This window comes from Nicotiana attenuata, chromosome 1 (assembly GCF_001879085.1).
Source record: "Nicotiana attenuata strain UT chromosome 1, NIATTr2, whole genome shotgun sequence".
NCBI lineage: Eukaryota > Viridiplantae > Streptophyta > Magnoliopsida > Solanales > Solanaceae > Nicotiana > Nicotiana attenuata.
In genome coordinates this window covers 30,322,258-30,394,346 of record NC_031989.1, presented here as the reverse complement: position 1 = coordinate 30,394,346, position 72,089 = coordinate 30,322,258, and the positions used below count along the sequence as shown (strand labels likewise).

General features: G+C 37.8%; 3 protein-coding genes and 1 pseudogene across 5 annotated transcripts in view; 1 reads left to right on the top strand and 3 right to left on the bottom strand.

Annotated features, from left to right (window-relative positions):
* Window positions 1-1,786, bottom strand: part of LOC109223803 (dof zinc finger protein DOF3.4-like) — a 2,344-nt gene extending 558 nt beyond the window's left edge. Inside the window, exon 1 of one of the 2 annotated variants that reach the window (XM_019388251.1) lies at window positions 670-1,786. In XM_019388251.1, the coding sequence (XP_019243796.1) occupies window positions 670-1,387 (718 nt within the window). In that variant the 5' untranslated portion in view covers window positions 1,388-1,786. Of the gene's footprint in view, window positions 1-354 lie in introns of those variants that run through there. The other variant, XM_019388242.1, reaches the window with a different exon arrangement.
* LOC109234474 lies at window positions 19,236-31,875 on the top strand (annotated as a pseudogene).
* LOC109223782 (probable aldo-keto reductase 2) lies at window positions 33,264-38,615 on the bottom strand. The gene is made up of 5 exons (XM_019388210.1): window positions 38,348-38,615; window positions 37,410-37,607; window positions 34,614-34,786; window positions 34,434-34,536; window positions 33,264-33,935 (listed from the first exon to the last, which is right to left on the bottom strand). The coding sequence occupies exons 1-5, from the start codon at window positions 38,573-38,575 to the stop codon at window positions 33,597-33,599; spliced, it is 1,041 nt and encodes a 346-aa protein (XP_019243755.1). The 5' UTR covers window positions 38,576-38,615; the 3' UTR covers window positions 33,264-33,596.
* LOC109223791 (probable aldo-keto reductase 2) lies at window positions 41,363-45,758 on the bottom strand. 2 transcript variants are annotated; one of them, XM_019388231.1, is made up of 6 exons: window positions 45,700-45,758; window positions 45,230-45,497; window positions 44,309-44,506; window positions 43,030-43,202; window positions 42,859-42,961; window positions 41,363-42,061 (listed from the first exon to the last, which is right to left on the bottom strand). In XM_019388231.1, exons 2-6 carry the CDS (start codon window positions 45,452-45,454, stop codon window positions 41,723-41,725), a joined length of 1,038 nt encoding a protein of 345 aa, XP_019243776.1. In that variant the 5' UTR covers window positions 45,455-45,497; window positions 45,700-45,758; the 3' UTR covers window positions 41,363-41,722. The 2 variants fall into 2 exon arrangements, with proteins under 2 accessions (XP_019243776.1, XP_019243767.1); XM_019388222.1 differs by lacking the exon at window positions 45,700-45,758 and having other exon boundaries at window positions 45,230-45,537.

The window sequence follows — 72,089 nt, the reverse complement described above, 5'->3', positions numbered from 1 at the left end:
ACTCAAGAGATTGTTTCATTATTATGGGCCATTGTAGATTGATAGAGATATTGTTGTGATTATTATTGTTCCTGTTTTCCAAATGTTCCATATAGCAAAGCGGAAAACTTCGCTCCAAATAAGATAGTAATGATTAAAATAACTATTATTTTGTCTAATGTAATCAAGCGAATGGTTAGTTTGATTGGCAGTGTTACGGTGGAGGCCATAGGTGTACCATAAAAAACAGCATGTTTAAAGATTGCTACATTTTTATCCTATTTTCCTCAAAATGCCTGCATATTCAGATGGATAATACTTTGCAATCTTGTTCAATCAAAAGAAGTACTAGAAATTAAACAAGAGGCAGCGAGATAAAGAGGGACATTTTTGTAGCAATCTTGCTAGGTGATTCTCGTCAACAAACAAAGTACAACAACCATTTCGAAAGGCTTTCTGACTCAAATTACAACTGATGTGGAGGAACTGCAGTCCCGAATTCTAAGACGACACTCCAGATGCCCAGAAGCTGGTGCAAATGAAAACCAAAAATATACAGAGTTTTGACTTTTTCTGGGATTACTACTTTGATATAGCTAGCTAACTAGATTATAAACTCTAAAAACATGGGTACTACCCTAATGTTTAACAAAATCCAAATCGTAATTTCCGTAAACAATCATTTCATACCATTTCCATGCGTTGAAATAGCAAGATCTGGGAAATTAAAACAATCTCCTCCAGCTCCAACAAATCCACCTTCTCCACTAGCAAGCTGCCACGTGTTGCCCAACATACTAGCCCCAGCACCGTTACTGTTACTATGATCAACACTGGTATGCGAGACTACTCCAGGAAATGGCCATATGGGCCTTCCAAGACCAAAGCCCATATCTTCAATTGCAGGCCCAACTCCAAGCCCGAACCCACTGAGTGCTAAAAGACCATGAGACCCTTGAGTATTGCTCAACAACGAGGTGAAACTCCCACACATGTTCCCATTTGGCTTCACGTCAAAGGGTAGTGGCCCGCCGTGATGATCGGCAGTTAGAGGAACCAAAAATGGAGAAACGTGTGATGGAGTAGGCGCGTGATGATAGTCGCGAGGAGAGAGCGTGGAGGACAAGCAGCTGCTACTGGTGTTGTTAGTAGTGATTGTACGGGAGCGTTTGGCATTTTTGCGACTACCCCCACCAACGGGGATGTCACGAAGAGTGCCGCCGTGTGTCCAATAACGGCGGCAGGACTTACAGAAGTGACGTGGCTGAGAGAAGTTGTAGTTGTTGTAGTAGCAGAATTTAGTGTTGGTGGAATCACAGCGCGGACATGGAAGATGCTCCGGCTCCGGTGCCGGTGCACCTCCTTGCTGTTGTTTGGTAGCTTTTCGTTCACTTACGTCTGAAGGCATTTTTCTTCTCGCTTGTTTGGCTGTTGAAGTAAGAAGAAGGACAGAGACTTTGTATATGTTTAATGAAGTGAAAGAAAGATGTGGGGTTTATGGAAGCATGTGGTGGGGTTTTTATGGGAGGTGTTTAGTCCAGAGAGAGAGAGAGAGAATATCTGCGTAGTGCTCAGTCAGTGAAACAGGGGCTGAGAAATTCTGAGGGTTATGTGCTAAAGAACAGAGAGCAGCTTTAGCAGGTTTTTTTATTTTGCTAGCTATGGATATATTCAGACGGCTCGAAAACGGCTTTTTGTTTTGGGTTGGCTCCTAAATGGAGGCTCTTGCTAACCTATTCCCATACACATTATCCCACATGTACAACACCATTTGTCTGATTATTTCATTCTTAGTGGACGCTATACTACTCGTAATTAATTAAGCACGATTTAAATCCGAATATTAATTAATGGGATTTAGCATCATTCATGGCCTTGTGCTTATACAAGTGTGCAGTTCTACATTTAATTATACTTTGTTGTTTAATTAATTTGGTTGCCGTTACAACTCACGAGGTAATAGATACGGCTATGATATTATACTAGTTTTTACCTATTTGCTACTCCATTATGTGCAATCTTCCTACAAGTACTATACGAAGCGCGGAGGCTCCTTGTAAGTTGTACCTAGAAACATTATTTATTATTTTGCTTCAACCTGCATTATATTTGGATTATAGTATATGATAAAATAAATGTGTTTCATTCGCGCAGTATATTGTTCACTCAGTGTGTTGGACAAGTAATATTGCAGAACAATCTATAATGGGGAGGCTCGGCGCAGACAATAATTTAATTTATTCCTCACTTCAATTTAATTAGAGGTGACACTAACCACCTTATTTATTAATTTATTTTGAAGTTGATGATACCATTATAGTTTACGCCATTATTTAGTGGCATAAGTGTAGACCTCCACATAGCCGGCAAATGATAATATGTTGCAAGTGCTGAATTACTAAATTGTGTGAATCGATTTGTAATACTTTGGACAAAGAATAGTTTCTACTTTTGCTATTTCTTTTACATTACTGATCTTATTTTAACAAGCTGCAACAGTCGGATTGTTACAATGGTTGCAGTACGTAGTACATTCAAAGACAGTCAAGATGATAAAAAACCCGAAGCGAAAAATGAGTCAAAAGTGGAATGAAACAAGTGAAATACATAACAAAAAAATTACCAAATGAAGCAATAATATAAATGGGGACAAAAGGCAAAGCCAACCAAATAATTTTGAAAGACATGAGCGGGAGGCTTAAAAAAACACTCAAAGGCAACGACCAAAAAGATTACTATAAGAGAAAACGTGGACTGATAGATACATTGATTTAGTACCGACAATATTATGAATGTCGGATTAGCGTGGGTATTCAATTATTGGACTGTTCCCATCTCAAACCCAACTTTGGTCTTAAAGTCTTTTCCCCTTATATGAGACTTGTCGTTTTCTTCAGATTCCCACATCCTTCTCTAATAGTAGTGTTGATTTCGTTTCTCTTCCGTACCCCTATATTTTCTGCCGGATTTCTCGCTTTACTGTGACTGTTGAGTCTATCCAACCTCTCAAATCACGTAGCATCGTGTTTTAATCCCCCGGTAACTTCCATTTACCCTCCCTCCCTGCAACCCTAGGTGAAAATAGGTCGGTTAGATAAATTTTGGGTTTTGTACAGATTATAATAGAATGATTCACAAGTACCGGTCATCTTCATATATGTCTAAGGTTAGGGTTTAGGGTTAAATGTTGTAAGTTGACAATAGTACTTCAAATTCCAGACCACTTCATTTAACTTTTTTCTATTTTGAACTATACAATTGAGTTGTTATATGGTTTTCCAATCAATCAACCTGCCCGCAACCTACAAAATTATAATTAGCTATTGGTTTCTTGTTTTCTTTACGGCTTAAATTGGAATATTAAACTTTAATGCGTTAACCTAATTAAACTTTTTGCATATATATATATACTAGTCTCTGACGTGTGTATCATGTGTCAGAGTATAAAGTTCTAATATAAGACACTTAAGGAGTAGATTTACGGGCATCAATATTAAATTGAGAGTAATAGTTTTTCGATTCTAATTGTTATATTTATAACATTATTCAATTTTGAATGTAGAATAATAAATAAAATATTTAAGCTTACATACACCATTCGAAGAATTCCAAAGGCCTTATTAAAAGATGACCATCTTAATGGGTCTCCCTTCTAATTTAATTTCTTATCTTCATTGATTATATATTTACCTCTTTGTACAAAAATATTGTTGGAATAATTTTTGAATTTAAGGACTAAACCGTCACTCAGTTTCTAATGGGTAAATCTATCAATTAACTTTGACTTAAGGTGTTCAAATTTTTATAATATAGTATGATATATATATATATATATATATATATATATATATATTCCTCCATTTAATTTTATATAACACTTTTTCCTTGTTTATTCTGTTCAGAAAAAATGATAGTACCTTTTTATATAATGAAATGCTTTAATTTTTATATTTTCATTTTACTCTTAGTGACATTCTTTTATACAAATGACAGCACAATTAAGATGACGTTAATCAAAGAGTACCCAATAAAACACTCACATATTGTAATTCCAAGGGAAAAGAGTTATTGTAGTCATGGATTCTATAAAACTCAATAGTTTTGTCTTTTATTTTATATGTATAAATAATCTATCTAAACCCAATAAGCAAAAAGATGGTGATCTAGAAATCATAAGCTAAAAATTCTAGATCCCGCTCAATCAATAAGTCGCAAGAATTATGCTTTTTAAGCTATATGTAACGCCACATAGCAATATTCCAAATCCTAGGAGATCAAAGGGCAGAGAATGAAAGGACAAAGAGGGAAAGCACACTCAATATATAGGTGTGGGAAGAGTGTGAGGAAGATAAGAGACAATAAGGTCAGAGTGTTAGTCAAAACGGTCGGAGATTTGTTGGGGATTCTGAGAGGCATGCGCGCGGCGTCATCCCATCAGCTGTAGCTATCGGAACCGCAGGCAGATGCATACGAATGCCCCGGCCCCTATTAAGACCGTACCCGTTCTATGTTTGACTGTTGCACTCCTTTCATCTCTAGTCGTTTTCCGCGGCAGAGATTAGTACACACGCGATCTGTGTGTTTGCTGTTTGTCTCTGGACGAGACGACTGGGCTTTCTTGATTGGGGTTTGCCAATTATAGGTAGACAATCTCGACATCACGTAGATTTTCCCTCTTAGCTTCTGTTTTTGCCATCCCCTTCTTTTTGGCATTTTCTTCTCGGAATATGATTCCTTCTCCCTGGCTCCCTTTTTCTTATATCCTGTTTGATCAGCTTTATTTTCCAAACAAATACTAGTATTTTGTACAAATTTTAGTACCAAGATCAGTTTTTCTGTTTTTGTTTTTTTGAGGACTTAAACCAGCTCAATTAGGGCTTAGTTGGTACAACCGATAAGATAAGTAATTTATTTCGAACTAAACTTGAGATGAGTTTATCCCATGTTTGATTACGAAAATCATGGTATAACTAATGTCGGAATAGTTATCCCAAAATTGTAGTGTTCTTTTATTCCTATGAGCACGTGGGAGAACTAATCCCAAAATAATTATTCATGGATAACTTTTTCCCCAACCAAGCGACCCCTTAGATTATCTATCCGTCAAACTTATTGTACGAATCTCTTATAATTAAGAAAAAGGTATAAATAATTTGTCCCACCTAGACAGAAAGTGTTAGTATTCTACATTCGAAAATATATTCAAAACCAGTAGCAATAAAAAAATCAGATATGTAGAAGAACATAAATAAATCCGAGCCCACTGAATTCACAGTGTTTCCATAAGAAACTTAATCCCCTCCTACCACCCGAGGTTTAGGATTATTTGCTCCTAGGATAGAACGGATAACCTCAGTGGTGTAGAGGTACTTCAAACCCCAATGACCAAAGAATAGTAGCAAAACACTTACTGCTTTCTTTCTGTTAAAAATAATATAGAAGGAAGAAGAAATCAAATTTTTCGTAAGGAAAATCCGAGGAAGAGGTCATGTATTTATAGCCAAACGTTGAGTAATAATGAAGAGTTGCAACTCTTCATGTAAGACTGCAACTCAAAATGATTGTTTTACAAAACAGCCATTAACGCAAACCGCTAAATTCAAATTAAAAAGGGGAAAACAAAACGGAAAAAAAATTAAATTGCCGTTACAGAAACGGTCTAATTCTGATTAAATAATATTGCATTAATACTAACAAACAAATTTGATCCAAAAAATTAATCAATAAATCATTTGATCGAAGTCGAAGCTGAGCGAGCGAGGCGACGACGCGAGGCTTGCCTTCTTCTCAACTCTTTAAGAGCTAGAAGAAGTACAATTGTATATATACCCATCAAAACTCTTTTCCTCCTCTAATATTGGAGAATGTCCCTTTGTCAAAGAGGGAAATTCAAAAATTTCATTCTTCCCTCCATTTCCCATTCACTCTAATTTTAAGCTCAACAGAAAGAATCATAAATTCCAATGTGACATGGTAGGCCCGTTAAAAGAAAATGAACTTTTGATTTAATAAGCTAGAACTTTTGCTGCTGGAGTTATATACCTAGTTGACCGCGAGAAGGAAGGTTTAAGCTATGACTGCCCCATAAGATGCTCATTTGAAACTTTGGGCTGATCAACGCGAGCAAGAGAGAAGTGATGTTATATTCTAAAAGTTATATCGGTGATCCATTCAAAAGAAACTGACCGCTTTCACTTTGATTAACCAATCGAGTGCCGAGGGTGTTGAGCTCCTCTTCATTTGTTCCCGTTAACGACCACAAAGCCCAACACTGCTCTTGCTCGCTACTTGCCCTTTTTTTGCTACTTGACTAGCGCCTAGCAAATGAATGATTTTTTCACTAAGCTTGTTTTCTTGGACATGCGAAAAAGAAAAAATCGAGATGATGGAGACTTGAAGAAGTATAGTATAAATCAAATAGAAGGCTTATACGTACATCAGCACAAAGCTATTAATACAATCCGATCCAAGATGAGTAACCGAGTTCTATAGTTCCGAGTCACCTATCCAGTATTGTCCTACGGATCTGTGAACAACTAATTTTTGACCACACCCAAATTCTATACTATTTTAGTGTAAATATTTCTTTTAGGTCTAATCCTGATGTTTTAAACTTCTATCTTACTCTTAATAGATTTTATTTGATTAAAAAATAATACTCACATTCTTAGAGTATAAATGTTATTTCTATTTACAAAAAATAAAATCTATATATATATATATATATATATATATATATATATATATATATATATATATATATATATATATATATAATGTAACGACCCGGTCAGTCGTTCTGAGAGTTATAGCCCCGTTTCCCCCATTTCTATTTCTTTATGTGTTGTTCAGTTGTGTTGAGTTGTATCTAGTTGGTAGGTTTGGGTTCGGAGTAGTTTTGGAGTGAAATGATCACTTAGTCTCTTAGTTAGAAAGCTAAGTTAGAAAAGTCAACCGGAAGTTGACTTATGAGTAAACGAATTCGGATTGAATTTTTATGATGATTAGCTTCGTTGGGTGATTTTAGACTTAGGAGTGTGTCCGGAATGTAATTTGAGGTCTGTGGTAGAATTAGGCTTGAATTGGCGAAAGTTGGAAGTTTAGAAGTTCTTAGGCTTGAATCCTAGGTTGATTTGGTGTTGTAGTGTTGTTTTGGGTGTTCCGGAGGTTCGACTAAGTTCGGGTAGTGATATATGACTTGTTGGAATTATTGGTTAAGGTCCCGAGGGCCTCGGGTGAGTTTCGGATAGGTTTGGGTTGTGTTGCGCTTATTTTTCTTATGTTTTGACGCCATTTCTTCAAGCATAAATGATATCATATTGAACAAATGAGCTCCTATTTCTTTTTTGATTGAAGCATTAGATCCGTATCGTAATTACGGACCCGTAGCAAAAAGAATCGTCGAATTTGGACATCTTATAAGGATTTTATGGTCATTTTACTAGAATTAGGTTGCGAGATTTTTCAGATTAATTACGAAATTGCCACTGACGACGTATTTAAAAATCTGCACTATTTGCAAATATTAAAACCTACATATCTCATTCATTATAAGGTCAAATTGAGTGATTCAAAAGCCTAACTTGACTAGAATTTCACAAGGAAACCATTGGAGGCATTAAATATGAGTTTTGGGATCGTTTGGCATGAGAAACGAGGCAGAATAGCTGGTAGAAAAAATAAATAAAATTAAGGTTTGTTCATTCGGTCATATTTTGAGTTGGGGAGCTCGGATTTGGGCGATTTTGGAGGAGATTTTCACCATAGGGATTGGGGTAAGTGCTCTTTACTAGGTTTTTGTTATATTTCATGAATCTATCTTCGTTTTTGGGATTTGATTGATGATTTCAAAGTGAAATTGAGGGAGTTAGGGCTTGAGTTTCGGAGAGTTTTAGGTAGGGATTTGAGGGACCAAACGGAGTCCGATTTTGATAAATTTTATATGGTTAGACTCGGGAGAGGACGAGGGTTTTGATTCTGCCATTTTTGACTGAATTCTAGATGTGGTACTGGGGGCCGGGTTTTGGCCGATTTCGGATTTTTTGGCATATTTTGTAGTTTTTATTGTGGAATTCGATTCTTTAGCATATGGTGATGGTATTAATCTGATTATGGTTAGATTCAGAGCTTTTAGAGACCGAGTCCAGAGACGAGGGCATCCCGAAGTAGGATTTTACGCTGTTGAGGTAAGTAACAGTTTTGACTCTGGCTTTGAGGGTATAAACCCGGAGAATTTGATATCATGTGATTGTTTGGAGGTGATACCCACGCTAGGTGACGGACGTGTGGGTGTATACCTCGAGGGATTCAGACTTGGTCCGTCCCGCGAGGCTGCGGAGCCTAATAGCTATTATTTGTGGTGTGTTTACTTGTTGTTGAACTTGTTTGCCTTCATGTTAGAGATCATGCTTAGGCTTTATTCATGCTCACATTATTTGTACTCAGTCATAGAAATTATTGTACATGTTTACCTCAGCCTCTATTATTTGCTAATATGTTGTGATACTTGATGTGGGTTGCGTCCCCTTATTTGTTGATGATGGTGAGGCTAGTGAGGTACATGATTGAGTAAGGCCGAGGGCCTGGTTGTGAGGATATTAATACCATAGCGCGTGAGCTGTCCGTGTAGCACGTGAGATGACCGTGCGGGTCCAGGTATTGATACCATAGCGCGTGAGTTGTCCGCGTAGCACATGAGTTGACCGTGCGGATCCAGGTATTGATATGATGGCACGTGAGTTGTCCGTGCTTAGCGCTTGGGCTTTGGGAGCCCCTCCGGAGTCTGTACACACCCCAGTGAGCGCAAAGTGTTGAGTGTATTGAGTGTTGAGTGTTGAGTGCTGAGTGCGAGTGCTGAGTGATGGAGTGACATTGTTGTGAGGTTGCATTTACTTTTGCTGTTGCTGCATTTATCTGTTAAATTTCTTTGTGGCATTTTCTGAGTTATGGAATTTACCTGTTTATTCCTATTATTTTTAAAATTGTGAAAAATAAATAATTGGACCGTTTTGCTTAGCTCGTCACTACTGCTCAGTTCCTTAGTTATTTCTGTTACTACTGAGTCGATTGTACTTGTATTGAGGAAAATTGTATTCATATATATATGGTGACGTGTCATGACACGTGGAATGGATAATGAGTTATGATTTGCCACGGTTCAAGAGTTACAAACAGGTACGGGTAGAAAAAGGCACGAGACGAGAGGCTCAGCGCCCCGTTCCTGTTTAAGATTATTTACATACGAGCAATGAGAAGAATGAACCTGGCTAAAGAAAAAGATGCAAATACGGCATATAAAGGGTATTAAATGCTGGAGCCGTTAAGGAATATATACATTCAATGTAATGATTATGTAACGTAGCATTTAATGTCATTAATCATTCATAATAGCCTCATTATGACTTAGGCATAATGTGCATTCCCAAAGATTCCCAAAGGGACCTATAAAAGGAGAAATATGTAATCGCTGGAGGGACAAGTGACTATTGAAATATACTCTGATTTACCAGCTTTCATACTTGGCTATTCTAAAATTTCTTTCTTTATTTACTTTTTCGATTATCAGTAACCCGATTCTTCTAATTTCTAGCTTTGACTAAAAATCTATTTTTTGGTTAAACAAATTGGTTCCGTTACCGGGAATCTGATAATCAATTATATCTCAACCTGATTTTCTTGATTGCATCAATCATGTCGAACAACAATGACAACACTCAAGGAAACCCAGAAATTCAAACAATCCAGCAACTTCAGGGAGACTCTCCACGAGGCTCTCCACAAGGCTCTCCACGACGGTCTCGTGAAGGCACTCCTGATGGATCTCACACAGATGGACAGGCTCAATTCGAAAATGTTGAAACCATGAATGAGGCTTTGCAAAAAGTTATTGCCTCTCAAGTCAATAAAGCTCTTCAGGCTTTTGTTAGCCAATTACCTGCTGCTCCACCCACATCTACTCCAAACAATAATACTTTGGAGAATCCTCGTTCTGGACTGATTAATTCAGGCAGCGGTGGAACCCCTAGTGAAACACAAGAGGGAGACCCAGGTAATCTAGTTAATTCTGATTTACAAAATCTAGTACTAACCTTGCAGAAACAGCTAAAGGAGCAAAATGAACGCATAGAACAAATACCCGGAGTACCGCCCGTGATCAAGGGAGTAGATATAGATAAATGTTCCCAACAACCATGGAAGCCAAGTGCTGCCCCCTTCCCAATTCCAAAGAAGTTTAAGATGCCTGATATTCCAAAGTACGATGGTACATCAGATCCACGAGATCACGTTACTGCATTCACAACAGGTGTCAAGGGCAATGATTTGACTAAGCAAGAGATTGAATCGGTCTTGGTCAAGAAATTCGGTGAAACACTCACTAAAGGGGCCTTAACATGGTATTCTCTTTTACCTGAAAATTCTATAAATTCGTTTGCTGAGCTTGTAGATTTATTTATCAAAGCACACTCGGGAGCTCAAAAAGTTAAAAAGAGAATGGAAGACATCTTCAAAATCAAGCAAGGAGATTCAGAGTTGCTTAGAGAGTTCGTAGATAGATTTCAACGGGAAAGAATGACGCTGCCACGAGTACCTGACAATTGGGCAGCCATAGCCTTCGCTAGTAATTTGAATGAGAAGAGTTCAGAAGCCACGAGGCGACTCAAAGAAAGCCTTCGAGAATTCCCAGCAACAACGTGGAATGATGTCTACAACAGATACAGTACAAAGATGAGGATTGAGGAAGATATCATTTTACTACATAAAACAGAAGAAAAAGCAAGTTCAAGGCGTGTAGAAAATGAAAAAAGATCTGGTAAAAACAGGTACGAGCCTTATATGGGACCTGCGGGAAAGGATTCACGGTCAAGACAAGATAATCAAAGGTACGATCACAAACCTAGACACAGGGAATCAGGCTCCTCATCAAGGTTCGGAAATGATCGAAACGCACGTGGGTCACGAGACGATGATGGCAGTTTAAAAGCAAGGTTTGGTGGATACAATTTTAATGTAAGCACCTCTGAACTCGTAGCTGTTCTAAGAAGCATGGGAGATAAGGTACGATGGCCGAAGGAGATGAGATCAAACCCAAACAGACGAAACCTTGATCATTGGTGCGACTTCCACAACGATCACGGGCATAAAACAGCAGATTGCAAATTTTTGCAGGGCGAGGTTGATCATTTGTTAAAGCAAGGGTATCTCACTGAGCTATTTAGTGAAAAAGGAAAACAAGCATACATGAAGAACAGGCAGGAGCCTCCAAAACTACCTTCACCCAAGAGAACTGTCAACGTTATAAGTGGGGGTGAAGAGATCAACGATGTATCATATAAAAAGGTTTCAAAAGTAACAATTACCCACGGGAAGCGGCCTCGACATGTACTGGAAGAGGAGAATGTCATATTCAACGACGCAGACGCCGAGGGACTCATAACTCCGCATAACGACGCACTGGTAATATCTTTACTTGTACATGACACTAATGTGAAATGAGTTTTGGTTGATCCAGCTAGCTCTGTAAACATTATTTTAATACGAGTATTGCGCGAGATGCAAGCGGAGGATAAATTTATTCCAATGGCGCATACTTTGTCGGGATTTGACAACTCTAGTGTTGTAAGAAAAGGGGAAGCAATACTTACTACATTCGCAGAAGGCGTCGTTAAAGATACCAAATTTCAAGTCGTAGATATGGAAATAGCTTACAATATGATTCTTGGGAGGCTGTGGATTCATGACATGGATATTGTTCCCTCAACCTTACATCAAGTTATTACATTTTCATCTCCATGGGGAATACGACAAATCAGAGGCGATCAACAAACATCTAGAAACATTAATTCTGTTGCAGATTCAACTATTAAGGGTGAAGACAAATAGCAATTACAGAATTCAGGTGAGGGAAACACGGTGTCAACCTCACCTGAACAAAAGCAAACGGATGTGGATTCAATACCTGATACCATTCAAGAACCGGAGGAGAACGAGAACATCAAAACAACGATAGAAGAGCTAGAGGTCGTGGTATTATTTATACATTGGCCCGAGAGAAAAGTGACATAGGAGCTAATCTTAGCCCGGAGGTAAAACGTAAATTGATTGAATTTTTAAAAGCTAATGCAGATTGTTTTGCTTGGTCCCATTCTGACATGACAGGGATACCACCGGAAGTCATGACCCGTAAGTTGAATGAAGATCCATCATATCCTCCCATCAAGCAAAAGAAAAGAAAGCAAGGAACTTTCAAGAACAAGGTGATTCAAGAAGAAGTTCAAAAATTGCTAAAAATTGGTTCAATTCGTGAGGTAAAATATCCTGACTGGTTAGCTAATACTGTTGTGGTTCCTAAGAAGAACGGTAAGTGGCGAGTCTGTGTAGATTACACAGACCTTAATAAAGCCTGTCCAAAAGATTCTTTTCCTTTACCGCACATAGATCAATTAATTGATGCTACTGCAGGGCATGAGCTATTAAGTTTTTTAGATGTATATTCAGGCCATAATCAAATCAAGATGGATCCAGGAGATGAAGAAAAAACCTCTTTCATAACAGACAGGGGGACTTACTGTTATAAGGTAATGCCCTTTGGTCTTAAGAACGCAGGTGCAACGTATCAGAGGTTAGTTACCCAAATGTTTCAAGAACATTTAGGTAAAACCATGGAGGTATATATAGATGATATGCTAGTTAAGATTCAACATTCGGAAGATCATATATCGCATCTGTCTGATACGTTTAAGATTTTACGAAAATATAACATGAAGTTGAATCCAGAAAAATGTGCATTTGGTGTAGCATCAGGTAAGTTTTTAGGTTTTCTTGTTTCTAACCGTGGTATTGAAGTGAATCCTGCACAGATTAAAGCCATTGAAGAAATCCCTGATATACTTTCAAACAAAAAAGAGGTTCAAAGACTAACAGGAAGAATCGCAGCTTTGGGAAGGTTCATTTCTAAATCATCGGAAAAATGTTTCAAATTCTTCTCGGCTCTTAAGAAGCAGGATCATTTTGAATGGGATGAGGAGTGTCAACAAGCACTTAGGGATTTGAAAACATACTTGTCAAATCCACCTTTGCTAGCAAAACCAAAGGCTGGGGAGAAACTTTTCATCTACCTTGCTGTTTCAGAAGTTGCGGTAAGCGCGGTTTTGGTTCGAGAAGAGCAGGGTAAACAATCTCCTATCTATTATGTTAGTAAATCTTTGTTAGATGCAGAGACACGGTATCCACAATTGGAAAAACTAGCACTTGCTCTAATCATGGCATCTAGGAAGTTAAGACCATATTTTCAATGTCATCCCATTGTTGTAGTAACTGCATACCCCTTACGTAATATATTGCATAAGCATGAATTGTCAGGAAGGTTAGCTAAATGGGCCATAGAGCTAAGTGAATATGAAATCACGTACCTACCTAGAACAGCAATAAAATCCCAGATATTAGCTGATTTCGTGGCTGACTTTAGCCAAGGGATGCAACTAGAAGCAGAAAAAGAAGTACAAGTACTTAATGGGGCTAATCCAGGAACATGGACCTTATTTACTGATGGCTCATCTAACGTAAAAGGTGCAGGATTAGGAATTGTTTTAGTACCACCTACGGGTGAAACTATTAGGCAAGCTATTAAATGTCATTCCGTAACTAACAATGAAGCGAAGTATGAAGCTGTGATTGCAGGTCTAGAATTGGCACGAGAACTTGGTATAAATCAAGTGTGATCAAAAGTGATTCACAACTCGTGGTTAATCAAATGCTGGGGACTTACACAGCTAGGGAAGCAAGGATGCAACAGTACTTGGAAAAGGTACGGGAACTGATAAAGCAATTCCAAACTTGGAAGGTCATACAAATATCAAGGGATGAAAATGTTGAAGCAGATGCCTTAGCTAATCTTGCATCCGCAGCTGATGTAGCAAATGATGCGAACGCTTTAGTTATACATTTATTTCATTCAGTTTTCGAACCTGATAAGAATGAGGTAAACTTTAATAATTTAACTTGGGATTGGAGAAACGAAATTGTCGCTTTTTTACAGTATGGTACCGTCCCTGATGACAAGAAACAAGCGCATGCACTTCGAAAAAATGCTGCTCGTTACTGTTTAAAACAGGGGAATCTTTATCGTAAGATGTTCGGTGGTCCATTAGCAAGATGCCTCGGACCTTCTCAAACGGAGTATGTAATGAGGGAAATACACGAGGGGCATTGCGGGAATCACGCAGGAGGAAGATCACTGGTGAGAACCTTTATTAGAGCAGGGTACTACTGGCCTAAAATGGAAGAAGAAGTGGAATGTTTCGTAGCTAAATGTGATAAATGTCAAAGGTACGGTAACAACATGCATAGACCTGCGGAATTGTTACATCCGGTCATAGCGCCGTGGCCATTCATGAAGTGGGGAATGGATATGGTGGGTCCATTACCACAAGCAAAAGGACAGGTAAAATTTTTGCTCGTACTTACTGATTATTTCACTAAATGGGTAGAGGCAGGAGCATTTAAACAGGTACGAGAAAAGGAGGTCAAGGACTTCATTTGGCGTAGTATCATCTGCCGATTCGATGTACCAAAAGAAATCGTATGTGACAATGGTCCTCAATTTATCGGAGCTCAAGTCACAGAGTTTTTTCAAAGTTGGAAAATAAAGAGGATTACGTCTACACCTTATCATCCAGTGGGTAATGGACAAGCAGAATCAACAAACAAAGTCATCATTAATAATTTAAAGAAACGATTAGAGGAGTCAAAGGGTAATTGGCCTGAAGTGTTACCCGGAGTTTTGTGGGCATATCACACAACAACAAAAACGAGCACAGGTGAGACACCCTTTTCTTTGGTTTATGGAGCTGAGGCACTAATCCCAGTTGAAATAGGAGAACCAAGTACGAGATTCTCACAAGCAGCACAAGAGTCTAATGATGAAGAGATGCGAGTCAATTTGGATTTATTGGAAGGCAGGAGAGAAGCTGCGCTAATAAGAATGGCCGCACAAAAACAAGTGATCGAACGTTATTACAACAGGAAAGCACGTTTGAGATACTTCAAAATTGGGGACTTCGTGCTTAAAAAGGTTTTTCAATCTACGAAGGCAGCCAACGCGGGAAAACTAAGTCCAACCTAGGAATGACCCTATAGAATTCGTGATATTGCAGGAAAAGGAGCGTATGAGTTGGAGACAATGGACGGGAAGACACTTCCTTCACATTGGAATGCTGTTCATTTGAAGAGATACTACTTCTAAGGGAAAACCCCTGGTCAGGTATCACCATGTTAAATTTTATTTTTTGAATTGTTAAAATTTTACTAACGATTTTAGATGATAGGCAAAACGCTAACCCGTACTAAATGATGAGTCACGACCTGTAAGGCAAAATGGAATAAACTAAAATTCCTGGCCTAGGGTTACAATTATTCTGATAGAAGTATATACGGGTTAAGCAGTCTTCATCTATAATCGCACCCTCGAGTCCCGTATGTATTTCCTTTTCAGGAAAAGGACCAAGTGAAGGAGACTACCAAGTGCTCGAGGCATCATACTTCAACACTCAAACGCTTGGGGGACTACATAGTATATATATTCACGTGTATACAAAAGGCAAAGGCAAAGAAGATTTAGAAAATCAAGCCTAGAAGAATCAAGTACGGAGTGAAAGTTATGAAGTCATGGCATTCATCATAGTATTCTTTCCCACGAGAACAATGGAGTTATCTCTCAAACTCTTCTTAATGTTCTGGAGCTAAAGGGACTAATGTACCCCAAAACGGTTAGGGTAAAGACTATGTACTAAAACGGGTTATAAGGAAAAACCCTGTATCTATTGTTCTTCTTTTGTATAAATCTGTTACAAGGAAAACAGTTACGAGAAAGTTATAGATACAATTCAAATACATGCAAAATATTACTCAAAACTTGTCAAGGTTCAGAAATAAAAACTTGTCAAAGTTATTGCAAAAAACATGTGTATTCCTATTTCTTTTATCGTATGATAACACCATTATGAAGTTGAGACGTCTTCTTCATTAAGTGTCAGAATATAAAAGGGCCCTCTTTTATAAAACTCATGTTATTTAGTCATGGGATTAACAGAAGCATTTTTCAAAGAACAAAAATGCAGACTATTCTTTAAGTCCTTGAAATAAAAGGCAAGAATAGAACAGACGGAAGTTTAATGATAAAAGCTTCTTAATATTTAAAACTAAAGACTAAGTATAAACTTAGTCATCGAATTGTTTATACAAAATGCCCCATAGCAAGACTTGGGGACTTGTACTTCTAAAAAAAAACAACCCTCAAGTGATAGCCAATGGTTTGATTACAAAAACTTTCAAATGAGTCCAAGAACCTTAAACACACTTTTCCAAATAGATACCTGCAAAAAGGAAATTTAAAAACAGATGTAAATTTATTTGTCACTAAGAGGAAAGGACTGAAGAAGGATCATCAACGGGCTCAACTGGAACAACATCGCCAACAGAAGCAGGTTGATTTTCAACCATTGGAGTATCAATAGATGAAGTTTCAACTTGGCTAGCAGCAAGAGGCACGGATGAACTTGAGGAAGGTGTGACACTCGTGGCAATTTCAACAGTCACGGGGACTTCAACTGCGGGAGTCTCAGCCAAAGGAGTTTCAGTCAAAGGAGCTCCAGCCTCGGGAGATGAAAAATCTTGTGGTTGTTGTGCTCGTTCAATGGCCTCATTCACCTTGGCTAATTCAGACTCCAGGTTGAAATTTTCTTGGCCCATTTCTACCAAGGTGTCACGACGAGACTTTAAAAAGGTCCAGCTTACCTCAACATTGGTTGACTCTTCAAGAAGTTCATAATCTCTCTCCCAAGCAGCAACTTCATTCTTAAGTTCTTCGTTTTTAGCTAAGACAGAACTATAAGATGATTGAAGGGTGGTATGAGAATTCTCTAGAGCATGAACCTTGTCTACAGAAACTCGTAGTTCTTCTTGTACCCGTGAAAGGTTTTGTGCTAGCTCCCCCGCATGCATTTCTTTCTGAGCCAGCAAGGTCTTTAGAGCCCTATTTTCCTTGTGGACCTTGGACAGCTGTTCCGAAAAGGAAGATTCAAGGCGTTTTTTTTCCTTCTCAGTTTGGCTTGAAGTAGCTTTAATCATCGCCAGCTCGGAGGTTAGTGTTTGAACTTGTTTCTCCAAGGTATTTTTCCTCTCTTCCAAGTTCTCCATATCGATTTGTACACTTTCAAACTGGCTCTTCCAGTTGTTTGCCTCCAATTGAGAACCACGGGCAGCTTCTTCTGCATCATGAGCAGTCTTTTCCAAGTCACGAGCCAGTTTTTCCAAAAGAGAGACTCGGGTCATTAGTTCAGTACCGATAAGTTTGGCCTACACAAACAAAAAAAAAAGAGGGGGAGGTAAGGTTAGGACTCCCGAAGTCAAAAGTCTTAATAAAATAAAAGACCAGAAAATACCTTCAAAGTCGCATGAACTATATCATTCATGAGGGTCATATTACTATGGCTTTCAAGTTTAGCCTTCTCAATGGGGCCAATCAGAGGCTCGAGCCAAGTATCAGCTTGCCCGGACTTTCTTAAAAGACTGTTGTTGGCAGGAACCTTAATGATCACGCTCCTCATAGCAGAACCCCTACTTGAAGAGCCCACTTCTGTACGGTGGACAATGGGGGGAGGAGTTACTGAAGGAGGAGCAGTGGAAGGAGTAAAAATAATGGAGGAAGGTACGAAAGTAGTAGTTGATGAAGGTAAAGAAGCAATCACAGGAACGGAAGAGGTAAAAGAAGACAAAGGAAGTTCATTTAGAACTGGTCCTAAAGACCCACTATCGAAACCACTGATAAAGAGCTGATTTATAGATTCATGAGTGTCAGGAGGAGGAGAAACATCATCATCAGGGATGATCACCGGAGTAATAACAGGTTCAGAAAGAGATAGGTGAGGGGAGACATCAGCCTCATTTTCAGAGACGATACGTCTCCTGACTCGTGGTCTTGACACCAGAGAACCCTCGTCTTCTTCTTCAGAATCATCTTCTTCAGCAGATTTTCTCTTTATAGATCCCAAGAATATATCTTGAACTGAAGATCCCAAGAATATATCTTGGTCTGAAGAGGTGCGAGCACTTAAGGAGTCACGGGATGCCAAGATGGCCTCTGGAGTAACTCCTCGACTGGCAAAACATGATAGAAAGAAGGTTGAAAGTTAGAACAACAAAAATACTTAAATAGATAAGGTAAAAATAGAAATCCTTACCATGAGTTTTTACTTTCCAACCATAACGGTTGGAAAGAGTTTTCCATGATCTACCCTCCATTGGGGCAATCTTCAGTAACTTTTCTACCCAACCACGGAAGTTGGGCACAGATTCCACAACACCCATGGTTGCTGAAAAGAAAAAGAAGCAAGATTAAGAAAAATAAGCAAGCCTAGGAATAAAAAGGCACGAGAAGAATTTAACACTTACGTGCAAAATTTTACTTCTCAGGGAAGCGGATGTTCTTTTCACCCACTAAACCAGCAGTGGGAGCAGCAACAAACCGGGCATACCAGCCACGGTCTTTATCATCCTCGGGACTCACTAAGACCCTCTTACTCCTGGCTGTTAAACCAAACACGCCGTTTCGAAAAAGCCTAGAGGAGTAAAGATAAATTAGGTGGGGTAAAGTGAATTCAACGTCTGCCATGTTAGCAAGGTGCCTCAAACAGGCGACAACTCTCCACACAATCGGACCAATTTGACCCAAACATACATCGAAAAAACGTCAAAAATCTAGAATGATCGGGTCAATGGCCGGTTTAAACCCTAGAGTAAAGGGGTATGTGTAAACAAAGGAGAATCCTATTAAGTAAGATGTGATCCTTTGATTTGAGTTAGGTATGATAATTGGGAAATCGTCACTCCAATGACAGTCCTTACGAACTATGGGAGCTAAAACTTCTGTGATTTGAGTAGGAAAGGGATCATCATGATCTAAAGAAGCAACTTGAGTTCTAAGAGACTCTCTATCATGATGAAAGGAAATTTCAGAGGGAATTATTTCCTCAACCAAAGGCTCACGAAGTGGCTCAGAAGATTCTTTATTACGAGAAGAACTCCTTTGAGAATGTGAACCCCTAGTCCCAGAAGAGGGACCAGAGCTAGAAGAAGGAGTTGACGTACTACCACGAACAGATCCAAGGCTACAGAGTCTACCCCCTCTTCTGTGTCTAATCGGAGCATTGGGGAAGCTATCCAGAATGGTAATTCTCTTAGGGTTAGGATTTGATGAAGCCATGGCAGAGAGGGTTGAAGTGGAGCAGAAAATAATAAAGAGATTTCGAAAGATTAGAGTGTTTGATACGCTTTATGTGAAACAAGACAAGAAGAGAAGTTATATTTATACTAATGGATAACTGGCAAAGAGAAATAGTACGATGATGGAAGAACCATAATAATGATAACTGATACTTCGTGAAAAGTGAAGCGGAAAAGAAAGCCTAAAAAAGTGCTGCAAATTAGTACGACCAATAAGAGAATGACACGTGTCTAGTGCATTAAAAGGAAGTGACAATTGAAGCGTCAACTCTGTCAGAGCATTAATGGTGACAAAAGTTCTCATTTAATGAATTCCACTTCCCAAATATTCGAACTGATGAATAAATGGAAAGTGGGGGGACTATCTGTATTGGGGAAAATTTGTATTCATATATATATATATATGATGACGTGTCCTGATACGTGGAATGCATAAAGAGTTATGATTTGTCACGGTTGAAGAGTTACAAACAGGTACGGGTAGAAAGTGGCACGAGACGAGAGGCTCAGCGCCCCGTTCCTGTTTAAGCTTATTTACATACGAGCAATGAGAAGAATGAACCTGGCTAAAGAAAAAGATGCAAATACGGCATTTAAATGGTATTAAATGCCGGAGCCGTTAAGGAATATATACATTCAATGTAATGATTATGTAACGTAGCATTTAATGTCATTAATCACTCATAATAGCCTCATTATGACTTAGGCATAACGTGCATTCCCAAAGATTCCCAAAGGGACCTATAAAAGGAGAAATATGTAATCACTAGAGGGACAAGTGACTACTGAAATATGCTCTGATTTACCAGCTTTCATACTTGGCTATTCTAAAATTTCTTTCTTTATTTACTTTTTCGATTATCAGTAACCCGATTCTTCTAATTTCTAGCTTTGACTAAAAATCTATTTTTTGGTTAAACAATTGAAAGCTTTTTTTCTTGTTCATCAATATTGGCCATTGTGAGCCCGGATCGAGGATGGATATTTCATTAAGGCTGGAATCCTCCTCCTCACGTGGTTTGAATTTACTATATTTTTATTTTTTATTCTGATACAGTTTATTCTTTGTATCGAATTAATCCGCGTATCCTTAAAACCACTTACAAATTTAATTGTTATCCATTTTTGAGGGTAAACAAACACATTTGACTAATATTTTACACGTATTTCCTAGCTCTTTTCTTTTATTTACATGAAATTATTTGACATAAAAAATTTGACGCAATAAGATCTTCTAACACGTAAATTCGATATATATAGTTTATAATAAAATTATGATACTTAGGTGAAACAAATTATTTTGTCAAGTTCTCACTCTCATGCTTTCTTCCATAAGTTTTTTCCTGATAATCACTAAATAAAATTAAGAAATACGTAGCATATTTCCTCCGACTTTCTTTTCTGTATTTTCCAAAAAAAATAAAAAAATAAGAAGAACCATTAGTGTTAGTCGATTACAACCAATATTTACTCTTACGGGGACGGTCGTACGAATTGCATCTTGACCGTTGATCATGATTAAATTTAATCATCAGCCGTAATCAAGGGGATTCCTACACGTGCGATGGTGCATGTGAAACAATTGCCTAGAAGGAGAGAAGTATGGGAGTTTGTGGGCCTCAAATATCTGGCCCATGTGAAGGCTTATCTGGCCCACGTGATTAACCGTTAAAAATCCCCTAATAACTTCAAAAATCTCGTTAATACCATTGTTAATTTATTGTTAAATTAATCAATAAAACCCCCAAGTTGAAGGTTGGGTTGCACGTGTAGTGTGTACGGAGAATATTTGTGTTTGTATGTTCATGTGATGCAACCATGTCAAATTACAAGTTTACCCTCACTCGACTTCTTGATTCGCACAAAGGAGTAATTGGTTTGTTTAAGGGTAATTTCGGGATAACAAGACGGAGAAGGAAATTTTAGAGGATGCATGTTCGGTTGGAAACTAATTATTTAGTTAGAAAAATAATTTAATGGATTAATTATTGCAGCCCCATTATAGCTGCATCATTTAATATAATTGGAAAGATTGTGAGATTATATGCTTTTACCTAATTATATTATTGCTTCAAATGATGAGAAGCTATCTCAACTAAGTACGATTCTGTGATTCTACTTTCATTATTTTTTAAGTCTTTCATACTTCTATTATGTCATTTTTCCATTTGGCATCTCTATGTTGTGCGCCAAAGAAAATTGAAGGTTCCATTTCTTCTTTGAGAACAATTTCTACAAACCACAAAAGGATAAAGAAAAATGGAAAGGAAATGTATATTCAACAAGAGGTTGTTTGGAAAGCCACCTTGGAAATGGATTTGGGTGTAATTACAAAGTTTGACATGTTTGTTTGGCCAAGTAATTACTTGCTCAGCATGGAATTGGGTGTAACTGGAGGGGTGTAATTACACTCTCCAGTTCTCAAGGGGGAGGTGAGAATTGGTGGTAATTACACTGTGTAATTGCAAGGTTGTTTTTTAGTTTCTTTCCTTTTTTGTTTTTTTTTAATTTATTTTTGTATAACTTTTTATTTCAATTTTTTAATTTTAATTTTAATTTTTAATTTCTTTTGAAATTTTAAAATATATTTATCTTTATAAATTATTTTTCTTTTATTTCTCTATATTTACTTCTTGTGATTCCATGTAATTGCTTATATTTTATTTATTTTATTATTCTATTTTTTTAAACTACACCTCCTAATATTAGAAATAATGAGTCATTAACAAACTTGATTTATAATGAGTGATGCAATTAAAGTGGAATTTCGTTGTTGAATGCTTATAAACTTATCATGTTTCCTAATTATTAAGTTGTTCTGGAACTTACTATTATTATGTTGGAATTTGACATATGTTAAACTATTTTTTTTTTTTTGAATTTTGAAATTGTGTTATATTCATGGTTTCAATTTACTTGTTTTAGTAGTATTGGCTCACATTGCATGTTGTTCATTTTTAGTTAGAAATGATAGATTAGTTTGGTCAAACATTTGAATAATGTTATGACATTATGTTTGTAAATATTAATTAATTTTATCAAATATGAATTCCATGATGTTCTTACAAAACATATATTTTATTTTTTTGTAAGTATCTAAACTAAATATTATTAATTTAAAAAAAATATAAATTATTTTTACAATATTAGTTATAAATATATGATTACTAAATTAATGTATATTCACGAAAAAAAATATACTTCACAAATATAAAATATAATATCATTTATACTTATAAAAATTTATAGGCATATATTTATTATATTAACTTTTAAGTTTTGATAATTACTTAATTTGAATTTAATTTAACTGTGTAATTACACTTGTGCAACCAAACAGTAAACTTGTAATTACACTGTAATTACACTATTACAAACAAACATGTCGTAACTGTGTAATTACTAGGGTGTGTAATTACTACCCTAGTAATTACACCAATTTCAATTACTGGGTGGCTTTCCAAAGAGACTCCAATAGATTTTTATTACCAAAGAACTTTTATTTCTTAATTATCACCCAAAATATTAAATTAATGAGATAAACGATGATAAAAATTTCTAAATAGTACTGCAATTAACAATTTCATCATAGGGCCTCCTCCTTAACCTATTAACTATTTTTTAACTGCGGTATACGGATTCGCTTGTCCGCACCTCGAATAACTCTACGGATATCTGCTATCTTTCACTAGCAACAAATATAAGGTAATTCTGTTCACCAAGTGTTAAACAGATAGGAGGAAATCACCTACTCCGCTGAGATTTGAACGTGAGACCTCATGATTCTCAATTCACTTTATGGACTATTGGATCAAGACTTGTTTATAGTTGCTTTCTCCTTAGTTAGATGATAACCCTAGAATTTATCACTATGTACTCCCTCCGGTCCACAATAAGTGACCAATTTGCTTTTTTATTTTGGTCCAAAATAAGTGTCCATTTATATAATCAAGAAAAATTTCAATTTGTTTTTCCAAAATTACCCTTATGTACGTATACCTAAAAAATTATTTACTCCTCACATTTGAGAAGAGAAGTAAGTGCTACTATAACTATGGTGCAACATTTAATAAAGGATAGTTCAGTCACACTAATTACTATTTTCGTCTAAATTTAGTATTTCCTTAATGGGTGTGCCCAAAACAAATTGGTCATTTATTATGGATCGGAGGGAGTAATAAATAAGATTTATAACAATTGATGAGTTTGATGTTGTGTTTTGAAAGACTACTTTTCCTTTGAAAAGATAATTATTCACTGTTTAAATCACCTCCTTTTAGGAAGAATTATCACATAAAATATTCACTACTCTTGCTTATGGTGAAAGATTAAAAAGAAACAGGCAATTTAACTTTTACTCTAGAAAATTGATCCTTTTAGTGGTCACGATGTTTATAAAGCAAAGATAACCTTTTTCATTCACTCAAAGGCATAGTTGTCTCACTTTGTGTATTATTCACCCACTAAAATCCAGCTTTTTTACACGCACGCCTTAACTTGAATTAGTTTTGCAACAACATCAACTTTTGGAAATTACTCGTCGTGTGGGCCTCAAAACAAAGCTTTTCTACTTTCATTTAATTAAAGCATTAGCATGACATTAAAGATATACCCTGTCACATAAAGTTAGTGCCACATAATTTGACTGATTAAATCTATATTCAATTAATTATAATAATGTGATTTTGCTTTTCTGTTTCTTTTTTTCGAGGAATATCGGAGTTATCATTCTCACATACAAATACCATCTTCCTACCCCATTAATGAAGAAAAGAAGAAAACATGATTTGTTTAAACATCATGATTTGTTCTACATAGAGTAAATAGTAGTCAAGGTGACAATTTGATTAGTAATGTCATGAATTCGAACTCAATGGTATTGAGGTATTTTCTTAAATCATTTTTTATTCCAATTTTACTAATTTGATTTATATAGATTCTTCTCAAGTGGGATCCATTTAAAGGAGAAACGCTCTCTCCTTAAAAAATTTATATGCACAAAATTTAAATTCGAAACATTTAATTAAGGATAGAGAGATATCGATCAATCTTTCACTAGTAATGTTACTGAACCTTTGGTCTCGTTTAGTACGTTGTTTTACAACGTCAACATGCATAAGTGATGTTAGATAGTTTAATCGAATTCGCAAACCCAATCCAAGTTTAGCTTCTTTTCTTTTTTATTTTTATTTTATTTTATTTAGATAGTTAGTGGCAATGTGTCTTATTATTTCGCCTTTCAGTGGAGGACTTATTTACTAACTATTGCTTTTGCTTTGCATCTTTCTTCTGGATTTCATGTAGTTCCTATTTTTCCTATGATTTCGTGGTGATACTAATATTGTCTCCTTTTGTCTTTTTGTTTGCTTGAGCCGAGTGTCTTTCAGAAACAGTCTGTCTACTCTTTCGGGATAGGGGTAATGTCTGCGTACACACTACCCTCCCCAAACCCCACTAATGGAATTTTACTGGGTTGTTGTTTGTTGTTGATTTGGCACAATAAAATTATCTCTAATGCCCACTTAATATTTGAATAGAAAAAAAATGAATTTACAATAATTACAGATATTTTATTTAAAGAGCTCATATATTATTTTTTATTATCTCTTGTAAAAAGAATCATATACTCAAATTAATTTTTATAACAACACCAACAAATTACCCAATATGATCTCACATGTGGGGTTCGAGGAGGATATATGTAATATGTACGCAAACCTTACCTCGAACTAGTGAAGGTCAAAATTATAACTTTTTTAGCGGCTGCGAGTTTCCCCTTTTACAAAAAAAAAAAAAACCTTTTATAATGGACTGAATAATCAAAATTGTGGTGGGGTGGGGTGGGGGGGTCTTTTTTACTCTAAAGTGAACTATATATGTAAAAGGAGAGCTACTATTATTTCATGGTGTCAAAGTTCCTCAAAATTTTGATACTTTTTTATTTGTGCATAGAATATAAAAGATGGGGTCACTTTCATGATGATTTAAAAGCAACAAAATATATCCCGTCATGATTTTGACAAGGTCGATCGAACTTGGTGGATAATGTTGGAGATCAAGATTCCATCCCTTACCCTATGTTTGCAAAAAGAGGACAAAGGTGCTTCCATTAATATGCATTTCTTTCATAAGAACTTTAGTAGAAGAAGAAATGATTTATTCCTAACACATCATTTCATGTCACAAGTTGATTAATAGTTTGAAACCTAATTTGAACCTTACTATACTACTGTACATGCATCTTTATTGATGCCACTATTTAGACTGGCTTTTATATATAAAAGGGATAGTCTGGTGCAAAAAGTATCTCGTATTCAGGCATGTTTTAAGGAAGGAGAGTGTAATATAGATAGGCTGCCTTAATGCAAGCATTATTGACTGTTTCCACGATATTTTAAACTAGCAGTATAATTTAGCCTATTGTAATACCTTGTGCTAATTGCCAATATTACTAGCTAGTTTCACTTATTATGACCAGTTATACGTAGTTAACTATTAAACAGTCTAATAAGGTGTAAAAATATTTTTTGTACAGTCATTGAATAATAGTTAAACTCTTTTTAAACGCTGTGCTAGATATTTTTTTCTCTCCTTTCTTTAGATAGGAGCCACAACAAGTGATTGCGTTAGAATAAGACCAATATATGTTTGGATATGATGCTACACTACACCAAATGCTTCGACTTTAAAGGGCCATTTACAATTCTGATTGTGACAAACTTCAGTAATAGTAATGGACAATAGTATTGGTTTATACATGATTATCTTGTCAATTTTTACCCCTTAGTTTGAAGACTTAAAAATAGTAATCCCATTAAGAGTGAAAAAAAAAATTGTTGATAAGCTTGGGTTTGATTGAGATAACTCAAGAAAACTGATTCGTAGATGTCCATAATTACATACAGCACTTGAATTGACTGAATAATTATCTTGAAGTAGGAGTATATATTTTAGTAGGTTTGCCGTCAAAAAATTACATCCACTGATTTTTATTCTTTTGGTACATAAAAGATGGTCTTATAGTTAGTAGTATTTGATTTGATGAAGATCAGAATTTGGTAGGTCATGGGGTAACATCGCGTTGTATCATGTATGGTAAATACTTAGAGCCCGTTTGGCTTAGCTGATTGGAATATTTACATTCCTATCCCACCTAGGAAATCTTTTTACCCTACATGTTTAAGGTTTGAGTAAATTACATTTAGTATACCAAATTACCATTTCTATACCATATCTAATTAAGGTTATAATTAATGAAATATTTTCTACTCCTTAATTAAAGCATTTCCGTTTTTTTCCAGTACTAATTGTTTAACCAAAAAACTGAATATTTGGTTAAAACTAGAAATTAAGAGAGAAATCGGGTTACTGATAATCAAGAAATGAGAGACTTTGAGAACAACAATAAAGCAATGAATAAGTATATATTTCAGTATAATCTCAATGATATTTCGTGTCCTACAGATGTTGAGACCTTCCCCTTTTATAGTTAATTCTAGGAGAAAGTATAATGCCTTTGTCTTAATGAGGCAATTATGAGAAATAAATGACATTAAAAGAAACGTTACTCAATCATTCCCATTAAATACAAATTCTCTCAACGTATTTGGCATTTAATGCTGAATTTGGACTCCTTTACGCTATCAGATTCATTTCTTCAATTCCTTCCGATCTTCGAGCTTTAAATGACTCGAACAGGTACGAGTCTCATTTCATTTGAATAATAGCTTGTGCCTTTAAGTATCTTCTCTCCCGCATCTGTTGTTGCTCGTGCCTTCTAACTGATTACCACGCTTTGACTATTTGACCGGTCCACGTGTCATGACACGTCATCTTATATAAATTCAGTTTTTTCCCAATACACTAATCCCTCACTTTCTCTCTCCTAACCCCTCATCCCCTTACCCCCACGTTCCATTGCTGCTTCCGTTCTTCATGTAAATTCAACATGAGAAAATGTGGGAACGTATTTGTTTCTACGTCAATGGACTTGATTAATTAAATGGAAATGCAATCTTGATCTCCAGAGCAAGGGTAATTGATAACTACATATTCCTGAGGTTGTATTTTCTTTTGTGAAATTCTTTCTAAGTTTTCAAGTTTGAATTTCTAATGGGCAAAAATAATATCAGTATTTTAAGTAGTTGGATGAGCGGCTATCTTTTTTCTAACAGTTGATCTCCAAGTTAGATTTTGAGACAAACTCCTTGCTTTTCCAAATATAATTGTAATTATTTTGTAGATGTTTTTGTAGTTATATTGTCGTTAGCTTTTAAATTTTGTAGTCATCCATTTTAGGATGTCAGACATTGTAGTTAAATTGTACTATAACTGTTGCAATTTGTAGAATCTTTGTAGATAATTTATTTAAAGACAACATTTTAAAATCAACAATTTCTAATCATAGATTGTAGTTTATTTTGTCGTATAAATGTAGTAACTTTGTAGATAATTTTGAAAATAAAATTGCTTTATTCTTTCATTAAACTGATTTGTAGTTTAATTGTAGGCAAATGTAGCAATTTTGTAGATAATACCGTAAAACCATAATTCTATGCAATTTCGAACTATACAAGCCCGCACTTGTGTTATCGTTGGTGATTGCCAATTCCATATTGAATTCTACAATTTGAATTCAGTTTGTTGATGTTGTTCGTAGTTTGTTGAAGTTGTTCGTACTTTTTTTTTAAAAAAAAAATTTTGAATTGTAGTTTAAGAGTAAATTACGCAGATGCGAAATCTCCTTTCCGTTTCAAAACTTGAATTTAATGTAGAATAAATCAATCCCAAGATTCTTTCCTGATTTTTCGCACGTTATTAGGGGAAGATTCTGCATTTTTACATTTGAATTTAATGTAGAATCAATCAATCCCAAGATTCTTTCCTGATTTTTAGCGCGTTTTTAAGGGAATATTCTGCCCTTTTAATACCTGATAAACGAATGGTACAGAAATTGTAGGAAAAATATGTACTAGACGGGTAATTTAGATATTATGCTCATATTTGATAATATAGTTTCATATATGGTATAGATAGGAAAAAACCTCTTTGATTTTTGAGAACCTTTATAAAGTACCATCATGTTCTTTTGCCTGATTCATTAGTCAAAGTCACAAAAAAAGCCCAACTGATTCTAGAAATGCTTCAATCAGTTTTTGATGAATGCAAAACTAACCTTAATGTGGAAAGGCTAGTTTCACAATTGCTGGAATTGAGTGAAGGCAGTACCAGTTCAAGGAAAGATTACTATCTGTCTGGAATATATGGATTACCTCGGTACCTAGTCAGGTCTGATCCTTTTTTCACCAAAGAAATCAAAATCCTTCGGAAGACAGAAAATTATTAAAGGCAATTGATGTTGGTTCAAAAGAAAATGAGATTTCTGAGATATACTTATATGAGACAGAGATAATTGGCTACATTGACTATGAGAAGGTGCAAGGTCTGGAGACGCGAATTCAATTCATGGGTGACAGTTTTGTCTTGCTCTTTGGGTTATTGAGGATGGAAATGATATAAGTGATATGGAGAGTAAGCCGCCTGGTTGTGCAGTGCTAGTGGAGCTGGAAATGAAGAAGATTTTTCTTTGTGAACTTGAGGGTTCAAAGTTTACTCGATCGACAACTTACAAGGACAAGAAATTACCAAAAGGATTTTCACATCATCTCTACGGTTTGCTAGTGTATCTCAGAGACCAAAAGCTCAAGAATTTTCCTTCTAATGTCTCCGTTCAAAGCATTGATGTGGCAATAGTGTTCTTGTTGGTTATTCTCGCTCATGTGCCAAATCGTTTTATTAATGGTTAAATGAGATCTTACAAAAGGTTGGAGATCTTATGTCAAACGCTTCTTTCGAATTCTACAGTCAAGAAAGGTTGAAGATTTAAAGGCACAAGTGGTAGAGAGGTACAAGAAATCCTTAAAATTCATTCCATCTCAGTTTACCACAGTTGGTGGATTGAGCTGTCTGGATTATTTTTTAAGGAAATTGAATGAGATGTTGAAATCTGAATCAGGTTTAGATTTCATGTTGAAGCCTCATATTGTTATTTTAGAGAAAGAGCTCTCATCTCTAACATCCATTTTCAGAGGTGTCGCGAAGGTGCAGCATCAGCATGAAATTCTTAAAGATCTTCAGAGGCGTACTATCAATTTAGCATATGAAGCTGAAGTAGCCATGGACTCTATTCTTGCTCAATATAATGCTCTTTGGCATCTTTTTTGCTCACTTCCTACAATCATAAAAGAGATCAAGCATATTCGTACGGAGGTGACAAAGATGTGGTCGGAGAACGTTGCTCTTTGACCCTGCTCTGTGGTAGAGTCATCTAAACATCTGCCAACTCGACATAGCTATCGTGTGTATGATGAGGAGATAGTGGGTTTTGAGATAGCAGCAGAAATAGTAATTAAATATATGACTCAAGGGACAAATGAGCTAGATATTATCCCAATTGTAGGCATGGGGGGACTAGGGAAAACAACTATTGCTACAAAGGTGTATAATAATGACATGATTGTTTCTCACTTTGATAGTCTAGCATTCTGTTGCATTTCCCAGACATATAACCGGATAGAGTTGTTACGAGAGATCTACAATCAAGTTTCCAAGAACCAGGTAGATAAAGATGACGAAGTTGCTCACATGTTGAAGAAAAGCTTAATGGGCAGAAGATATCTGATTGTCTTGGATGATATGTGGGATGTTCAAGGCATGGGAAGATCTAAGATTATCTTTCCCAAATGATGAAAACACAAGTAGAATAATAGTAACAACCCGACTTGAGGTAGTAGGTAAGCAAGTCAAGTACCATACTGATCCTTATTCTCTTCCATTCCTCACAACCGACGAGAGTCTGAAATTGTTGCAGAAAAAAGTGTTTCAAAAGGAAATCCCTCATGAGCTACAAAATGTCAGCCTAGCAGTTGCAAAAAGATGCAAAGGACTGCCTCTAGTGATTATCTTAGTAGCTGGAATTATAAAAAAGAAGAAAATGGAAGAATCTTGGTGGCATGAGGTTAAGAATTCTCTACTTTCCTATCTTGGTGAGTCTGAAGAATATAGTCTTTCGACAATGCAGTTAAGTTATGATACTTTACCTGATCATTTAAGACCTTGCCTTCTATACATGGGGATGTTTCCAGAGGATGCGAGAATTCCAGTGTCTCGACTGATAAGTTTATGGATTGCAGAAAACTTTGTGCAAAATCCTGAATCTGGGAGATTAGAAGAGGCAGCTGAAGGTTACTTGATGGATCTCATTAGCAGCAACGTGGTTATGGTTTCAAGGAGAGGATATAAAGGCAAAGTCAAATACTGTCAGGTTCACGATCTAGTTCTTCACTTTTGCTTGGAGAGGAGCAGACAAGAAAAGTTTATGCTGGCAGTAAATGGACATCATAGCCACTTTCAACCTTCCGATTGGAAGGAAAATCGAGTAAGCTTCAATTTCACTAACGAGCTTTCTGAGATTGCATTGGTGGTGTCCAAAATAGGGAAGCCTTTCCATCCACAGTTGAGGTCACTGATAACTACCTGTGGAAGAAATCTTTTAGACTGGAATCCTTCCCTCAGATTAGTAAATTGGGACTCCTTAAGGTCTTGGATTTGAGTTCTCATAGGGTGCGTGCTTTGTCCACAGCTACATTACATCCAATAATTTGCCTGAAGTACCTCGCAGTTGACACAGTTAAATTTGTTTTCAATCCAGAATCACATCTGCGCCATCTAGAAACTATTATAGTGGAGTGTGGTTATGTATTGTTGCCAGGAATTTTTTGGAAAATGGAAAAGTTAAGGCATGTTGACATTGCTGGTAGTTTCGATTTCAAGAACAATAAGCAGCGAATCTATGAAGAATCCTGTAAGTTCGAAAATTTGAGGATATTAAGGCATGTTATTTTTCCAATTGATGATGTGGATTCCATGGATATGTTATTACAGAGGTGTCCTAATCTTCAAGAAGTTAATATCGTTATTTTTAACGAAGATGATTCTACAGAGATTTGTACTTCTAGTCCCAAGTTGGAGAGTCTTTCCCAGCTTCAGTCACTTAGCCTTTGCTTTATTGGTAGCATCATTTTATCTGACTTAGACTTGCCTTCAAATTTAGAGAAGTTGGAACTTTATGGGGGTCATATAGTAAGTGTAGCTTCCTTAATCGCGGGACTACCAAGTCTGGAGTATCTCCTATTAACGGATTGGAATAATTATTCAGGAGAGTGGTGCCTCGGAGATATCACGTTCAATAAACTTAAGTTCTTGAAACTGAGGTACTTAGGTATCTCAAAGTGGGATGCTTCAGATGAATCGTTTCCTCAGCTTGAAAAACTTGTTATAAAAAGCTGTGATAAGCTCGAGGAGATTCCCATCAGCATTGCATATATTCAGACACTGAAACAGATTAAGGTGATGTGGTGCGACAACGAATCTCTGGAGGCTTCAGCTGTAAAAATTAAGGAAGAAGCCGAAGTGATTGAAGGATGTAGCCGTATAGACCTCATTATCAGAGTAAGTAGAAACAAACTCATATGTGCTGTTTTGAGTATCAATGTGTGTCTAATGTGCAACAATATTGTGTTCAATACAGAGTTGACAGGGATATCTCTGGGAGCTTAGCATGTGCTTGTCACAACAACATGGTATTGTCTTTTCTACCCTCTAAAATATTGTTTCACTACAATTGATTTGCTTAGGTTGTTTTGATTGCTGAACATGGACTCATGCCCTCTTTGTTATGTATGCTTCAGATGATGGAACAGCAATATCAAATGGTCTTCCACTGTGAATTCGTGATGCCCTCCAGGGGTGTACATGGACCGGGTTGGTTTGGTTTTTATCGAAACCAAACCAACCCGACTATATCGGTTCGGATTGGTTCGGTTTTGTCGGGTTTTTTCGATTTTTCGGATTTTTTGTTAATTCAATATTAGAATTTTCAATCTTACTTTGTTAAATTTTTTATAAGTAAATATATGTTTAGTAAAAATATAAAAAAATTGACAAACATATTATCTATTAAAATATTTTTATGGGAGAATTTTCTTAGTAACACATAATAGTTATTTTTTTATTCGTTTGACAATAATTTTTCGTTGATATACACTTTCAAGGTTAACCGAAATAGTAATTAAACATAGAAACCAATATAAATACCTAAATAACAATAATAATCACTTCACATTCAAAAAAGATATAAGAATTTAATTGATCTTAACATATGATATGAATATGGACGAACAAAGAGATTGACGCATTTCAGTAACACTTGATGAGAAAGTGATCATATAACCAATTATTTAAGAGCCCAACAATGTAAAAATCTCTAATAAATATGGAACACTTCATATTTTATCAAATATTATATCCCGCAAGAGAATTCCAAATATTATAGATATTTTTAAAGAAAACTTTATATAAAATCTTAAAAGTATATAAAAATTATATATTTATATGTCGGTTTGGTTCGGGTTTTTTTACTCAATACCAAACCAAATCAAACCAAACCTAGTTTGGATTTTTAATCGGTTTGGTTTGACTTTTCGGTTTAGTGCGATTTTCCGATTCGTTTGTACACCCCTAATGCCCTCAATAAACATCTGCCTTTCTTACACTGTACTATAATTGCAGAAACTGTCATAGTTTTCTTTCCTTTTTTTTTGGTGCTTGTTTTTCTCATCTCTAGAATCCCTTCATCTTGCATCTTTTATGTGCAAAATTCGATTAAGAATATAAGCACAAAACCCTTTTTCTGGTTGAATCATCAACCTACAAATTTTAAAATTTTTGCAGCACTGAAAAATTAGATGAATTTAAAGATGATACTTCCAATATAAAAGCCGACTTGATGGTAGATCCAAAGGTTTTGCTAGCCGCAATGCCTTCAATTTAGGCTCTAATGCCTGATACCAAATGATTTAGAAGCAATATATCTTTGTAGGACGTAGATGCTGAAAATGCAGTCTACGTTAGTAGGTATGTCTGATTGTTCTGAGAAATACTGGAAGTGATGATTCACTTTCCTGCTTATATTTCATTATAAATACATACACAAAGTAACATATAATCGTTTAACATACTGCACAAGTACATCGCCGTGACATACCATATCTTATGATCTCAGATTGATCCAAGCAATTGAGCAACAATTCATGGAATCAGAAAATGGAATAAGCTCTCCACATATCTGTTGCCTCATACTACAAGTTCATAGTAAAACATTCGAGATAAGCAAGTTTCTTTCCCAATTTAGCTTATGAGTATCAAGGCGTCGCTAACCGACGTTTCTCCATTAAATACATACATGTATAGAAGCCCGATAGATATCAGCTGTCAAACCCCTACTTAGCTTTCCAGGAGGATAGTGGCGGAGTCTCTGAATTTATCCAAGTTGATGGCATGTACACATGTCTATCACCTTTGACAACATCACTGGAGGCATATGACTCGAGCTCTTTCATGTCTTCCGCAGTCAACCTTGTGGATAACGCTCCAACGTTTTCGTTGAAGTTCTCAATCTTGGTAGTGCCTGGTATAGGGCATACATCATCTCCTTGATGAAGAACCCAAGCCAATGCAAGTTGTGAAGGGGTGCATCCTTTTCTTGCAGCCATTAGATTCAGTTTCTCAAATACTTGCTTGTTAAGCTCAAAATTTTCCGGCTTGAACCTAGGGAAATTCTAAAAGCAAAACACAAGACCAAAATAACAAATTAAGAATGCAGTTGAAATAGATCTGATACAATCCATTGATGCAACATTAAAATTGGTTACATATTTCAGGGAGTAAGAACAGGTGGTTGTGTGCCAAAATGTTTATCTTGATAGATTGTGTTAGATAGGAGATGTTCAAGGAAAGGGCAAGTTGAAATTTATTTTGACAGATTTATTACCATAACTTAGGTTTTCTGATTCAGAAAAAGCAATTTATGGGCATGATATGCCAAAGGCTTTACCTTACAGAGCATTTTGAGAATCTCTGTAAAACATCAATGCACAAAATAGATAAAAAGATAGGAGTACTAAATTAAATACAACTCAAATCATCAAGTTGATGCTCGTTACAAATGCTTAGCTATTTAAATTTGTAAACACAATATAGCAATATCTATGAGACAATTAACACAAATCCAGCCAATTGGTTACATGATATTGAGGATAATAATTTATGAGGCTAACCTTGCGAAAGTCATCCTCAGATAAGTTTTCAATCAGCTTTGCCCCTGCTGAGAAGAATCCTCGTCCAAGAGGACTATAAGGGACGATCCCTATTCCAAGTTCTCTGAAAATGACCAGTATTAGAATAGTCTCATTTGCTAGTAATTCCATGGAAGAGAATTGACCTAAGAGATGTGTCACCTGCAAGTGGGGACTACTTCTTCCTCTAGATCTCTAGTCCACAAAGACCATTCCATCTGAACAGCTGTTATTGGATGAACAGCATGGGCCCTTCTGATTGTTGATGCACAAGCCTCTGATAGACCTATATATTTAATTTTACCCTCTTCAACCAGTTTCTTCAGTTCTCCCATCTTACAACAGTATGCAAGCAGTATTAGAACATAAATGGTACAATTTGGTTAAAAAAATAAATTTTTGAAGTAATAAGTTTCCATTCAAGGCATCAAGAAGATGCAGACAAAAATTTACAAGAGGGGGAAAGTTGACTGCTCAGATACAAAGATTAATCTATAACCAGAGAGCAGACATCTTCCAAAAGTTGTTCGCAGCTAGATACAGGAGTTTGGTTAAGCCAGCTAAATAAATCCACTAAACATTTAGCTTTAAGAGCATGATTTGAAGTTGAGATCCCATCAAAACACCTACAGTTTCGTTCATTCCAAATACACCAAAAGATTGAGGCAGGCACCATTAACCATGTCTTTTTGATGGGTTTTCCAACTTTCCAAGAGCACCAACTTTCATATGCATCTTTGATGGAGCTAGGCATGTCCCAGGCTATACCAAAAATTGACAGGAACATGTTCCAAATATCTGCTGTTACTTGTTAAAAATATGTATAACAATAATGTGGATTCCGCATCAGAGTACGCCACGATCCAGATTAGTTGTGCAAAATCATAGATAATATTGTAAATATTAACTCTAGATAATGCATAGATCAAAGGATCTGAATGCCAAAACAACAACCTACTTGCTAGAAAGTATCTTATAAAATGACACCACTTATTTAACTAGGTATGAACTTCACAAATGTTGGGACAACCTGTTGTCTTGAAATTCATTTCCAGTTATAAGTATTTCAGAAATGACTTGATAAAGAGTTTACCACAAACTGAAGAGAATCGTGAAGCAAAGAGAAACCACGGTGAAAGAATAGCACAGAATCACATAAACATGGACAAAGCTACAAGTCGAACCATATTAGTATTTTTGGATGGAAACTTGCATAGATATTGACTCTATATTACGACCCAATAAAATACGATTTACATGATGTGAATTGACAGATGGTACAAGGTCAATTTGCAATAAGGACTAGTAATCTATTTGCAGTAAAACAAGAAGGCCTGTAATCTGTCTTTAGATTAATAAGTACTATTGGATAGCCAGTTTAGCTGTTTTTTAAAATAATGTACATAGGACGTTCCTCGGATGAGTGATAACTGAACGTAAACCAAAATGCAATTTAACCTTAATGGTTGACTACTTGGGTGCTAAAGAGAGTAAATAGATGCAAGGAGAACGCTCAATTGAGTAAAGACGCTATGGTCCTAATGTTTCTTCATTAGTGCATCATACGTTCCCTCTATTTTTAAGCGCATTTGTACATAGGGAAGTCTTAGAGGAGACTTCTGCTAGAATAGAATTTTATAGTGAATAACCGTTTCCAGGTTGTAGCCGCTTTTGAGATCAGATATTTAGGACCATGTGGCATTTAAGTGTTTGGACTAGTTGCTAAAGCAGGTCAAGCAACTCAAGCTTTGAGCTATCTAACTTGAGTAGTTCTACAGGCAGAGTTGGTCACCATAAGATAAGATATTTCTTCTACCCTAGCATCCAATTACTTTGTTCTAACAACCTGTTCTTGATAAATCATCCTTCTTCTTTTGGGGAGGGGGGGGGGGGGTACAGTACACCAAATCATATACCAGTGGTGACATGGTATTCAGCGATCTATAATGAGTTTATGACAATCCTTCATCAGAGAGAGTTCTTCCAAAAAGATTCCAAAACAGCAACTAAACAATCTACTATGCTTTCCCATGTCAATCAGATTACATCACATCCGAAAGTTCAGCATAGAGGTTTTGCTTTCTTTATTCTTATGCCTTTTCTTTGGTCAAGGTGAAGCATGCTTTGGCTCCTCCGATCCCATTTACTCCCTTGGCCAGCCTTCATTTTGCAATTAAACAAACAAGAATAACAAAAACAACAGTTATGCCTAAATTCAAACTAGTTGGAGTGCGCCACATGAATTGTCAATAATTCTGTTCCATTTGGACCAATTTCACTCCAAAACTCTAAATTTTGTTTTTTAAAACAAATTAGGGGTTCTCTGCACTTTCCAGTGACATACAAATATCTAAGCGAATATAAAAGAATCCTGACAAAACCTACATCTAATGTAAGTGTACCACATTTTGTGATAAGTAATTTAAGTGCCATGACCAAACATTTCTCCTAACTAGTTGGTATTGTCTATACGGATCTTTTACTTCCACTGTGTTCTATTAGTTGTCAAATCCAAATGGATTTCGAGAGATTGTAAGCCGTTCAATACAACTTCCTTCCTCTCGATGTCTGGTCTGCCTCATCCCTTTCAACACCTTCATCAATTTTATGCTTGCTGTCACTCTATTAAGAAGTCCCCCTGAAATATCTAGTGGATGAATAATGGCACAGTAGCATCCCAAAATCTTCATGAATATGTGGCTAGCATATCAACTCAATGCACATCATGACTGTATTTTAACAACAATAAGATCTTCTCAAGCCAAAAAAATATAATAATGCACCGTTTTCTGGATTCCTCCTTTAGATGAAGTGATCAAGTAATAACCACGACATTCTGTGCCCAAAACCATAATAAAAATAACAAGCACCTTGTAGTACAAATCATTTAATACGACTACTTGCTAAAAGTGATGAAATACACTACAAAAACAAAACTTTGGAGCAAAGATGTGATACCGTGACTTCAATTGGCAGCTGAGTATCGATGCGATGAACATAATACAGGTCAATGCAGTCGATGTCCAGTCTCTTCAAGCTGGCCTCACAACAAGCCCTTACATATGCAGGTTCACCACAAATGCCCCTTTTCCCATCTTCGAAACATATACCAAACTTGGTAGCTATTTGTACTTTCTCTCTCATTTCTTTGATAGCCTACACACAATTGGGTACTTTAACATGAACATACCTATAAAACTCTGTCAGCATATATAAAGCATAGACATACGGGGACACGTATTCAAGCAGGCACAAGAAGAACAACCATGAGGTATCAGGTTAAAATCCCAGTGGAGGCAAAAAACACTAGCTGGTATTCGGTGGAATAGTCAAGGTGCGCAAAGTTGGCCCGAACACCATGGTCATAAAAGAAAAAAAGAGTATATTTTTACATACCCTAAGGTCAAATAATCTAAAACTGCTAATATTAAATTAAAGTCTAAAAGAGAAATCCAGAATGCACAATCTTCCTCATAGATTTAACACAAAAGTTCCATACTTTTTCGAGAGAATTAGTGAATAAATTTCATTTAAAATTTAGTAAAGGAAAAAAAGAAAAACGTAAGATCACTCTCAATATAACCTGAGAATTAAGAGATTTACCGTAAAACTTCATTTTTGCTTAGTGAACAATTAAAATACCATAACTGCTACTACAGCAACACAAAGGTACAACAAGGTAAGGAGGAAGTACAAAACTAATGTATGCAGCTTCTGTATATATAAAGAAGCTTCCATATACCACCATTATCAAGAGAAAAGCTGTCATTTTTGCTTAGCGAACAATTAAAATACCATAACATCTATAACAACACAAAACGTACAGTTAATTATGCATAAAGTACAACTAATTCATGCAGCATTTACAATATTCAAATGAAAAAAGTTTTAATCACCTTGCCAATGAGGATTTCATTGGTGAGAGGTCCATAGATATCAGAAGTATCGAGGAAAGTGACTCCACTATCAATGGCGTGATGGAGTAGTTTGATCATTTCGGGCACGGGCTTGGGCGGGCCGTAGTTGCCGGACATACTCATACAGCCCAGCCCGATTCTGGAAACTTCTAGACCTTGTGAACCTAGCTTAATTCTCGGTACTTTTAACGGCGTCGTTTTCTCCATCTTCTCCGGCTGTCTGAAAATAGTTAAGCTCTTAAAAATGAAGAAGTTGTGTGGTCTTTATAAACAGAAAAAACTTTGACAGGTAAGCAAATTGCATTATAAGTTCATAAAGTTTGAGGGATGCTGCAATTAGGCTCCTGAAGTTTTTTGTTTCCGTTAATTTCCCCTCAAGGAGTATATTTGAGTATTTGAGTTAGTAATGGTACTTTGTGTGATTAAACTAATGACAATTTCCAATATATGTAAACAAGGAGAGAATTAAAATGCTCCTTTCAAATAGAATATTCATCTTTTTCTTTAATTCATGCCCAAAATAATATGCACAGTACTACAAGATCCTAAACTTGAAACCGTTTATTCGATGCATATCCGAACTGTTTAGTCTTAACTATACCTTGAACTTGATAGTTTAATAGCTATATATTCTTGGACGTTAATGTGGCAAAGAATGTTAACACACTCTCGTTTAGGCATACGGGAGTGAAGAAAAACAGAAAAATTAATTTTTTGTTAATTGTCACATAATCATATCACCCTGGTGAGGAGGTGTTACAAGTTGATATTGGAGGGCCTACGGAGAAGTAGAGGTAGGCCAGAAAAGAGGTGGGAGAGGTAATTAGGCAAGACATGGCGCAACTTCAGTTGACCGAGGACATGACCCTTGATGGGAAGGTTGGAGGTCGAGGATTAGGGTAGTAAAGTAGGTAGTCTAGAGTGTTCATAACAGTAATATTGGCACGCATTCTCGCTTTCTGTTGGTAGTAGGGTTTTCAGACTAATCGTTGTTTTCTTTCATCACCTTACTGTCTTGTTATTTTTATTCTGCTTTTATATGGCTTTTTGGTACTGTCCCTTCTTGTCTATATTTTCATTAATGTGGTGCTTATGCTTTCCTGAGGCGAGGGTCTATTGGAAACAACCTCTCTATCCTCACAAGGTAGGGGTAAGGTCTGCGTACACACTACCCTCCCCAACCCCGCGGTGTGGGATAATATTGGGTTAAGGATGACATGTGGGCCGGTTAGGACTTGGCCCAGCCAAGAACCGCAAGCCCAAATAGGCGGTGAGCCTAAACGGTCCTAACCGGATAGGATCGGGCCCGTAGGGAGGTGGGCTGGGTAGTGGGCTGGTCCCTAAGGCGAGGCCCGCGAGACCGGGACCGGCTGGGAAGTGGACCGGTTCAAGCTGTCCTAAACGGGCCTATCCGGGCCCAACGGCTAAAATTAAAAAAAAATCTGCCAAGATATGGCCGTTAGGGCATTTAAATATAGTCGTTATTCTGCAAAAATTGCCGTTTGCTATTCATAAAATAGCCATTTAACCCTCCCTCCCCCCCCCCCCAACTTTGTTTTAACCCCTAACTTTTTATAGTTATATTTTTCCCCTATTTTCAACTATAAATACCCCTTCATTCTTTCATTTTTCTCACAAAATGATCAATCTCTATCTAATTTTCTTCTATAATTGCTTACTTTATTGTTGCAATTTGTGTGAAAAATTGTGAAGTTGGTGAATTGAAGTATTCAAGTCTTCAACGATAATTAATTTTCAACAGGTTGTTCGTCAATTCTGTAAACTCGTTCCAACTCTTAAGTTTTAATATTATAGTTTTGTTTGTGTTTATTTACTTTGTATTGTTTGATTAATTAAGATGAATTTTTAGTTAAAAAATTATTTAGTAAAAATAAGGGAAAATCCAAGAGTGGTGAATCTAGTGGCCAATCTATTCCTCCTCCAATTCCCCGGGCTCCCCTACCTAAACCCCATACCCATCATACACCTACTGGTATTCTTGATAGTGATAATACTTTATTATAATTTACTGAGAGTCAATATTTGCATAATGTTGGAGCCGGTGAACAATTAAACCATGAATATATGAATGCTCTCTATGGTAATCCAACTATTGATGAAGAAATAGATTTTGATGAAATGCAACCGGATGATGATACACCCACTAGTCATGTTGCTGAATTTAACTCAACTAATAATAATCCCAATGATGCCCCGTCTGACCCTCCTGTTACTACCCCTACTTTTTCTAGACAACCTTCTAAATGAAGCAAAACATCTGTTGTTTGGCCATTTTTTACTCAACTAAGAGAAAAAGTAGGGCTAAGTGTAAAACTTGTGGCAAAGAGTTAGCTTTTAAATATGTTGGAGGTCGGCGGGGAGAGGGAGGGGGTGACTAAGAAAGATATTGCCATGTATTGTTAAAGCTATAATAAAATTATAACGCATTGCTTTGAATATCTCTTTACAATTATTTTGTGTTTAAATTTGAATTAAAAAATTTAGGTCACAATTCTGTAATATAATTTACAAGGAATTGCCTTAGATAGAAAATTTTTAAAAAAAATACTGTAGAAAGTATTTGTTGGGCCCACTTAGGCCCACTTAGCCCGGGACTATTAGTTCGTGGTCCCGGTCCCAGACTGGTTCCTACAAAAAGCCCACGAAGGCCGGGACCACTTAGGACCGGCCCACATTACAGCCCTATACCGAGTATGTTGCTGTTGTTGTTGTGTCACATAATCATATATAATGATTTATTTGTTTCAATGCTTTTTTTTTTCTTGCTTCTTCTTAATATACAATGCATATTTTACTAAGCTTGTGCAACTTAAAACTCGGTCTTAAATTGATATGTCTTTGACTAAACTTCCTTGCACAAGTTTATGTAGAAGACCTTTATATATTTCTGGTACAATATTTGTTGTGAGAATATGTGGGGTTGTATTATTGAGTACCGTGGGTAGTTAAACCTTCCACTACTTGGATGAAAAGTTCCATATCCATGTTCTCCTTCTCCCTTCTTTTTTCATCACAAATACAAAGACAACTCGAATATGCACACAATAGAATTGCAAGAAAAAAAAAAACCTTTAGCTTTGAAATTTTCAGTCAGTCTCTTGCAAAGTACATTGAACACACTGATTCCACGGTTGGAACCCATGACCGATACGTCACACGGAGACAACTTGACCGTTGCTCCAAGGCTCCCCTTCTAAATTATGCCATCGGAATTTCATATTTGCTGAATTTTAGTAAATTTTCACATATATATATTTGTACTTTGTGTGCAAATACTTGGTTATATTGGACTCAATGAACTATGCTCCATCCACCATTGCGCGTCAAACATTATTATTCAGCTTTCCAGGAGGACAATGGTGGAGTCTCAGAATTTATCCAAGTTGCCCACATGAATGCATGCCTTTCACCTTTGACCATATCAGCAGCAGCACAGGACTCCAGCTCTGCTATCTCATCTGCTGTTAGTTTTACAGATATGGCTTCAATATTTTCGTTGAGGTTCTCAATCTTAGTGGTACCAGGTATGGGGCATATGTCATCTCCTTTGTGAAGTACCCAAGCCAATGCAAGTTGTGATGTGGTGCATCCTTTTCTTGATGCTATTTTCTTGAGTTGCTCGAATATTTGCTTGTTGTGCTCAAAATTTTCAGGCTTGAACCTTGGTATATTCTGGCAAAACAAATGGTGAAAGCAATGTATATCAGCCATATTCTACGTCTGTTTTGTCCGTTAATTATAACATGCTATATCAGAAGAGATTTTGAGCAAAAAGGATATGTTGGTAAACTTTGGAACATGGTCTAGCACCTGCTTGACTGGTTGGAGCTTGAAAATGAATCCATAGCTAAATGAGTTTAACAAACTACAATATCCTCTAAGAGCAAAATGGCACAAGCGATACACTCATGTGCATGACTAGATATTACTCCCTCCCAAACAAAAAGAACGGCATCAATATTATCTACAGAGTCAACCAGCTTTTATTTCAATGATTTGTTTAAATATTTTTTAAAAAAAATTATAAGCATAAAAAGTGCGATATATGGTTCTCTTTACATCCCAAAAGGAAAGACTCTTTTACTAGTTGGAGTTGTACAATTTCTCCTCTTTTTTTTTTTTTTGAACTCTTTAATATTTCCAATTATAACTTTTGATCTCCAGTATTTTTCAATAATTTAGAAATATGTTATATTCGGAATAGGAGGCATTATCACCTCATATCAAAAGAACGTAAAGCATATGATCGAGCACTACCTTATAATATTGAATCTAAATATGGACATTCATAAACTTTAATGCGAGGAAAGTCACAAACTTGACATTAAATCTGAGCTTGTTTGGAGAGTTTGACCAAACGCGAATGGCACATGTTGATTTAAATCAAAATGATAACTATGATACACGGCAAAAGTAGATGCAAATGATGGTTATTTGATATCAAAGACAGAGAAATTAACTGAAACAACCTTGCAAAAGTCGCCGTCAGCCAAGCTCTCAATCAACTGTGGACCTGCTGAGAAGAATCCTCGTCCAAGAGGACTATATGGGACAATTCCAATTCCTAATTCTCTGAAAAAGGCCTTATTCAGAAGAACCTTCATACTATCTGAAAGAATGAAATCTAAGAGACACATTACCTGCAAGTAGGGATTATTTCTTCCTCCAGATCTCTGGTCCACAAAGACCACTCCAACTGAACAGCTGTTATTGGGTGCACTGCATGCGCCCTTCTAATTGTTGCTGCACAAGCCTCAGACAGACCTATATATTTGATTTTACCCTCTTCAACCAGCTTCTTCAGTTCTCCTATCTACACACTATGCCACACAATATCATAACAAAAAATAGCAATAAATGTTAAGCACAATAAACAAAATGCCCGATGTTTTATGTCATATAAAGCCTCAAAAAGTCACCCCTCTTTTCCTCCCCGCGTTTTACTTTAGTTGTTTATAATAGAAGATGATTAGTATCGCCTTGGTGATGCTTCAAAAACTACAGTAGCTAACAATCATGCATCTTCTTCTCTTTAAATTGTCTATTGTCAAAGTAGCATCTCACACTGCAGACTATACAGAAAAATCTACCTTCTTTAGAACCCTGATCTCCACAATGATTTCCATGTGTCTCAGCTAACCTTTATTATACAGTTGACTGTAATGTGATTTTACCGTAAAGCATTTGTTGGTGACAGAGTGTAGAGCAAAGTTAGTCTGACGTAAAGAAAAGAAGTCTTTCCACGCAACAGGGTTTAGGAGTATATTGGTTTATGCACCAAAGGTAGATTTGTGGGTTGAATTCCGCTGGAAAAGGGGCCGAAATTGGGTTTTCAGAAGGAAACTTGTTTTTGGAGCAACTATGAAATAACAGTTAGCATATATAAGCGTTTCTTTTTTGTAGAGAATCATGTCTCTTATGGAAATTCTCTACCTCATGCGAGATAAATTAATTTATCACAAAAATTTCAAGGTATTGGCCTATCCTCCGAGAATTTGAGCAGAACACATAGCATAGACTTCAAAATTCCACCTTTTTGTACACCACTTTTTATGTACTGTTAGTCAAACAAAAGTCCAACTCTGACTTTTGTCTTGTGGATTGACAATGCAAACAACGCATCAGGAGATCTTCATGAGAAATATCATCATGGCAATAAGAAAAGTGCAATGCAAATAAAATAGCTCAGGACCATTTCCCACAGAGTTGAATCAATCACTGCACTTCCTAAAAAGAGAGTAGAAATTTTTTGCTGTTTCCAGCAGAGCTCAATGACAAACGCATAATCAAGATGGAGTCTGATTTTTCCAAGTGATTGACTGGTTACGTATTTCTTTACACATATTATACAATCCAAGTATTTGATAGAACTCTTCAAATATAATAAATGAATAAATGACTGGAAGTAAGATATCAAACCGTGATTTCAATAGGCACTTGGATATCAATACGATGAACATAATAAAGATCGATGCAGTCGATGTCCAGTCGCTTCAAGCTAGCTTCACAACAAGCTCTTACATATTCTGGTCCACCACAAATGTCCATTTCCCCATCTTTGAAGCTTATGCCAAACATGGAAGCTATTTGTACTCTTTCTCTCATTCCTTTGATTGCCTAAACATATCAAATTTAGCATCCACATATTTAACATCCCTGCTAGTATATTATGCTACAACTTTTTGTTGCTTTGGCAAGTCAGACTATAACTCATAAACTTTTTCTCTTCTCTATCTTGATACATTAATTAGGTAAATATATTAAGATGGAAAATCATATTTATTTTCTTAAATTAAAGTTGGGTAAAGTGTATGCTCCATTTGTCCCAATTTATGTGATGCATTTTTCTTTTCGACGCCACTCTATATTTAGAATTAATTTAATTTTAGACTTCTCATTTTATGCTTAGTGAGATGATTATAGCCACACAATATCTTAGACTACAAGTAAAAGTCAAAGTGCATCATATAAAATGGGATGGAGTGAGTATTAGACTTCAAATTCCAGAAAGAAGTAGTTAATATCTAGAACAAAAAGGAATTTCCATAATTTCTGGAAAACAATATAAACCAATTAAAAAAGGATTAAAAAAACTATCAAATAACTAATTCTTGCAACCTTGCAATATAAGAAAGAAAAAAGTTTAATTAGTTGGGCGTATTTACTTATCACCAAAAAAAGTTTGTTGGTCGAAGTTTGTAACTTGCAACTTCAAAATTGACTAAGCAGAATTAATTTTAAAAGTATATTATAGAAGCATACCAAAAAGGCAGAAAGGTACAAAATATATAGCAGAAGGTACAACACATTAAAACACCAATTGCTACATTTTATTTTTACCTTGCCGATGAGAAGTTCATTGGTGTGGGGTCCATATTGATCGGAGGTGTCGAGAAAGGTGATGCCGTCATCAATGGCGTGTTGGATGAGCTTGATCATTTCGCGTTCGGGCTTGGGCGGGCCATGACTGGGTGACATACTCCTACAGCCCAGCCCGATTCTAGAGACTTCTAAGCCTTGTGAGCCTAGCTTGATCCTCGGCACCTCGCTCGCCGGCGTTGCCATTTTCTCCGGGAAATCTCCGCTCTCTAAGTCTGAACAGTGAGCTCTGAACAGAATGTAATAGGGAAAATTTCACATAAGTTGGTGCTTTTTAATTTTATAGCTCATATTTTAATTTACAATCAAGTAGCCTAAAAATAATATGCTAAGATTGAATATTCAACTCTAATAGGTACAATAACAATAATAATAACATACCCAGTAAAATCTCACTAGTGGGATCTGGGAAGAGTAGAGTGTACACATACCTTAGCCCTACCGCAAAAAGGAGGAGAGAATTCTTATTGATGGGATGAAATTATAATAGAATAGAACCCTCTATTAATAGGGAGAGGGTGACTTTGCCACCAAGCAATGAACCCTAGAATCTCTCTAAATATAGACATTCATCATAAATACAATTCTATTTATAACACTCCCCCTTGAATGTCTATTCAACAAATAATGTGTCTCGTTAAAACCTTAACTAAAATAAAACTCAGTGGGAAAAAAATTCTAGAAAAGGAAAAAGAGTACAGATATCTAATAATACGCCTTTTGGTTGCCTCGTTAAAAACCTTACAAGGAAAACCCAGTGGGACAAAACCTTGTAAGGGAAAAAGAGTACAACGCGTATTAACTCCCCCTGATGAGAGCATCAATTCACATCCTTAAGCATTTTGCATTCCAATCTTGTGCACCATCTTCAAAAGATCTTTGGTAGATATTTGATAAACAAATCGGCCATACTAACTTGAATGAATATATTGCACCTTGAAATCATCATTCTTGATAGAGATGGATTGTCTTCATATGATCTTGTTGGAATCGTCAGTTCAATATCTTCACATAGAGGTGAAAACTCTTGCTATCATATTATCATGCATATAGTTATAACAAGATACATTTGTGCACAAATTGCATTGAGGATGTAGTACTTCATGACCATGAATTCTATATGCTTTAAGCAATTTAAATCCTTCAGGGATTGTTAAGTTATATAAGCCATATAATAGACTTTAGATGCATATCAAGTTTTCATGTCATGCTAGACATATAAGATATCGAAAACTGATTGCACATACCATTGACTTATACTTTCAAGTGTTTGAACTACATGTTCAAAACTACATGGCTTTCATATGAAACCAATTCTATTTGAATTGTTTCTTCAGACTTAAGATCCTCATATATATATATTTAGCGCTATCATAGATGTCGTCGACAAACATTTTATATCAGTTTCAATATTTTTACATAAAGACATAACATAGAGATCTCTTCATTCATATTTTCAGGTACCTGAATCTCTCTTGAGATTTTATGAATTGTTATATCATGTGATCTTCTAGATCACTTGCCTCCTTTATTATGATCATTTTGATCATTTGCTCATCTTCTTTATCAAGAAGTTTATTTGAAACCGATTTGTCTATATGTTTTAAGCATACTATAGACTTTGTCCTTCTAGGACTTATTCTAATAGGAGCATTTGCAATGAGAATATAGTTACTTTCTTTGGTCAGCAAATGCGTCTGGCATGCTTTGCAATAATTTGCACATATATCCTTTTATGAACTTCAAGTTCATATTATTTTATTCGGGGATCTAGATGTATAAATGATAATTCATTCCATGTAACATTTTTTCAACTATTGTATCTTGTCTCCCCCTCATGTTAGAAAAACTAACTTGTTTCCTCAACTTTGAGAACCCCTCTTTGTGTGTTATGGTGTTAATCAAAATCTACACCGCACATCAATAATAATGAGGTAGAATTATTTGGTTCCTGACCCCTGAAACCACTTGTGAGGGGAGAATGTAATATACTTTCGTATATAACCTATATCAAACTGATATAGATAACTTTGTTCTCATAAGCAATAGTTTAGCTATTAAGTGGAGGCACTCAATGAATTATTTTGCTAAACCAACTGTGATATAAACCAACTTATCAAGAAGAACTATCTTGAATAAAAAAATCTGGAAATTATGCTCTATATTAAATTATTGAGCAAGTTACCTCGCAAACACCAGGTTGCGGGTCAATAATAATTGCACATGTAACCATCTCATAGATGCATCTTATGTGGTATACATGGCAGGTGAATGGTCCCCATATTCACCTTTGATATTTCCAGCATTCATGGGATTCAATCCCAATTTTAATTGGTCTATTAATTAATGAGAACAAACAATGTAAGAGAATTCGTAAAGAACTTTCTAGTTCTTTAATATTTACCCATGTGAATTCTCTTTTATTTTTGCACATCATACTTGAATTAATATGGCTAAACGAATTATGCTAACTGGATAAATTATCAATATTGATAAAATTCAGGTTTACACCATGATGTGTGCAATTATGAATATACTCCAAGTTTATTATGATATGGATTTTTATATCAATAAATATCCACTTCATTGTGGTATTCTTTTATTTATGTAGTACAAATTGGAGAATAAAACGGGTAACTTTTCACATACATATTACCCCTCTACAAGTTGTAGTAATAAAAGATATTAAATCTTTCCTTTATTTATAGTCTCAGTATGACCAACCGCTTTCACGAATACTTTAGAAACTCAATAAGTTTCTTTGAGACTTACTACAACACAATACCTTATTGATAATCAATTGTGTTTCTCCAAAATAGTATAATTGGCTCTTGCAGAGTTCTCAATTAATTTTGTAGTACCACATATTCATCAACACCCATATGGTGAATATCTCTTTTAAAGAGAAAGTTATACCATTATGGTTATGGTCAAAATTATATGCAAGATCTATTTCTTGCATTACCGTTGTCTTTTAACAATCACAATGCCAAAATATTTTAGCGTACAATAGGTACGTGACCAATGACCATTCATGCCATAATGATGACATTATTTTCTTATATCATCTCAAACCTCCTTCTAGAGGTGTGTGTGGTATATCACTACCACTAGCACATCCATATTCTTCCAAGAATGAATATGTATTCATAAATCAGATGTTGTCACATTCACATCATGAATGAACCATAATCATTTATATGTGCTTTATAAAATCTCATGTCAAATCGATGACAAACATTACTTTCACAGAGTGAAGGATTATTTTGAGAATCCTTATTATTCTCATTATCACAATGATGACGATTAAAATTTCGTCTATTGCCACGTCCACATCCATTGATACCTTCACGGTAATAATTTTGTCTTCTTTCAGACTTATAACGTATTGCTATCACATTCTCTTAAGGGAATGAGAAAGAAGCAAATTCGATGGGACGAGTTTTCACTTCTTTGCCCACAATCATACCTGAATTTGATCATGGCAAGACATAGAAATTTTACCACTTTGGATGGTTATAATTTCTTACAAACTCCATTAGAGTTATAATCAAACTTTGTTGTCTTTGCTTCTATTTAAAATCAAAGTATAGAATAAAAGATAAAAATACGGTAAAATACTTACCTTAAATCCAGAATTTAATCATGAAGGAAGTTCATGGAATAATTGACAATCATTATGCTCAATCCCAAAGCTTCTACTCAATTGGTTAGAGTCTCGTGCTGATAACTTTGTTCTAAAAGAAGAAGAAGAGTAGTGCAGAGAAAAGTAGAGGGGGGGAATTCTTATTGATTTGGGATGAATTACAATAGAATAGAACCCTCTATTTATAGGGAGAGGGTGACGTAGCCACCAAGCAATGAACCCTAGAATCTCTCTAAATATAGACATTCACCATAAATACAATTCTATTTATAACATTCTCAAAATTACTATTTAATTTTTAAAAAAAGATTGCTCAAATTTTAAGTTAATTTTTGAATCAGTAACTGTGACTCAAATATTAGTTCAACAAACCAAATCTATTTGGGTGGTGAAAATTAGATTTTTAACAAGCTTAAATATGTGGGTTTAAATTCGAAATTTGATTTTGTGAGAAATTTAGGGTGGGTATTATTTAGACTTGTTAGAAATAGCATAAGGAGGTTGTACATAAACTTGAAGTCATTTAATGGAGATTTGGCTGGTTTTGAACAAGAATTGCAACTGAAAATCGTGGAAGAAGTTCGTCTACAGACGTTTGTATAAATGCGTATAAAAGTGTATAATAGTGTATAAGATGTGTTTATACACTCATATACACTATTATACAAGATTATACATAATTATACAAAAAACTGACTTCGTCTTCTTCCTTGCGTCTTTTCTGAAATTTAACTCAAATCACTTCAAATTTAAATTTTGAACTCCTTTTAATATTTTCAATCAATTGGAACAACACCCAATCCAAACAACTAACAAACTCAAAAAATTTCTATTTTTGAAAGCAAATCTTTGGATGGCCTTCAATGGTGGACTTCTACTCTTTAATTTTTTTACATTGCAACCAGGTGACATAGGGGGAGAAGCAGTAATGGCGGACGTCCCCTTAAAGCATATGTAAAAGATGTGAGAAGAAAAGAGAGTAAAAGTAATGGTTGTGAGAATACAGATTTAACTCTATAGCTTTTAGAAGCAATTGTTGTAAGAACATCGATTTTGAATTTGCAAGAGCTAATGTTTTCAAATATGTACAATATGGACTAGGTCGGGTAAAACTTAAAAACATGAGCCATGTTTTTGTTATAATGTGAAGTCCTGTATATTTTCTTGTAATTCTTTCAATGTATAATATGCTGACAAAAGTTTGACTAAGTAAATTGCATTTTAAGCCCGTAAAGTTTGAGGGAAGTTACAGTTATATCCGCGAAGAAGGATTTGAATCTAAAACTAACACAAATATTTTTAAAAGTTGCTCTTAGATTTAACACAAACACACACAAGTTTCTCTTGCAAAACTCTTTTGAAAAAATAATGTCTCAAATTCGTGTAAGAAAGAGCCACTAAGGTGTCAAGTACGTTTTTTCTTTCTAAATTTAGACCTCAAGCTCGAAAATTTTGATTAAAGGTGGAGAAATTTCTATCGCGGGAATATTATAAAGAATAAAATAACGTACTATTGAATAGAAATCTTATTCATTTTATATTTTCATTGTTATCATGGTCATGTTTTTGTTATATTATTTTTCATGTTAGCAAGTTTTTCCAAGAGCCTGTACGAGTTCAATATTTTGGTTATTGAACTTACTTAATATGCATTTTGTAGTAAGATATCCAGATAGTTTTTCCAAGTCCCGTTTTTTTTAATGTTTTATGAAAGGTTTGCCATTCTTATTTGTAGGAGATAGTTAATACTTACGAAATTAGAATTTTAAGCAATGTAATTAGAAAAACATTAGTTATTTTGTTAAACAACATATTTATCAATTACTTTGGTTAAAATAGCACGGTATAGCCAGCTTTCGGACTGGTCTTTCAAAAATAGCCAGCATTTACCAAGTCAATGAGAAATAGCCACTATTTTGCTGCCGCAGAGACCGGTCCAGCATAATATACTGGAGTTCGGTGCACCCGTGTATGAACTCCAGCATATTATGCTGGACCGGTATACTTTGCTGGCTCCAGTATAATATACTGGAGACTGGAGTACCGGTGCTCCAAACTCCAGTATATTATGTTGGACCGGTATACTTGCTGGAACTCCATCATATTATGCTGGAGTTCCAACATACTTATCTTGGAACTCCAGTAGAATATGCTGGAGTTCGAGTATACTTATGCTGGAACTCCAGCATAATATATTAACGTATTTTCCGGGTTCTGAACAGTGTTTTCGCTCAGATTTATCTTTACATGAAAAGTGGCTAAATTTCGATTACTTTTGAAACTGGACTATTTTTGAACGAACAGTTGTAAATCTGGCTAATTTTGAATTTCACCCATTACTTTGGCCTCCTCGCTTCTAGATTGAAAAATATTAGCAACCTTCACAGAGGAGCAATCCGATAGTATTTTTTATAAATAAATAAAAAATTAAATTTTGTGCCAGTGCAATTTTAGAAATCATCAAGATAAGATGATCTACAACTAAGGGTGGCAAGTGGGCCGGTTAGGCCTGGGCCCGTGTCACGACCCGGATTTTCACCTTCGGGAGTCGTGATGGCGTCTACTAGTACGAGAGGCAAGCCAATTAATTTCACAATTTACCCCTTTTACTCATTTTATATTTATTAGCAATTTTTAATAATAATAATAACATTTAAACAGCGGAATTTAACCTAAACGGAAGAAAGAAGCCATAAGCTATGTGAACATGAATATCTAATACAACTGTTTGAACCTCGACTACCCAGAACTGGTGTCACAGACGGTCTAAGAATACTACAAATAAAGGGTCTGAAAGAAATAATTACAACACTGTCTCTAGAAATGTATGAAAGAAACAAGAATAGTAGATAGAAGGAGACGCCAAGGCCTGCAGACGCCTGCAGGACTACCTCGGGTCGCCTGATGATCAAGAATCAGCAATCTCACTGCGGTCCGAAGTCCACAACGCTGGGGTCTACACAAAAGAGTGCAGAGTGTAGTATCAGCACAACCGACCCCATGTGCTGGTAAGTGCCTAGCCTAACCTCGGCGAAGTAGTGACGAGGCTAGGACCAGACTACCAAATAAACCTGTGCAGTTCAAATATATATAGCGGAAAAGAAATACGGAAATAANTACAGAAGTGCTCCACTCAAATTACCATATCAAATGTATATACAGTATCAAGGTTGTTAAACTTACGGGGTCTTACAATAATATAGTCACAAATCCTCTATAATCTCATGAATGTTCTTAATCCATTCAAGCTCATATTAATTACTACGACTCATCCTAATATTGAAGTACAGGATGTAACAGGTTACCAGGCACCGGAGGTAACTAGCTACCCCGATTTAGGGGCGGAGAGAATCCGGGCATCCTCCGAAATGTTGATAATAATTGACCTCTTCTGACCAGGATCCGTGCTCGGGGCAGGGAACCGATTAGTCAGCCTCGAACTTGAGTTCGACCCACCAACCTTCGAGGATGAACTTTTCCTCAGCATGCTAAGTCACCCAACTGGTGACATCTTCCGGAGCGGTTGAATCCACGCCATCAAAGAAGCATCGAAGGGGATTGTTCGCTCCGTGGGCCCTTTTATTATATCGCTACTTCGTCGCTCGGGCTTCATCAAACATCAACTCTGTAAATGAGGGAAACCCTGAAATTTCTATATCACCAGGGGCAGGGCGAAACCGGCGTCTCGAGAAGTCTCGGCCATTGTTGCTGCACCAGTCTCGAGTACTTGACCTGGACTAGCCTCCGTTGTTTCCCCTTGGCTTCCACCTGCTCCTCAGGAACAGACGGCTCACGGGCCTCAAAGAGTTCATCCTCTTCGGGCTCGTCCCTGAGCTGGAAAAGCAGGTCTGAGTCAGGCACTCGGGAACTGGAACTTTCCTTTTGCTTACGAGCCAACCATCTCTTTGTTTTCTTTTTCTCCAAGCTCGGAGAGCTCGGGGCCCTTTTCCTCTTCTTCTCTCTAGCTATGGCTCCAGGCTATCCCGAAGCGGTAAGATCGGCGGGTAGATCCTCGCCCCTACCAAGGGTCTAAGCTCGATGGTCTTGGGCAAGCCTGCAAAAACAAGTAAAGAAGCAATGAAGACTTAGTATTGGAAAAAAGAAAGTCTAATACTTCCCATTCAAGAAAGGAAATCTTACCGTGAGATCGGGCCTCCCAGCGACCCTTCGAGAGCTCATGCGAAGAGCGCTCAGCATAAGGCATCTACAAAGAAATGCCCTCGATCCACTCCTTGAGCCGAGGAATGGCGTTTGGAACTCGAGCAAGGGCTGTGCCATCAAACACCGATAAGAAAAAGGGAAGACAAAGCACAAAATCAACGTTTAAAAGGAAGTCACAGTTATGTGATATGTTCCACTTCTCGGGAAACGGCCTACACTCGGTAGGTATCAGGTTGGCGTTCCTCACCCGGACAAAGCGTCCTTCCCAACCTCGATCCCGGTCCTCGTCGATGCTTGAGAATGGGGATTTGCTAGCCCGGCGTACAGGCTTCATCAGTCCCCCATAGAAAATTCGGGAATTGTATAAGCGGAGCAGATGATTGATGGTGAACGTGCACGCATCGATTTTATTCACAATGAATCGGAAGAGGATGATGATCCTCCACAGTGTAGGGTGAATTTGGCCGGGGCACACATCGTACCTCTTGCAAAAGTCTAAGATGACCAGGTCTACCGAGCCCAACGTAGTGGGATAAGTGTAAACACTTAGATGTCCCTCAACGTATGTAGTGATGTCATCATCGGGCCCGGGAATCACTACTTCCTTATCCATCCAGCCGCAGTCCTTCCGAGCTGCGGGGAGAACGGCCTCGGTAATAGAGTAGATATACCATGACGCCGCCTCACATCGGCCTTGAATCGAAGATGGATTCTCGACCTTGAAGTCGTCATTAACCGAACACCCCCCCCCCGAGGACAAACATTTTCAAAGAGGGATCTTCCGCCAGTTCATCAATAACCACATCAGGGGCGCTCTCCTCGACCTCAGTGGTCGGCCGCGAAAAAGAAGTAGCATCTTTTTCGGAAACAGATTTGGAGATTTTTTCCATTGCTATCTGGAAAAGCTTGAAAAACATAAGAGAAAGGTGGGAGGATGAAAGCTCGGATGTGTTGGCTTGAATAGAGAAAGGGAAATTTTTTGCAACGTGCTGAAAAAACGTGAGTAGCGGAGGTAAAAATGCTAGAGTACGAAAAAGAGTAATGAAATCTTGAGGGTACGAGGGTAGAAGATTTGAAGTAAACTACAAAATGAACGAAGGAGGGGATATTTATAGGGGTTTCGCAACATTTCACGTCCAAGGACAACTAACTGACGGTTGACACGCTTTTAAGGCCATTATGACATGACTGACGAGACGTTTCAGCCTTTTTGTCGTTTCAGTCACAACGTATTCAAGAAGGAATCTGGGAGCTCATATCGTTTCTCGTCAAATTTCTCTCTGAGAAACAAGGGAACTATCTGTATACGGGTAAAATCGAGCTCATGGTACACCCCGGTCTCCAATAGGATAAACTGAGCTTGAGACATGATGACGAGGGACCAGAATCAAGACAAGGGTCTCACCGAGCCAGAGTCAGAGGGCATGACGCCCGCCCTCGAGAATATCGGGGTCATGATCCGGGATCGGTCCAAACCCTAGAAGATCTCGGAGAACATTGTCGGGCAATCAAGCACGACCAACAGAAGGCCGTAATATCCGCAACTCGCCGGATATCACGGCGTGGATCTCGGCATGTTTCGATGGAGAATCGGCAATCCGTTAAACAGAAGATATTTTACATTTTATGGAATTGTACCTAGAGTAGGATTCCCCTACTACATAAAGGGGGATCTGATAATTCATTAGGGACATTGTAACACGCATTCCAAAGCAATATACTATTATTTTCACTGTTATTAAAAGTTCTTTTTCTAGATTCATCAGTACTGGCCATTGTGAGCCCGAATCGGGGGTGAATATTTTACTAAGGCTGGAATCATCCTCCTCGCGTGGATTGAATTTACTGTATCTTTATTTGTTCAATCTAACTCAATTTATCGCTTTGTATCGAATTAATCCGCGTATCCTTAAAATCACTTACAAATTTAATTAAAAGTTAATTGTTATCCGTTTATAAGGGTAAACAGTTATAATTGTCACTTTGAAAATTCCAGTGCTTCACGCCACTATTGCCTAAACTAGGGGTGGGCATCGGTCGGTTTGGTTCTATTATAAATATTATCAGTTTAGCATATCGGTTATCGGTTTACAAATATGATAACCGATAACCAAACCGATAAGATATTAGTTATCGGTTATCGGTTAATCGGTTATCGATCATTATCTATTCAGTTATCAGTTTACCCGATGAGATAACTCAATCTAGAGTTAAGCAATAACGAGAAGAGTAAAACAGTTTTAAAACTCGTTTCTGGTCACAACTAAAACAATTTTATAAAACAACTTTATATCGGTTCTGGACAGTGGACACAACTAATTGTGCTAATCTTCCTGCTAGCTTTGACTTAATTTGACCCCTGCAATACAGTTGTTGTATCACATGTCTTACTAATTGTGCTAAAATAGTTTTATATCGGCAACTAATATTCAACGTAAACAACAATACATTGAACAAAGAATCTGTAACAAACATAATCAAACACTACATTGAACAAACAATCTGCAACTAATATTCAACATAATGTTGCTGCTACAACTTTCCAGTTTCCAACACTACAAAATCAACATAATGTTGCTGCTAAGCCATAAAATCTGCAACTAATAATTCAACACTACAAACAATTGTCCAATTGAAGAGTGAAGAGTTTGAACTCTGAAGAATGCGGCTGAGGCTAAGAAAGAATAGGAAAGAATGAAGCCCTAGCATATCTGCATATGTATATACTTAAGGGTAAAGTAGTAATTTTGTTAATCCTTATTGGGTTATCGGTTAACCCAATAACGGAATTGCTAAACCGAGGCCCGAACCGATAACCCAATAGTGAAGAAATTCTAAACCATTACCGAACCGTTAACGCAATAACCCAATACCGATAACCTAATAAATAATTAACGGTTCGGGTTATCGGCTTTACCCGATATATGCCCAGCCCTACTGTGAATTCAGTGGGCTCGAATTGGTTTTCTGTCATTTCTGTTTTTGTTCATTTCTGTTTATATTCATTTATATTTCCAGAATTATTTACAAATACAGTATACTAACAAGCTTAAGGAATTTAACGTATTTTCTGTATTTGTTACTCACTATTTCTGGAGAGTAAAACCTTTGTGGTTTTGTACTCTATTAAAATCTATGTGATTTTAACGTTTGTGTCATTCTTTTACAGAAATGACTAATGATAATGTGAACCAAGTTGTTCCAATGGTGACTGCCAATGCCTCAACGAGCCGAACGACATCGGCAGCATTGGCACCAGCGGAGAAACCCTGAAAAATTTTTGGGATTGATTTCAAGCGTTGGCAGCAAAAGATGTTCTTCTATTTGACTACTCTAAGTATCCAGAAGTTCATCAAGGAAGATGTTCCTGTGCTGTCCGATGAAACTCCAGAAACTGAACGCTTTCTCGTGATTGAGGCGTGGAAGCATTCAGATTTTTTGTGCAAGAATTATATTCTCGGCGGGCTGGAGGATGCTTTGTATAACGACTACAGTGGCGTAGAAACGTCAAAGGAACTGTGGACTGCGCTTGAAAAGAAATAAAAAACAGAAGATGCCGGGTTGAAAAAGTTTGTTGCTGCAAAGTTTTTAGACTAAAAAATGGTAGATAGCAAGTCTGTTATTACCCAAGTCCAGGAATGCAAGTGATTATTCACGATCTCCTTGTTGAAGGTATAAATCAAATTAATATTGATGTTGAAAGTAGTAATCTTAGTATTTTTACTAACAGAAATTTCATTGAAGGTCTTGTCATCAATGAAGCATTCCAAGTAGCAGCGATGATTGAGAAGTTGCTTCCTTTGTGGAAGGACTTCAAAAACTACTTGAAACACAAATGCAAGGAGATGTCCCTTGAAGATCTCATTGTTCGGTTGAGAATCGAAGAGGACAACAAAGCTGCTGAAAAGAGAGGCCGTGGAAACTCAACAATAATGAGATAAAATATTGTTGAAGAGAACAAAAAGAGGAAGAAGGCTTCTGGACCGAAATACAACCCAAGCAAGAAGCGGTTCAGTGGAAATTGCTACAACTGTGGAAAAGCCGGACACAAATCTACGGAGTGTCGTGCTCCGAAGAAAGACAAGAAGAAGGGTCAAGCAAACATGGTTGAAAAACATGATGATGTTGATGACTTATGTGCCATGCTTTCCGAATGCAACTTAGTAGGAAATCCTAAAGTGTGGTGGATTGATTCTGGAGCCACTCACCATGTTTGTGCTGTTAGAGAAGCTTTTGCTACTTATGCTCCTGTTGGACCCGATGAGACGCTTTCTATGGGAAATGCTGCAAAGGCCAAGATTGAAAGTGTCACGACCCGGATTCCCACCCTTGGGAGTCGTGATGGCGCCTACTAATACGAGCTAGGTAAGCCAATTAATTAGTCAATTTACCTTTTTACCCATTTTATATTCATTAACAATTTCGAAATAATAACATTTAAACAGCGGAATTTAACATAAGCGGAAGAAAGAAGCCATAAGCTATCTGAACATAAATATCTCATACAACTGTTTGAACCTCGACTACCCAGAACTGGTGTCACAGTTTCACAGACGGTCTAAGAATACTACAAATAAAGGGTCTGAAAGAAATAATTACAACACTGTCTCTAGAAATGCATGAAAGAAACAGGAATAGTAGATAGAAGGAGACGCCAAGGCCTGCGGACGCCTGCAGGACTACCTCGGGTCGCCTGATGAACGAGAATCAGCAAATCTCACTGCGGTCCGAAGTCCACAACGCTGGGGTCTACACAAAAGAGTGCAGAGTGTAGTATCAGCACAACCGACCCCATGTGCTGGTAAGTGCCTAGCCTAACCTCGGCGAAGTAGTGACGAGGCTAGGACCAGACTACCAAATAAACCTGTGCAGTTCAAATATATATAGCGGAAAAGAAATACGGAAATAAACAAGTAAAGATGGGAGGGGGAAATATGCTTCGGGGAAAAACAGGTAAAAACAGAATATCAATAGAAAATAAAGGAATAAAAAATCCAACCACTAACAAGAATAAAGAAAAACAAAGGCAGATTTCACTTTCTTTTCACATCTTGTTGCAGGCGTGCAACCCGATCCCATTTCTCATATCTTGTGGCAGGCGTGCCACCCGCTCCCATTTCATGTATCTCGTGGCAGGCGTGCCACCCGCTCCCATTTCATGTATCTCGTGGCAGGCGTGCCACCCGCTCCTATTTCACTATATCTTGTGGCAGGCGTACCACCTGCTCCCATTTTATTATATCTTGTGGTAGGCGTACCACCCGCTCCCATTTCATTATATCTTGTGGTAGGCGTACCATCGTTCCCATTTCATTATATCTTGTGGTGGGCGTACCACCCGCTCCCATTTCATTATATCTTGTGGTAGGCGTACCACCCGCTCCCAGTTACAACCAACAATAATCATAAGGAATCCCGGCAAGGGAACAAGAACAACATAATAACTTCCCGGCAAGGGAACATTAATATTTCAACAACATCCCGGCAAGGGAACAATGATATCTCAACAATATCCCGACAAGGGAACAATAATGATAATAACATGTGAGGCATAATAAACCACAACAGAGTCATAACAAATTATAACACAAGACTCACGGGCATGCTTGACACCAACGTATAGATACTCGTCACCATGCCTATACGTCGTACTCCACAATTAACACGTAGAAAATAGACACAACTCCTAATCCCTCAAGCTAAGGTTAGACCAAACACTTACCTCGATGCCACGAACACAACTCACGATTCAGTTATAGCTTTACCTCTCGATTCCACCACCAATTCGTTCGTATCTAGTCACAAGGTCATAATTATATTAATAAACGCTAAATGAATCAATTCGAATGCATAAAAATGAATTTTTCAAAGGTTTACCCAAAAAGTCAAAAATCGCCCCCGGGCCCACATGATCAAAACCCGAGGTTCGAACCGAAATTCGATCACCCATTCCCCCACGAACTCAAATATATAATTTGTTTTGAAATCGGACCTCAAATCGAGGTCCAAATACTCAATTTTTGAAAAACCTAGGTTCTACCCAAAACATCCAATTTCCCCATGAAAATCATTGATTTGAAGTTGAAATCATGTTAAAAGATGCTAAGAATTGAAGAAAGTTAGTTAAAAATGACTTACAATTGATTTGGAGAAGAAGAAATCCTTGAAAAATCGCCCAAGTATGTTTATGTTTGAGAGAATATGAAAAATGGGTTTAAAATTCGTCTAAGTATAAAAGTTGCAGGTCTCAGATGTGGGAATTGCGAACAGGGGTTTGCAATTGCGAACCCTTCAGGAAATCCGGACCATCGCATTTGCTAACAAAAATGTCGCATTTGCGACTTCGCATTTGCGACACATAGGTCGCATCTGCGGCCTCAGACATTAAAAGAGGACTTCGCATTTGCGAAGGGACCCTCGCATTTGCGAGGTCGAAATTGCGATCACACCATCGCATTTGCGATAACAGGTTAAATTGGGGTGTTTCGCATTTGCGAATGAATATCTCGCATTTGCGAGGAAAGGGCAGGCCTGGGCTGTTTCGCATTTGCGAGTCAGCCTTCGCATTTGCAAGCCAGGCTTCGCAAATGTGAAGCCTGCAGGCCTGTTCATACCAGCTAAAATCCTGCAATTTTCTAAGTTCAAAATGCACCCCGTGGCCTATCCAAAACTCACTCGAGCCCTCGGGGCTCCAAACCAAATATACACACAACCTCAAAAACATCCTACGGACTTATCCGTGCACTCAAATCACCAAAATAACATCATGAACATCGAATTAAACCTCAAGATCAATGAAATTTTCCAAAACTTCTTTAAACATCAAATTTGCATTTAAGGTCCGAATCACGTCAAACGGATTCCGTTTCTCACCAAACTTCACAGAATTATCTTAAATCATATATAAGACCTGTATCGGGCGCCGGAACCAAAATACGGGCCCGATACCAACATGTTCTAATCAAAATTCATTTTCAAACCCTTTAAACAATTTCAGAAAATAATTTTTCTTTAAAAATTCATTTCTCGGGCTTGGGACCTCGGAATTGGATTCGGGGCATACGCCCAAGTTCCATATTTTCCTACGGACCCTCCGGGATCGTCAAATCACGGGTCCGGGTCCTTTTACCCAAAATATTGATCGAAGTCAAATTAATTTATTTTATAGTCAAAATTTATCATTTTCACACAATTTCACATATAGGCTTTTCGGCTACGCGCTCGGACTGCGCACGCAAATCGAGGTGATGCTAAAAGAGGTTTTTAAGGCCTCGAAACATAGAATTCAATTTAAAAACAAGTGATGACCTTTTGGATCATCACATTCTCCACCTCTAAAATAACCGTTCATCCTCGAACGGACAGAAGAATGAAGTACCTGAGTCGGGGAGAAGATGGGGATAACGGCTCCGCATATCGGACTCGGACTCCCAGGTCGATGCCTCAGTAGGCTGACCTCTCCACTGAACACGAACAGAAGGAAAACTCTTCGATCTCAACTGATGAACCTACCGGTCTTGAATAGCCACCGGCTCCTCCTCATAAGACAAGTCCTTGTCCAACTGGACAGTGCTGAAATCTAACACGTGGGATGGATCGCCGTGATACTTCCGAAGCATGGACACATGAAACACTGGATACACGGCTGGTAAGCTCGGTGGCAACGCAAATCTATAAGCCACATCTCCCACTCGATCAAGAATCTCAAACGGTCCAATGAACCTAGGGCTAAGCTTGCCCTTCTTCCTGAATCTCATCACGCCCTTCATAGGCGACACTCGAAGCAATACCCGCTCACCGACCATGAATGCCAAATCACGAACTTTGTGGTCGGCATAGCTCTTTTGCCTGGACTGAGCTATACGAAGCCTATCCTGAATAATCCTGACCTTGTCCAAGGCATCTTGAACCAGATCCGTACCCAACAACCGAGCCTCTCCCGGCTCAAACCATCCAACCGGCAACCAACACCGCCTACCATATAAGGCCTCATAAGGAGCCATCTGAATACTCGACTGGTAGTTGTTGTTGTAGGCGAACTCTGCTAAAGGCAAAAACTAATCCCACGAGCCTCCAAAGTCAATGACACAAGCTCGGAGCATATCCTCAAAAATCTGAATGGTCCGCTCGGACTGCCCGTCCGTCTGAGGATGAAACGTTGTGCTCAACTCAACCCGTGTGCACAACTCTCGCTGAACTGCTCTCCAGAAATGTGAGGTAAACTGCGTACCTCGATCCGAAATGATAGACACGGGCACATCATGAAGACGAACAATCTCCCGGATATAGATCTCATCTAACCTCTCGTAAGAATATGAGACTGCCACAGGAATGAAATGCGCTGACTTGGTCAGCCTATCAACAATGGCCCACACTGCATCGAACTTCTTCTGAGTCCACGGGAGTCCAGTAACAAAGTCCATAGTAATACACTCCCACTTCCACTCAGGGATCTCAATCTTCTGGAACAAACCACCAGGTCTCTGATGCTCGTACTTAACCTATTGGCAATTCAAACACCGAGCCACATATGCAATGATATCCTTCTTCATTCTTTTCCACCAATAATGCTGCCGCAAATCCTGATACATCTTAGCGGCGCCCGGATGAGTAGAGTACCGGGAGCTATGGGCCTCCTCTAAAATCAACTCTCGAAGACCATCCACATTAGGCACACAAACTCGACCCTGCAATCTCAAAACTCCATCATCACCTAGGTAACCTGCTTGGCACCTCCGTGCTGCACCGTGTCTCTAAGGACACACAAATGGGGATCATCATACTGTCGATCTCGGACACGCTCCAATAATGAAGAACGAGCGACTGTGCAAGCTAACACACGGCTGGGCTTAGAAACATCCAACCTCACGAACTGATTGGGCAAAGCCCGAACATCCAAAGCAAGCGGTCTCTCACCGACCGAAATATAAGCAAGACTGCCCATACTGGCTGACTTCCTACTCAAAGCATCGGCCACCACATTGGCCTTTTCCCGGATGATATAAGATGGTGATATCATAATCCTTCAACAACTCCAACCTCCTCCTCTGCCTCAAATTCAACTCCTTTTGCTTGAACAAATACTGAAGACTCTTGTGATCCGTGAACACCTCACATGCCACGCCATACAGATAATGCCTCCAAATCTTCAACGCGTGAACAATGGCTGCCAACTCCAAATCATGAACCAGATAGTTCTTCTCATGAATCTTCAACTGCCGCGAAGCACAGGTAATGACCTTGCCATCCTGCATCAATACCGCACCAAGTCCAATACGAGATGCATCACAATAAATTGTATAAGGCCCTGAACCTGTGGGCAAAACCAACACCGGTGCCGTAGTCAGAGCTGTCTTGAGCTTCTGAAAGCTCGCCTCACACTCGTCCGACCATCTGAACTGGGAACCTTTCTGGGTCAACCTGGTCATCGGGGCTGCGATGGATGAAAACCCCTCTACGAACCGACGATAGTAGCCTGCCAAACCCCAAGAAACTCCGGATCTCTGTAGCTGATGCTGGTCTAGGCCAGTTCTTGACTGCCTCAATCTTCTTCGGATCAACCTGAATACCCTCTGCTGACACAACATGACCCAGGAATGCAACCGAACTCAACCAGAACTAACACTTCGAAAACTTAGCATACAACTGACTATCCCTCAAAGTCTGAAGAACCACTCTAAGATGCTGCTCGTGCTCCTCCCAGCTGCGGGAATATATCAAAATATCGTCAATGAAGACTATCACAAATGAATCCAAGTAAGGCCTGAAAACTCGATTCATCAAGTCCATAAAAGCTGCTGGGGCATTTGTCAACCCGAATGATATCACCAAAAACTCATAATGCCCGTACCGAGTGCGGAAAGCTGTCTTAGGGACATCGGATGCCCTAATCCTCAACTGATGGTAGCCAGATCTCAAGTCAATCTTTGAAAATACCTTGGCACCCTGAAGCTAATCGAACAAATCATCAATCCTCGGCAGCGGATACTTATTCTTAATTGTAACCTTGTTCAATTGCCGGTAATCTATACACATTCGCATCGACCCATCCTTCTTCTTTACGAACAACACCGACGCACCCCAAGGCGACACACTGGGTCTGATGAAACCCTTTTCAAGCAAGTCTTGCAACTGCTCCTCCAACTCTTTCAACTCAGGCGGGGCCATACGATATGGCGGAATAGAAATGCGCTGAGTGCCCGGAGCCAAATCAATGCAGAAGTCAATATCCCTATCGGGTGGCATACCCGGCAGGTCTGAAGGGAATACCTCAGGAAACTCACGAACAACAGGCACAGACTCAATTGAAGAAACCTCAGTGCTAGAATCACGGACATTGGCCAAATAGGCCAAACACCCCTTCTCGACCATACGCTGAGCCTTCACATAGGAGATAACACTACGGGTAGAATGACCAGGAGTCCCTCTCCACTCCAAACGAGGTAAACCCGGTAAGGCTAAGGTCACAATCTTGGCATGACAGTCCAAGATAGCGTGATAAAGTGATAACCAGTCCATCCCCAATATAACATCGAAATCAACCATGTCCAGAAGAAGTAAATATACACGAGTCTCAAGACCTCCAATCACAACAATACATGAACGATGGACTCGATCTACCACAATGGAATCACCCACCGGTGTAGACACATAAACAGGATCACTCAAAGAATCACTAGGCATAACCAGATACGGCGCAAAATAGGATGACACATACGAGTACGTAGACCCTGGATCAAATAACACTGAAGCATCTCTATCACAAGCCAGAACCGTACCTATAATAACTGCATCTGAAGCCTCAGCCTCGGGCCTGGCTGGAATAGCATAACATCGGCGCTGGGCCCCACCACCCTGAACTACATCTCTGGGACAGCCTGCTGCTGGCTGGCCTCCACCTCTAGCGGCCTGAGCTCCACCTCTAGGACCTCTACCTCCACCTCTAGCNCCCCCCCCCCCTCTAGCACCTCTACTTCCACCTCTAGCTGGCTGGGCGGGCTGTAGAACACTCGGTGCCTGAACCATGGCACGGGAACCCTGATGCTGAGAGCTACTAGGTGCTCGAGGGCAATACCTAGCACTGTGCCTTGTGTCGCCACAAGTAAAACAAGCCCTCGGCTGCTGGGGATGATGACCCTGAAAACTCTGAAGCGGCGGTGCACTGATAGGAGCTGGTCTGTAGGACTGCTGATCAGAATGCTGCATCTGAGGACCACGGCCACCTGAAGCACCGTGAAAAACCTGAAGTGCCGACTGAAAAGGCCTAGGAGGATGGCCTCTACCATACGAATCCCTACCTCCAGATGAGGTACCACTGAATCTGCCTGAATGACGGGGCCTCTTGTCCGACCCATTACCACCTTCATGCGATAGAACCATCTCAACTCTCGTGGCCACATTGGCCGCCTCTTGAAAAGAGATCTCACTCCCTGTCCATCTGAAGACGAATCGGCTGAATAAGTCCATCAATGAACCTCCTCACCCTCTCTCTCTCGGTGGGAAGTATGATAAGAGCATGACGAGCCAAGTCGATGAATCTGGTCTCACACTGGGTGACAGTCATAGAACCCTACTGGAGACGCTCAAACTGCCTCCGATAGGCCTCTCCCCGAGTGATGGGGAGAAACTTCTCTAGAAATAGCTGAGTAAACCGCTCCCAAGTCAAAGCTGGCGTTCTGGCTGGTCTAGCCAAACAGAAATCCCTCCACCAAGTCTTGGCGGATCCAGACAAGCGAAAAGTAGCAAAATCGACCCCATTGGCCTCAACTATCCCCATGTTCTTGAGAACCTCATAAAAACTGTCTAGATAATCCTGGGGATCCTCAGTAGACGCACCGCTGAAAGTAGTGAAGAGCTTGGTGAAACCTATCCAACCTGCACAAAGCTTCCGAAGACGTAGCTGATCTATCACCGGTCTGTGCTGCTGTTCGGCTGAAGAAGCGATACGTGACCTCGCCATTCGCGAAAGGACAAGAGTAGGGGTTTTAATTTAGCACCGAGAGAACAAAATCGCACGACAAGAAAGAAAAGATATGGAATTTTCCTAACTCTGTAGCCTCTGGGGAATAAATACAGACGTCTCCGTACCGATCCCTCAGACACTACTAAGCTTGTCTGTGAACTGTGAGACCCATGTAACCTAGAGCTTTGATACCAACTTGTCACGACCTAGATTCCCACCCTCGGGAGTCGTGATGACGCCTACTAGTACGAGCTAGGCAAGCCAATTAATTTCACAATTTACCCTTTTTACTCATTTTATATTCATTAGCAATTTTTAATAATAATAATAACATTTAAATATCGGAATTTAACCTAAATGGAAGAAAGAAGCCATAAGCTATGTGAACATGATTATCTAATACAACTATTTGAACCTCGACTACCCAGAACTGGTGTCACAGTATCACAGACGGTATAAGAATACTACAAATAAAGGGTCTGAAAGAAATAATTACAACACTGTCTCTAGAAATGCATGAAAGAAATAGGAATAGTAGATAGAAGGAGACGCCAAGGACTACAGACGCCTGCAGGACTACCTCGGGTCGCCTGATGATCAAGAATCAGCAATCTCACTGCGGTCCGAAGTCCACAACGCTGGGGTCTGCACAAAAGAGTGCAGAGTGTAGTATCAGCACAACCGACCCCATGTGCTGGTAAGTGCCTAGCCTAACCTCGGCGAAGTAGTGACGAGACTAGGACCAGACTACCAAATAAACCTGTGCAGTTCAAATATATATAACGAAAAAGAAATATGAAAATAAACAAGTAAAGATGGGAGGGGGAAACATGCTTCAGGGAAAAACAAGTAAAAATAGAATATCAATAGAATATAAAGGAATAAAAAATCCAACCACTAACAAGAATAAAGAAAAATAAAGGCAGATTTCACTTTCTTTTCACATCTTGTTGCAGGCGTGCAACCCGATCCCATTTCTCATATCTTGTGGCAGGCGTGCCACCCGCTCCCATTTCATGTATCTCGTGGCAGGCGTGCCACCCGCTCCCATTTCATTATATCTTGTTGTAGGCGTACCACCCGCTCCCATTTCATTATATCTTGTGGTAGGCGTACCACCCGCTCCTATTTCACTATATCTTGTGGTAGGCGTACCACCCGCTCCCATTTTATTATATCTTGTGGTAGGCGTACCACCCGCTCCCATTTTATTATATCTTGTGGTAGGCGTACCACCCGCTCCCAGTTACAACCAACAATAATCACAAGGAATCCCGGCAAGGGAACAAGAACAACATAATAACTTCCCGGCAAGGAAACATTAATATTTCAACAACATCCCGGCAAGGGAACAATGATATCTCAACAATATCCCGACAAGGGAACAATAATGATAATAACATGTGAGGCATAATAAACCACAACGGAGTCATAACAAATTATAACACAAGACTCACGGTCATGGTTGACACCAACATATAGATACTCGTCACCATGCCTATACGTCGTACTCCACAATTAACACATAGCAAATAGACACAACTCCTAATCCCTCAAGCTAAGGTTAGACCAAACACTTACCTCGATGCCATGAACACAACTCACGCTTCAATTATAGCTTTACCCCTCGATTCCACCACCAATTCGTTCGTATCTAGTCACAAGTTACTTAATTACATTAATAAATGCTAAATGAATCAATTCGAATGCATAAAAATAAATTTTCCAAAGGTTTACCCAAAAAGTCAAAAATCGCCCCCGGGCCCACATGGTCAAAATCCGAGGTTCGAACCAAAACCCGATCACCCATTCCCCCACGAACTAAAATATATAATTTATTTTGAAATCGGACCTCAAATCGAGGTCCAAATCTCCAATTTTTTAAAAACCTAGGTTCTACCCAAAACACCCAATTTCCCCCATGAAAATCATTGATTTGAAGTTGAAATCATGTTAAAAGATGTTAAGAATTGAAGAAAGTTAGTTAAAAATGACTTACAATTGATTTGGAGAAGAAGAAATCCTTGAAAAATCGCCTAAGTGTGTTTATGTTTGAGAGAATATGAAAAATGGGTTTAAAATTCGTCTAAGTATAAAAGTTGCAGGTCTCAGATGTAGGAATTGCGAACAGGGGTTCGCAATTGCGAACCCTTCAGGAAATCCGGACCATCGCATTTGCTAACAAAAATGTCGCATTTGCGACTTCGCATTTGCGACTTCGCATTTGCGACACATAGGTCGCATCTGCGGCCTCAGACATTAAAAGAGGACTTCGCATTTGCGAGGTCGAAATTGCGATCACACCATCGCATTTGCGATAACAGGCCAAATTGGGGTGTTTCGCATTTGCGAATGAATATCTCGCATTTGCGAGGAAAGGGCAGGCCTGGGCTGTTTCGCATTTGCGAGTCAGCCTTCGCATTTGCGAGCCAGGCTTCGCAAATGCGAAGCCTGCAGGCCTGTTCATACCAGCTAAAATCCTGCAATTTTCTAAGTTCAAAATGCACCCTGTGGCCTATCCAAAACTCACCCGAGCCCTCGAGGCTCCAAACCAAACATACACACAACCTCAAAAATATCCTACGGACTTATCCGTGCACTCAAATCACCAAAATAACATCATGAACATCGAATTAAACCTCAAGATCAATAAAATTTCCCAAAACTTCTTTAAATAGCAAATTTGCATTTAAGGTCCGAATCACGGCAAACGGATTCCGTTTCTCACTAAACTTCACAGAATTATCTTAAATCATATATATGACCTGTACCGGGCGCCGGAACCAAAATACGGGCCCGATATCAACATGTTCTAATCAAAATTCATTTCCAAACTCTTTAAACAATTTCAGAAAATAATTTTTCTTTAAAAATTCATTTCTCGGGCTTGGGACCTCGAAATTCGAGTCCGGGCATACGCCCCAAGTCCCATATTTTCCTACATATCCTCCGGGACCGTCAAATCACGGGTCCAGGTACGTTTATCCAAAACATTGACCGAAGTCAAATTAATTCTTTTTATAGTCAAAATTTATCATTTTTCATAGAATTTCACATATAGGCTTTTCGGCTACGCGCCCGAACTGCGCATGAAAATTGAGGTGATGCTAAAAGAGATTTTTAAGGCCTCAAAATGCAGAATTCAATTTAAAAATAAGTGATGACCTTTTGGGTCATCACAGCCCGCGAGCCCATATGGGTAGTGGGCCTAAGCGGGACTACCCGTTTAAGCCCGGGACCAGGGGGTTTGAGGCCCAAGTGGGCTGGTTCAAATAATATGCCCGTTAGGACCGGGCCATTTGGGCCCGGGACCGACTCCTTAGTGGGCCGATTCAACCGGTCCCAAACGGTTCTAAACAGGCCCAACGACTAATTTTTTTTAAAAAAAATCTCAAATAAATCTGACCGTTGCACCTTTAAAAAATAGCCGTTATGGCTGCAAAATAGCCATTTAACTCCCCCAACTTTGTTTTAACCCCAAATTTTTTATAATTATACTTTTTTTCTATTTTCAACTATAAATACCCCCTCATTATTTTTCTTCACCAATTCATCAATCTCTCTCATTTCTCAAACTCAAATTGAAGTATTCAAGTCTTCAAGTCTTCACTCACCTCTCATTTCCCAAACTCAAATTCTTAATTCAAGTTATATCATGCCCGGTGATTCTAGATTGCACCCATTTATTTTGGAACACTTTAATGTGGTAGAAGAAAATGAAAAAGTTTACATAATAAAGTGCAAGAACTATGGTCGAGTCTACACTCGTCGTCCAAAGGAGGGCACAGGCTGTTTAAGGAGGCATATAAAAAGTTGTCTTGCGCGTTCTCCAGACATTCGTATTTAAGATTTTAAGTTGATTTGAGACAATTTGTATTATTTTAAAATTATTAGACGTATTATGCTTAATGTTTTAGTTTGTTAGATTAATTTGAAGTATTATGTTGAAAGCATTGAACTTTAATTTGAAGTATTAAATGTAAACTTTAATTTGCAACTTTGATACCAAGTTCATCTTAATATATATATATATATATATATATATATATATATATATATATATATATATATATATATATATATATATATATATATATATAAAGCTATATAATTTACAAGAAATTGCCTTAGATAAATTTTTTTCAAAAAAATAGGCCAGGCCCACTTAGGCCCATATATATATATATGTGTGTGTGTGTGTGTGTGTATGTATATAAGCTATATAATTTTTACAAGAAATTGCCTTAGATAAAAAAATTAAACAAATAAATAGCCCCACATATATTATATATTTCTATTTCTATTTTTCTATTATATAGAAAAGCTAAAGTGGTCGGCCAAGGGTAATTTTGACATTTCAAACCTAAGGTAGAATTGAACAGCCACCTCATTCATTCTCTATTTTGCATTTTCGTATCTGTCAAATTCGCTTACATTCTTCATCTAGAATATTCTAAACTCAGAGTCCCCCGTGGCCCCATCTAGCTTTCTTCATTGTCTTCTCTTACAGAGGTAATGGTTATCTCTCTACTATTTACTTATTGTTATAGATCATTGGAGTTCAAGGATGTGTATTTCTAGCTCAGTTGGTGGCTACTTCTCCACCAGTTAAACTTGGGGAAAGAAACAGTGAGATCATTTTCTGACAATTTGAGAGTTTCCAAATTGGGTAGGAGGAAAATGTTCTCCATGCAAGTTTATGAATTCAAGATCTGGATATCTCCAAAAAGAGGATACATTCACGGGTATCTTAGATTCAGTCTTCACTTCTATAATTTTGATTTTCTATATATGAATTCCAATTATTATGCAATTTCGTCGAGAGTACCTGGTTATAAATTGATTATTTTACTATGGGTTTTTTTCAACTTTGTGGTTATGACAGTGAAGCTAACTTCCTATAGGTTCTTTTATTGATAAATCAAAGGAGTAGGACTTCAGTTTTGTTTGATTCAATTTTGTTTGTTTTATATTTTGAGCAATTCAATAACTCCACATCAACTGTATCAAGCGACATTTTTCGTTCAAATATCATTAACAAAAGAATTCAAAAAAAAAAATTGTCTGATACAATTTTGTTTCACCAATTTCTTTAGTAGATATCCTTAAACCGTTTGATACCATATATGCTCATCATTCCAATATATATCATTTTGCACAGTTGGTTAAACAATTTGATTCACTGGAGTTGAATCATCCTAAAGCAATAACATTAGATTTTGGCTTCTTATTTGGATACACTATTAGATATTGATTGACTACTATAATGGTATCAGAAAGTAGTACACTGTACATGGTGAATTCATTGCTCAATTGTATTCTCATGTCGGTCATATTGGTAAATATCAGTTTCAAAGTGCAAACAAACAGTTTCAGTTAAATGTCGAAGTTTTGGTCACTTTTGGGTACAAATATACTTTTCTATAGTAGCATAAAGAGGGGTGACAAAAGGTCATCATTTCTTTCCTACGTTTTCTTAGCTAAAAGACTGTAGAATTTATAATGTTTTACTCCTCTTTGCTTCACGGTTCACGTCTCTAAGCATTAGATAATGGTATATTTGTTATAAATTACCAACTTTATACTACAGGTGAATGTTACTCAAAACAATTCTTATTTTGCTAAATAAATAAATAGATACTGAATCGCTGCGAGTTACTCCTAAGGGTTCAATTACTTTGTCTTTTACCTGATTCATTTCATTTGCGTTAGGAAATTGTATAACAGATAGGGCTTTTTGTAAGGCACTCTACTTGTAACTTATTTCTGTGTATGTTAAAAAAGGTAATTTCAATTTGTGTCTCCAGTTTGTGTGACTTCTATATTCTTAAAGTTGAGTATGTGGTTGTGGGAAGACTTAGAAATACATAAAATATATAAAGAATGAAAAGAAGTGGAGGAGGGGCAGAGCATCGGGTCTATGGTCGGGGAGAAGTGTGACGACCCGACCCGTCGTCTCATGAGTTACCATCCCGTTTCCCCCATTTCTGCTTCTTCATGCTTCGTTATCCGTGTCTTGTGTGATCGAGTCGGTTTGGAGAAGTTTTGGCAAGAAATGAGACACTTAGTCTCTTTAAGGAAGGTTTAGTTTGGAAAAGTCAACCGGGTGTTGACTATTGTGTTATAGGGCTCGGATATGAATTCCTATGATTCGTTAGCTTCGGGGGATGATTTGTGACTTAGGAGTATGATCGAAAGTAATTTTGGAGGTCCAGTGTAGGATTAGGCTTGAATTGGCAAAGTTAGTATTTTGGCGAATTTCGGTTGATAGGTGAGATTTTGATCCGAGGGTCGGAATGGAATTCCGAGAGTTTCTGTAGCTTCGTTAGGTGATTTGGGATGTGTGTGTAAAATTTCAGGTCATTCAGAGGTGTTTTGGTTGGGTTTTTGATCAAATGCGTGTTTCGGAAGTTTTAGAAGAACTTAGGCTTGAATCCGATGTGAATTGATGGTTTTGGTGTTGTTTGAGGTGTTTTGAGGATTGGAACAAGTTTGGGTGATGTTTTAGGATGTGTTGGTGCTTTCGGTTGAGGTCCCGGGGGCCTCGGGTGAGTTCTGGATGGTCAATCGGACCAATTTTGGCATTTAGGAGTTGCAAGTTTTTTAGTTCAGTGTTGCAGAGGTTTAACCCTTCGCGTTCGCGTAGGGTGAGTCGCGAACGCATAGAAGGAATTTGAGGGCCAGGAATTTAGGCATTCGTGTTCGTGTTTGAGGCCTCGCGATCGCGGAAGGTTAGGAGATCAGGCATCGCGTTCGCGTGAAGGTCTTCGCGTTCGCGTATAAGGGCTGAGGTCTAATGGTGCGTTGTTCTTCGCGTTCGCGGTTGAGGGACGCGTTCGCGTAGGTTTAGGGACCCAGGGCTTCGCGTTCGCGTGTGGGATACCGCGTTCGTGAAGGGTAAATTGGTCAGTGGAAAAGTTTGTTCATTGCGAACGCGAGTTGGCCCACGAGCCTAAGTTATTTTCCTCCATTGTTGAGCACCTTGAGAGCTTTTTGGGAGGAATTGAAGAGGGTTTCGACTGAGATTGATTGGAGGTGAGTCCTATGAACTA

Coding starts and splice junctions, on each gene's coding strand:
- LOC109223782 (XM_019388210.1), bottom strand. CDS start 38,575: ATGGAGAAAACGACGCCGTTAAAAGTACCGAGAATTAAGCTAGGTTCA. Junction 34,787..37,409: donor AGCTGCCAATTGAAGTCACG/GTATCACATCTT, acceptor TACTGTTGTAAG/ATGGGAGAACTGAAGAAACT. Junction 34,537..34,613: donor GAAGTAGTCCCCACTTGCAG/GTGACACATCTC, acceptor GGTCATTTTCAG/AGAACTTGGAATAGGGATCG.
- LOC109223791 (XM_019388231.1), bottom strand. CDS start 45,454: ATGGCAACGCCGGCGAGCGAGGTGCCGAGGATCAAGCTAGGCTCACAA. Junction 43,203..44,308: donor AAGTGCCTATTGAAATCACG/GTTTGATATCTT, acceptor CATAGTGTGTAG/ATAGGAGAACTGAAGAAGCT. Junction 42,962..43,029: donor GAAATAATCCCTACTTGCAG/GTAATGTGTCTC, acceptor GGCCTTTTTCAG/AGAATTAGGAATTGGAATTG.